Source organism: Anser anser, assembly GCF_964211835.1.
Source record: "Anser anser genome assembly, contig: HAP1_SCAFFOLD_105, whole genome shotgun sequence".
Classification (NCBI taxonomy): Eukaryota; Metazoa; Chordata; class Aves; order Anseriformes; family Anatidae; genus Anser; species Anser anser.
This window is the reverse complement of record NW_028153892.1, coordinates 122,809-192,891: the sequence shown is the minus strand read 5'-3', so window position 1 is coordinate 192,891 and position 70,083 is coordinate 122,809. Positions and strand designations below refer to the sequence as shown.

Here is a 70,083-nt window from a genome sequence, read left to right as displayed (position 1 = left end):
ATCCTTGGATCTCTGCATGGCTGGAAGCCTCTGCAAGCCCCATGGGAAAAGAGAGCCTACTGAGAACATCCTGATGCTCCATATACCATCCCCTCAGGCCATCAAGAAAGGTCCCTCAGCCCTAAGATCCAGCCCAGCTTCTTGTTGCATCAGCAACCAGGAGAAATTGCCCCAGAATACCCAACACTCTTGCGCTAGCAAGCAAATACGCCCATGTGTGTACATAAACACACCGTCTTGTACACACACACAAACGTGCACACACGGATACAGCTGAGCACACACAAACCGGTTCAACTGGGAACAGCATTTGCCCAGGGTAGGCAGTGACTGGAGCCTCACAAAGGGAGAGATCAGTCAAGCTGGAGTCACCCACAGGGACAGTACCGAATTAAGATGTCCACAGGCAAAAGATGACTCTGCAGCTCCTGTGGGATTCAGTGGGAGACAGCATGCACGAGGAAGGGAAGACACACAGGGACTGATGCTGTATAACCTGCCAGGCACCTAAGCACCGCACAGCCATTTTTTCCCCTCTCCCCTCACAGCAGGATGAATGAGAGAATTGAAAAAGGTAAAAGTGTGAGAACTCGGGGGTTCAGATGGGTAACAACTTCATAAGAAAGAAGACAAAGAAATAAACCAACAAATATAAGGGGAAAAACAAATACGAAAAAAAACACCTTCTTCTCGTATTTATAGGCATTGGTGAGATCCCTTCAGACCCTCCTCTGCTCTAGGCTAAAAACGTCCCTTATCACCCTGAGCCCGTGTAGAAACAAGCAAAACAAGGTCCCTATTTAGAGTCTGTTTTCTGGTGAGTGTGTTTGACAGCAACTGCGCAAGAAGACCCAAGCCCTCAGGTGCTATCCCGAGCAGCTTCCCTTCACGTGATGCAAATGCTGTGGCAAAGACTTATCCCTTGCTCGTCCCCGCCTGCAGTCACAGGACTGCCACCCAGCAGCACTGTGCCCAAGCTCCAGGAGCAATCGGGCCCAACCCAACACAAGGCCCAGGAGGAGAGCGCGGAAGTGAGAGCAGAGGAAAGAAGCAGCACCGGTTGCCGGGCGCCGATTGGCTGCCAGAGCCGCCAGGCAAAGGGAGCCCCACCCCCTGCCGGCTGCCTGGGGCTCGCTGCCATGGCAACCGTGCGACCGCCTGACCAGGCAGGGCGGGCGCCGCCATCTTAGGGGTCGTGGGCGGGCTGGGGGCGTCTCGGGGCCTGAGGGGGGGACCCGGCCCGTGTGCCCGGGGCGCCCCTGCCCGCCCCTGCCTTTGCTCGCTCCCTGTGCCTCACCGCCTTGTCTTCCCTTTTCTTTGCGGTGTCGAATGCACGAGAAGCCCGACAGGCTCGGGAAGGCGGCCAGTCACTTGCACGAGAAGCAATAGGGCTGGATGCTCCTGAAATGCTGCTTGTTGCTGGCCGGGGCGGCACCCTGCCACAGTCATGGTGCCAGCCTGGCAGCTTTGTGCCTGGGTATCACTGTGAGATCAGGCTAACAGGATGAAGGCTTTGTTCCTCATCCCTTCTGCTGAGAGAGGGGTTTTGCCTCTCGGCAGCAGCTATCCCCAGGCTCTCAGCATATTTAAGCAAACTAAATGCAGCTACAGCCTCTTCTTTGTCTGAGACCTGATCTCAGCTGATGAGGAAGGAATGGGACCAGCAAATCCTTTCTGGCTGCAGCAGCTCAGGCCCGGCTGCCCTGGCCCTGGGGCAGGAGGAGCTGCCTGAAGACCCCCAGGGATGGCACGGAGGGGCTGCAGGCCTCCCAGGGGCTGGCTTGTGCCTCGGATGTCCCATCTGTGGGGCTGAGCCCTCTGTGCCCCCAGGAGCTGCCGTGCCCTTCAGAGGGACTGGGGCTGTGGTGGCAGTGCCCAGAGCCCTGCAGCAGCCTGCTCCGGACACTGCCCTGGGGCCAGCCCAGCATGAGAAGCTGGGCTGGGCTGGGCAGAGGGCAGGGAGGTGGGCAGAGGGCAGGAAGGTGGGAGTGCCTCCACAGCAGAAAGGGATCCCTCAGCCTCTGTCAGACACCCCTTCTGCCTCTCCCCTCATCCAGACCCTGCAGCCATGCGGTGCCACGTGCACCCACCCTTCCAACCTGTGATGAGTTTTAGGCCTTGGCGGTAACCAAGGTCATGCCCGCTTTAGGAGGAATCAAAGGGTGTCAGAGGCAAGCCCAGGACTCAGGGACCGGGCTCCTGGACATGTCCTGACATCACTCAAGAGCTACTCGAGTGCCCCAGGACGGGAACGGAGCCGGCACACACTTACTCAGGCTGGAGTCTCTCCAGCTTGGCTGCTGCTCCCAACTCCTCTGCTGGGGCAGGGTTCTCAGCCTTCCTCCACCTCTTCCTGACCTCCTTGCTCCTGGGCTGGGCTGGAGGCCGGGGAGTCCAAGCATGTTGGCTGTTGAATCGCTGCAAGGAGAAGACGCTCTCATCAAACAGGACTGGACACACAGGTGCTGTTTCCCAGAGGACCTCTTGAAAGGGCCCTGCAACAGGACCTGGGAACCAGGCGACTCGGCGCTGCCAGCCCACGTCTGGCTGCTGCTTTTATCCCTCCCTTTCTGCTGACAACCTCTCCCTCACAGGGAGGAGCAGGCAAAGCCCTGCCCTGCGGCCTGGTGCCCGTCCTGCTCCCACCACCCTGGGACCTGCCGCCCTCGGAGCCCTGGCGGAGAGGATCGCTGCTGTTCTCAGCGCTGTTGATCACTGCCAGTAGCTGGGGTATCTGTTGGTCCTCCCCCTCAGACCAGGCTTCCCATGCAGCCATTTCTGCCCGGGCTTGCTCTTGTAGCTTTCGGTACGTGGGCCATGAGCTGTCTGTTTGGTCCCACTGTGAAGACAGGTTCCAGACCTCCTGGAGGAAAAAAAAACAAAACAAAAACACAACAGCAGACAGGATTGGTCTCAGCTGTCCCTCAGGCCTAACCCGCACTCCTGCCCCCTCGCCTCAGCCGGTCTGTCAGCAGTGCTTCGACCCTCCAGGATGAGGGGCCCTGAAGCTAGGCCAGGCTCCTCAACTCGTGACAAACACAGCTGAACAGCCCGCGGTGACCAAAGCCCTCTGCCATCAATGACCCAGAAAGGCCTTGTTCCTTTTCCATGGCCCCTGGTCAAAATGAAGTGGCTCATGGCAACACGGGAGGCAGTAAGAGGCAGGGAAGGTGTGCGGGACGCCACCTTCTGTCTCCTGAGGAAGAGATGAAGGAGGTAACAAACGTGGAAATGAACGCATCCCAAGGGACCTGCTCGGGATCGCTCCACACAAAGAGGCTTTTGCACAGGCCCAAACAGCACGGTCATTGCAGCAAGGCAGAGCAGGTACCTGCAGCGCTCTCCTGGAGGCTTCAGGAGCAGGGAGCGCAGTGGTGGTTGTAAGGAATGGTCCAGCAATTCGTGCCACTAAGGGATTTGAAGGGTTAACATTGAGGCCTGGGTTTAGGTGATAAGAGAACAAAGGGATTTCTTCAGAGAAAACCTGCTGACTCTGCACGGACGTGCAGTAACTTCTGACAGCCGGCCAAGAGACCACTAGATAAGGAGGAAGAATATGAGCCTCCCCGTCTGAGCGGCCCCCAAGAGACTAACAGAGACTGATAAGCAGGCGCACCTGGGAGGACTTTGGATTCGGGAAACCAATTATAATAACCCTGCCTCTTCTAGAAGTAGTAATGAATATGTATTAGCCTAGGAGCATAAAAACCAGCCGCCTTACGTAACAGGTGTGCGTCCTGGTGGAGCAGAGACTCCCGGCGCACCCAGCGCTGTTTGCTCGCCTCTATTCGTTTAATAAATTGTAAACTTTGATTGTAATCCTATTTGGGACTCAGTCATTTATAACAGTGGTGGACTTGGCTCGAGGAGCTGTTTCCTGCCTGTCTGCCTTCTTCGTCCCGGGGGAGCTGCCCGGACACGGGGGGAGCACACTGCAAACAGACACCAGGAGGAGGCTGCATGAGCCCAGGGGAATTCAGTCTCCAGTCCAAGCTCGCAAGCTGCGTCAGCTGGCCAACTGCGGTCGGATTCCTCACCCTTCACTAGGATTCCCAAAGAAATTGAAGTAGCCCTCAAAACCTCACCAACTTACACTGTGGAGCAGTGCAACAAGGCCCGCAGTGCTCTCCAGACGTTTGACACAGTCCAGATAAAACTTCATGCACGGGAAACCATCTTCGCACGTCAGAACACCAATGTCCCTGAAGGCAAAGGGGACGTGCTCCTTGCTCCTCAGGAGGAAGCAGTACAAGAGGATGGTCTCTTGCACACAGTTCTTCACCACGTGCAGTGGGAAGGAGGTGGCTCGCGATAGCTGCACGCAGTTCAGCGGCTCGATCTTGACACCATCTGCAAGGAGAAGCAACATCCTCACTGCCACAGCAAGCCCAAGTTGCTTGCAACATTCAGAACAAGTTCCCAGAGAAAGGGTCGCTCAGACGAACTGCTCCTGGGGCACAGTTTCTTTTGGGGGAACTCAAGCTGTACCCTGACCGTCGGAGACAATCCTCTACTTCTCCCAGGCCTTTCCAAAGAGCAGGGAGAACAAACCGTTGCGGACATGGGGCAGGAAGAGGGGGGCTGCTGCCTTCTCACCAGGGAGGATCTCAGTGGGACAGTAGATCTCCTCCAGCCACAACTCATCGATGTCCAGCTGGAAGAAAGGTCTTCGAATCAAGAGCAGCTCTTCTTTGCCATGGAACTGCTCTCGGACAACACCAAAGGTCCCGAGTCCCGCAACCCAAACGCCCTGCACACAGAAAAGACAGAAAGGCCGAGGAGGGAGTTCTTGAGAGACGGGAAAAGGGATGACTGTCAGAGCAGGGGGACACTGCTCTGTGCCCTGCCCGCTCCTCAGGGACAATGGGGCAAGGTGGGGCACTTTGGAAAGCTTTGCAAAAGAGCCGCATCCTCTGTTTCTTTCGTCACCCCCCTCACAGGATTTGCCAACATCCCTTGGCTAGAGAAGCGCCCGGAGGTTTCCAGCACACGGATTAGGCCTGGGACTGACTGCCAGCAACTGTCCTAGGCACGGAGCCAGGATATTCCCCCATCTCTCTGCTCGCCCTCCCCACTCAGGCCGCAGGGAAGAGTGAAGCCCTAGGGTGTGCCAAACACCTGAGAGGCAGAGCACATCTGGCCTTGGTTTCTCTCCCAGCTGGCCAAGAAGCTGCTCCGGGCACCCCGGGCAGTCTCAGAGCACTGCCATGGTGCTCGAGCAGGGATTGCTCTGCAGGGCCCAGGACACCAGCCCACCTTACTCCGCTTCAGCTCTTCCAGAATGTACTCGGATACGGAGTACCGAGGCCCCCTCGGGACCCTGGGGTCCCCTCTAGTCCTTGACTAGAGGTGTGGTGCTGAGACCTTGTTCAGGTCCCTTGAGAAAGGCTGGGCATTGACAGATTGGCAGTGGATTCATCTGGTCTCAGCAGCATCTGGCTTCTTTTCAGGGTAACATAAATGTGATTGCCCTCCATCTACAAAAGCTCAGGCAGCTGGGGACAAGTCCAGCCAGCTCCCTCACTCTGCTCTGAGCCACAGGGAATCCCTTTGCCTCTCAGGTCTCACAACCATTCCCTGTGAGTGCAGCAGAAATGCTCAGGATTTCTGACTTCAGAGAACACTGTGTGGGCATGAAGAGGGGGAAGAGAATGTAAAACATTGCCCCTAAAACTCCTTTCTGCCAACTACATTATGTAGCAGCGGAATGCAGATGTTAACATGCTGACATGAAGATGATCAGCATGCTGGAGCACCTCTCCTTCGAAGAAAGGCTGAGAGAGCTGGGGCTGAGCAGGGTGACCTCACTGCAGCTTTTCCGCATTTAAAGGGGTCTTCTGAAAATATGGAGAGCTATTTTTTTGATCAATCAAATCATGACAGGATCAGGGGAATGTTTTTAAACTAAAAGCGGGGAGATTTAGATTAGAGATTAGGAGGAAATTCTTCACTCAGAGGGAGGCGAGGTACTGAAACATATTGCCCAGATAGGCTGTGAATGTCCTATTCCTAGAGGTGTTCAGGACCAGGTTGGATGAGGTCCTGGGCAACCTGATCTAGTGGGTAGCATCCCTGCCCATGGCAAGGTGTTTGGAAATGGATTATCTGTAAGGTCTCTTCCAACCCGAGCCATTCTGTGATTCTATGCTCTTTTGTGTAAGAAGGGATTTCATCTGACAAAATCTGAAAATAAAACCTTGCCCTCCTGCTATGTTCCTGTGTACTCCCTGCACTGGGTCAGGACTGATTCCCTCGCGAGACCAGCAGCAGAGGCCCCTGCTCCTCATCGCACACTGAACCTTAAAAACGAAGCTCATGTCATGGAGCTAAATGAAAGATTCCAGCAGAGAAACAAAAAGCATTGGAGTATGGCAGGGGGAGGTCTACAAGGAATGGCATAGGGTTCGCTCAGAGAAACCTGTCCTAACTTTTCATTGCCTTTTACTACATGTACAGATCTCCATACCCAACAGGCATCAGATGTCCAACAGCAGCTCCATCAGCGAGTTCCTCCTCCTGCCATTCGCAGACACGCGGGAGCTGCAGCTCCTGCACTTCGCGCTCTTCCTGGCCATCTACCTGGCTGCCCTCCTGGGCAACGGCCTCATCCTCACCGCCGCAGCCTGCGACCACCGCCTCCACACCCCCATGTACTTCTTCCTCCTCGACCTCGCCCTCCTCGACCTGGGCTGCATCTCCACCACTCTCCCCAAAGCCGTGGTCAATTCCCTCTGGGACACCAGGGCCATTTCCTACACAGGATGTGCTGCCCAGGTCTTTTTCTTTTTCTTTTTGTTTTCAGCAGAGTGTTATCTTCTCACTGTCATGTCCTACGACCGCTACGTTGCCATCTGCAAGCCCCTGCACTACGGGAGCCTCCTGGGCAGCAGAGCTTGTGCCCAGATGGCAGCAGCTGCCTGGGGCAGTGGCTTTCTCCATGCTGTGCTGCACACTGCTAATGCATTTTCTCTGACACTTTGCCAAGGCAATGCTGTGGACCAGTTCTTCTGTGAAGTTCCAAAGATCCTCAAGCTCTCCTGCTCAAACTCCTACCTCAGGGAAGTTTGGATAATTATGGTTGGATTCTGTTTAGCGTCTGGCTGTTTCGTTTTCATCGTGCTGTCCTATGTGCAGATTTTCAGGGCTGTACTGAGGATGCCCTCTGAGCAGGGACAGCTCAAAGCCTTTTCCACGTGCCTCCCTCACCTGGCCGTGGCCTCCCTGTTTCTCAGCATGACCATATTTGCCTACCTGAAGTCCCCCTCCATCTCACCATCTCTAGACCTGGTGGTGGCAGTTCTGTACTCAGTTGTGCCACCGGCATTGAACCCCCTCATCTACAGCATGAGAAACAAGGAGCTTAAGGGTGCTGTTAGGAAAGTGATTGCATGGATATTTCTGATTAGTGATAAATTTAAATGATCTACACAAATGACTTCCCTTGCAGGCCTGCTCCTTGTTTATCATTATTGAAGTTTTTATCCTCAGTATCATTTGCATTTACTAATTTCTTAGAAATATGTTTCTTTATTCTTCGGCCACCTACTGCGGAATGAAACTGTTCTGTTTACTCTCGAGGCTTTATAATATGTGTATAACAGCAGGCCAGAGTAAACTCTGTGATAGCGTCTGCCTAATAAAATTGCATCTCCCCAGTGCTCTTCTTGAAGACTTGGTTCTTCTTTCAAAGCTGGTGCCAAGACCAGGGCTGAGCAGCTGCTCCCCGAAAAGCCTGTTGCTCCACGGATAAGGCAAAGAAAAAGCTCATTTTGTGAGCTGTGAGAGACCGAGGGTAGGATTTAGGAGTAAGCTGTTGGTGTCTGATGACAGCAGAAATGGTGAACAGTCACTGAGGTACACAGCCGTGACTGTCCCACAACTGTCAGGGCAGAGGACATCCTCCAGGAAATTAACGGGGAGCTGCCTGAAGCTGCCACAACCATGGAACCCAGTGAGAGGGTTTGGCAGCAGTGATCCCAACCCAGCTGGGTCTACTTCTCACCCTGTGCAGCTGTGTCTGTTTGCTTCTGTCCTGCAGTTCCTAGGGCCAGCACGCATCCTTGAGACAGTTTCCCCCAAGCTATCTGTTGGCCCTTACCTCAAAAGTCACCACCGGACGAGGCTTCTCAGCTCACGTACACCTGAAGGACTGGAGTGAAGCTGTGATCACAGAAAGAGCAAGCCCTTGGATCCTTGCAACATCCTTGGATCTCTGCATGGCTGGAAGCCTCTGCAAGCCCCATGGGAAAAGAGAGCCTACTGAGAACATCCTGATGCTCCATATACCATCCCCTCAGGCCATCAAGAAAGGTCCCTCAGCCCTAAGATCCAGCCCAGCTTCTTGTTGCATCAGCAACCAGGAGAAATTGCCCCAGAATACCCAACACTCTTGCGCTAGCAAGCAAATACGCCCATGTGTGTACATAAACACACCGTCTTGTACACACACACAAACGTGCACACACGGATACAGCTGAGCACACACAAACCGGTTCAACTGGGAACAGCATTTGCCCAGGGTAGGCAGTGACTGGAGCCTCACAAAGGGAGAGATCAGTCAAGCTGGAGTCACCCACAGGGACAGTACCGAATTAAGATGTCCACAGGCAAAAGATGACTCTGCAGCTCCTGTGGGATTCAGTGGGAGACAGCATGCACGAGGAAGGGAAGACACACAGGGACTGATGCTGTATAACCTGCCAGGCACCTAAGCACCGCACAGCCATTTTTTCCCCTCTCCCCTCACAGCAGGATGAATGAGAGAATTGAAAAAGGTAAAAGTGTGAGAACTCGGGGGTTCAGATGGGTAACAACTTCATAAGAAAGAAGACAAAGAAATAAACCAACAAATATAAGGGGAAAAACAAATACGAAAAAAAACACCTTCTTCTCGTATTTATAGGCATTGGTGAGATCCCTTCAGACCCTCCTCTGCTCTAGGCTAAAAACGTCCCTTATCACCCTGAGCCCGTGTAGAAACAAGCAAAACAAGGTCCCTATTTAGAGTCTGTTTTCTGGTGAGTGTGTTTGACAGCAACTGCGCAAGAAGACCCAAGCCCTCAGGTGCTATCCCGAGCAGCTTCCCTTCACGTGATGCAAATGCTGTGGCAAAGACTTATCCCTTGCTCGTCCCCGCCTGCAGTCACAGGACTGCCACCCAGCAGCACTGTGCCCAAGCTCCAGGAGCAATCGGGCCCAACCCAACACAAGGCCCAGGAGGAGAGCGCGGAAGTGAGAGCAGAGGAAAGAAGCAGCACCGGTTGCCGGGCGCCGATTGGCTGCCAGAGCCGCCAGGCAAAGGGAGCCCCACCCCCTGCCGGCTGCCTGGGGCTCGCTGCCATGGCAACCGTGCGACCGCCTGACCAGGCAGGGCGGGCGCCGCCATCTTAGGGGTCGTGGGCGGGCTGGGGGCGTCTCGGGGCCTGAGGGGGGGACCCGGCCCGTGTGCCCGGGGCGCCCCTGCCCGCCCCTGCCTTTGCTCGCTCCCTGTGCCTCACCGCCTTGTCTTCCCTTTTCTTTGCGGTGTCGAATGCACGAGAAGCCCGACAGGCTCGGGAAGGCGGCCAGTCACTTGCACGAGAAGCAATAGGGCTGGATGCTCCTGAAATGCTGCTTGTTGCTGGCCGGGGCGGCACCCTGCCACAGTCATGGTGCCAGCCTGGCAGCTTTGTGCCTGGGTATCACTGTGAGATCAGGCTAACAGGATGAAGGCTTTGTTCCTCATCCCTTCTGCTGAGAGAGGGGTTTTGCCTCTCGGCAGCAGCTATCCCCAGGCTCTCAGCATATTTAAGCAAACTAAATGCAGCTACAGCCTCTTCTTTGTCTGAGACCTGATCTCAGCTGATGAGGAAGGAATGGGACCAGCAAATCCTTTCTGGCTGCAGCAGCTCAGGCCCGGCTGCCCTGGCCCTGGGGCAGGAGGAGCTGCCTGAAGACCCCCAGGGATGGCACGGAGGGGCTGCAGGCCTCCCAGGGGCTGGCTTGTGCCTCGGATGTCCCATCTGTGGGGCTGAGCCCTCTGTGCCCCCAGGAGCTGCCGTGCCCTTCAGAGGGACTGGGGCTGTGGTGGCAGTGCCCAGAGCCCTGCAGCAGCCTGCTCCGGACACTGCCCTGGGGCCAGCCCAGCATGAGAAGCTGGGCTGGGCTGGGCAGAGGGCAGGGAGGTGGGCAGAGGGCAGGAAGGTGGGAGTGCCTCCACAGCAGAAAGGGATCCCTCAGCCTCTGTCAGACACCCCTTCTGCCTCTCCCCTCATCCAGACCCTGCAGCCATGCGGTGCCACGTGCACCCACCCTTCCAACCTGTGATGAGTTTTAGGCCTTGGCGGTAACCAAGGTCATGCCCGCTTTAGGAGGAATCAAAGGGTGTCAGAGGCAAGCCCAGGACTCAGGGACCGGGCTCCTGGACATGTCCTGACATCACTCAAGAGCTACTCGAGTGCCCCAGGACGGGAACGGAGCCGGCACACACTTACTCAGGCTGGAGTCTCTCCAGCTTGGCTGCTGCTCCCAACTCCTCTGCTGGGGCAGGGTTCTCAGCCTTCCTCCACCTCTTCCTGACCTCCTTGCTCCTGGGCTGGGCTGGAGGCCGGGGAGTCCAAGCATGTTGGCTGTTGAATCGCTGCAAGGAGAAGACGCTCTCATCAAACAGGACTGGACACACAGGTGCTGTTTCCCAGAGGACCTCTTGAAAGGGCCCTGCAACAGGACCTGGGAACCAGGCGACTCGGCGCTGCCAGCCCACGTCTGGCTGCTGCTTTTATCCCTCCCTTTCTGCTGACAACCTCTCCCTCACAGGGAGGAGCAGGCAAAGCCCTGCCCTGCGGCCTGGTGCCCGTCCTGCTCCCACCACCCTGGGACCTGCCGCCCTCGGAGCCCTGGCGGAGAGGATCGCTGCTGTTCTCAGTGCTGTTGATCACTGCCAGTAGCTGGGGTATCTGTTGGTCCTCCCCCTCAGACCAGGCTTCCCATGCAGCCATTTCTGCCCGGGCTTGCTCTTGTAGCTTTCGGTACGTGGGCCATGAGCTGTCTGTTTGGTCCCACTGTGAAGACAGGTTCCAGACCTCCTGGAGGAAAAAAAAACAAAACAAAAACACAACAGCAGACAGGATTGGTCTCAGCTGTCCCTCAGGCCTAACCCGCACTCCTGCCCCCTCGCCTCAGCCGGTCTGTCAGCAGTGCTTCGACCCTCCAGGATGAGGGGCCCTGAAGCTAGGCCAGGCTCCTCAACTCGTGACAAACACAGCTGAACAGCCCGCGGTGACCAAAGCCCTCTGCCATCAATGACCCAGAAAGGCCTTGTTCCTTTTCCATGGCCCCTGGTCAAAATGAAGTGGCTCATGGCAACACGGGAGGCAGTAAGAGGCAGGGAAGGTGTGCGGGACGCCACCTTCTGTCTCCTGAGGAAGAGATGAAGGAGGTAACAAACGTGGAAATGAACGCATCCCAAGGGACCTGCTCGGGATCGCTCCACACAAAGAGGCTTTTGCACAGGCCCAAACAGCACGGTCATTGCAGCAAGGCAGAGCAGGTACCTGCAGCGCTCTCCTGGAGGCTTCAGGAGCAGGGAGCGCAGTGGTGGTTGTAAGGAATGGTCCAGCAATTCGTGCCACTAAGGGATTTGAAGGGTTAACATTGAGGCCTGGGTTTAGGTGATAAGAGAACAAAGGGATTTCTTCAGAGAAAACCTGCTGACTCTGCACGGACGTGCAGTAACTTCTGACAGCCGGCCAAGAGACCACTAGATAAGGAGGAAGAATATGAGCCTCCCCGTCTGAGCGGCCCCCAAGAGACTAACAGAGACTGATAAGCAGGCGCACCTGGGAGGACTTTGGATTCGGGAAACCAATTATAATAACCCTGCCTCTTCTAGAAGTAGTAATGAATATGTATTAGCCTAGGAGCATAAAAACCAGCCGCCTTACGTAACAGGTGTGCGTCCTGGTGGAGCAGAGACTCCCGGCGCACCCAGCGCTGTTTGCTCGCCTCTATTCGTTTAATAAATTGTAAACTTTGATTGTAATCCTATTTGGGACTCAGTCATTTATAACAGTGGTGGACTTGGCTCGAGGAGCTGTTTCCTGCCTGTCTGCCTTCTTCGTCCCGGGGGAGCTGCCCGGACACGGGGGGAGCACACTGCAAACAGACACCAGGAGGAGGCTGCATGAGCCCAGGGGAATTCAGTCTCCAGTCCAAGCTCGCAAGCTGCGTCAGCCTCTGCAGCAGACGGCAGTTCCACAACGAGCGGGCGTATTGGACTGGCTGTGTTCACTTCAGCAGAGACAGAGAGAGCCAAACGCGAAGCTGTGGCACCACCTGCCTTCAGGAAGGCTCGGGATGCCCGCATCCAGGCCCTTTTTGGTGGAAGAAGGAGAGGAGCAGTGTCTTGCGCAAGGACAGGAGCCGAGAGACACCATTATGGCCCACCCGGGCTTTACTTCAGCTTCTCCTCTGTGGCCCTGAAACACGGTGCGCTCATGGGTGGAAAACAGGTTATCGCTGCGGAGCCAGTAGCATCAGAGAAAGCCGTCAGGTAAGGAGGGCAGTCATGCCATCTCCCTACCTCAGCACTCTCTTGTGCCTGCCACAACGTTTGGGATAGCGTTTGAAAAAAATGCCTGAAAGAAACTTTCCCAGGAAGCCTCCCGCTGGGTCAGCCAAGGGCTGCGGAGGAAATGCACTCACCTTGGGAACATCTGGATCCCACGAGCGGTGGTCTCGCCACTGAAGGCGGTCAGATGTGCCGGCCACATTCTCTGCAAAGAGACACAGACCTGCTGGAGGGTTTCTGAGGCGGTTTTCTCACGGCTCTCATTGACAGGAAGCAAACCTGTCTCCCAAGCCAAAAGAAAGCCTTCTCTCCAAAGCCCTCCTCCAAAGCCTCTTCCATGAACCTTTGTTCTGCTCTGGAGGAGCTGCATGGCAGAATATGGAGGCTGTACAGTAACACTGCCAGGCTTTTTGCAGGGGCAAGCATCCAGATGCTCAGAAGAAACTCTCTTTGTTAATGGAGAAAGCAGCTAAGGGGGCAAGCGAGGGGAAGGGCATTTGACTGGCCTGCCATGTCCGGGCTGGCCAACAGCGGTCGGATTCCTCACCCTTCACTAGGATTCCCAAAGAAATTGAAGTAGCCCTCAAAACCTCACCAACTTACACTGTGGAGCAGTGCAACAAGGCCCGCAGTGCTCTCCAGACGTTTGACACAGTCCAGATAAAACTTCATGCACGGGAAACCATCTTCGCGCGTCAGAACAACAATGTCCCTGAAGGCAAAGGGGACGTGCTCCTTGCTCCTCAGGAGGAAGCAGTACAAGAGGATGGTCTCTTGCACACAGTTCTTCACCACGTGCAGTGGGAAGGAGGTGGCTCGCGATAGCTGCACGCAGTTCAGCGGCTCGATCTTGACACCATCTGCAAGGAGAAGCAACATCCTCACTGCCACAGCAAGCCCAAGTTGCTTGCAACATTCAGAACAAGTTCCCAGAGAAAGGGTCGCTCAGAGGAACTGCTCCTGGGGCACAGTTTCTTTTGGGGGAACTCAAGCTGTACCCTGACCGTCGGAGACAATCCTCTACTTCTCCCAGGCCTTTCCAAAGAGCAGGGAGAACAAACCGTTGCGGACATGGGGCAGGAAGAGGGGGGCTGCTGCCTTCTCACCAGGGAGGATCTCAGTGGGACAGTAGATCTCCTCCAGCCACAACTCATCGATGTCCAGCTGGAAGAAAGGTCTTTGAATCAAGAGCAGCTCTTCTTTGCCATGGAACTGCTCTCGGACAACACCAAAGGTCCCGAGTCCCGCAACCCAAACGCCCTGCACACAGAAAAGACAGAAAGGCCGAGGAGGGAGTTCTTGAGAGACGGGAAAAGGGATGACTGTCAGAGCAGGGGGACACTGCTCTGTGCCCTGCCCGCTCCTCAGGGACAATGGGGCAAGGTGGGGCACTTTGGAAAGCTTTGCAAAAGAGCCGCATCCTCTGTTTCTTTCGTCACCCCCCTCACAGGATTTGCCAACATCCCTTGGCTAGAGAAGCGCCCGGAGGTTTCCAGCACACGGATTAGGCCTGGGACTGACTGCCAGCAACTGTCCTAGGCACGGAGCCAGGATATTCCCCCATCTCTCTGCTCGCCCTCCCCACTCAGGCCGCAGGGAAGAGTGAAGCCCTAGGGTGTGCCAAACACCTGAGAGGCAGAGCACATCTGGCCTTGGTTTCTCTCCCAGCTGGCCAAGAAGCTGCTCCGGGCACCCCGGGCAGTCTCAGAGCACTGCCATGGTGCTCGAGCAGGGATTGCTCTGCAGGGCCCAGGACACCAGCCCACCTTACTCCGCTTCAGCTCTTCCAGAATGTACTCGGATACGGAGTACCGAGGCCCCCTCGGGACCCTGGGGTCCCCTCTAGTCCTTGACTAGAGGTGTGGTGCTGAGACCTTGTTCAGGTCCCTTGAGAAAGGCTGGGCATTGACAGATTGGCAGTGGATTCATCTGGTCTCAGCAGCATCTGGCTTCTTTTCAGGGTAACATAAATGTGATTGCCCTCCATCTACAAAAGCTCAGGCAGCTGGGGACAAGTCCAGCCAGCTCCCTCACTCTGCTCTGAGCCACAGGGAATCCCTTTGCCTCTCAGGTCTCACAACCATTCCCTGTGAGTGCAGCAGAAATGCTCAGGATTTCTGACTTCAGAGAACACTGTGTGGGCATGAAGAGGGGGAAGAGAATGTGTATAAAACATTGCCCCTAAAACTCCTTTCTGCCAACTACATTATGTAGCAGCGGAATGCAGATGTTAACATGCTGACATGAAGATGATCAGCATGCTGGAGCACCTCTCCTTCGAAGAAAGGCTGAGAGAGCTGGGGCTGAGCAGGGTGACCTCACTGCAGCTTTTCCGCATTTAAAGGGGTCTTCTAAAAATATGGAGAGCTATTTTTTTGATCAATCAAATCATGACAGGATCAGGGGAATGTTTTTAAACTAAAAGCGGGGAGATTTAGATTAGAGATTAGGAGGAAATTCTTCACTCAGAGGGAGGCGAGGTACTGAAACATATTGCCCAGATAGGCTGGGCATTCATTTCATCTGACAAAATCTGAAAATAAAACCTTGCCCTCCTGCTATGTTCCTGTGTACTCCCTGCACTGGGTCAGGACTGATTCCCTCGCGAGACCAGCAGCAGAGGCCCCTGCTCCTCATCGCACACTGAACCTTAAAAATGAAGCTCATGTCATGGAGCTAAATGAAAGATTCCAGCAGAGAAACAAAAAGCATTGGAGTATGGCAGGGGGAGGTCTACAAGGAATGGCATAGGGTTCACTCAGAGAAACCTGTCCTAACTTTTCATTGCCTTTTACTACATGTACAGATCTCCATACCCAACAGGCATCAGATGTCCAACAGCAGCTCCATCAGCGAGTTCCTCCTCCTGCCATTCGCAGACACGCGGGAGCTGCAGCTCCTGCACTTCGCGCTCTTCCTGGCCATCTACCTGGCTGCCCTCCTGGGCAACGGCCTCATCCTCACCGCCGCAGCCTGCGACCACCGCCTCCACACCCCCATGTACTTCTTCCTCCTCGACCTCGCCCTCCTCGACCTGGGCTGCATCTCCACCACTCTCCCCAAAGCCGTGGTCAATTCCCTCTGGGACACCAGGGCCATTTCCTACACAGGATGTGCTGCCCAGGTCTTTTTCTTTTTCTTTTTGTTTTCAGCAGAGTGTTATCTTCTCACTGTCATGTCCTACGACCGCTACGTTGCCATCTGCAAGCCCCTGCACTACGGGAGCCTCCTGGGCAGCAGAGCTTGTGCCCAGATGGCAGCAGCTGCCTGGGGCAGTGGCTTTCTCCATGCTGTGCTGCACACTGCTAATGCATTTTCTCTGACACTTTGCCAAGGCAATGCTGTGGACCAGTTCTTCTGTGAAGTTCCAAAGATCCTCAAGCTCTCCTGCTCAAACTCCTACCTCAGGGAAGTTTGGATAATTATGGTTGGATTCTGTTTAGCGTCTGGCTGTTTTGTTTTCATCGTGCTGTCCTATGTGCAGATTTTCAGGGCTGTACTGAGGATGCCCTCTGAGCAGGGACAGCTCAAAGCCTTTTCCATGTGTCTCCCTCACCTGGCCGTGGCCTCCCTGTTTCTCAGCATGACCATATTTGCCTACCTGAAGTCCCCCTCCATCTCACCATCTCTGGACCTGGTGGTGGCAGTTCTGTACTCAGTTGTGCCACCGGCATTGAACCCCCTCATCTACAGCATGAGAAACAAGGAGCTTAAGGGTGCTGTTAGGAAAGTGATTGCATGGATATTTCTGATTAGTGATAAATTTAAATGATCTACACAAATGACTTCCCTTGCAGGCCTGCTCCTTGTTTATCATTATTGAAGTTTTTATCCTCAGTATCATTTGCATTTACTAATTTCTTAGAAATATGTTTCTTTATTCTTCGGCCACCTACTACGGAATGAAACTGTTCTGTTTACTCTCGAGGCTTTATAATATGTGTATAACAGCAGGCCAGAGTAAACTCTGTGATAGCGTCTGCCTAATAAAATTGCATCTCCCCAGTGCTCTTCTTGAAGACTTGGTTCTTCTTTCAAAGCTGGTGCCAAGACCAGGGCTGAGCAGCTGCTCCCCGAAAAGCCTGTTGCTCCACGGATAAGGCAAAGAAAAAGCTCATTTTGTGAGCTGTGAGAGACCGAGGGTAGGATTTAGGAGTAAGCTGTTGGTGTCTGATGACAGCAGAAATGGTGAACAGTCACTGAGGTACACAGCCGTGACTGTCCCACAACTGTCAGGGCAGAGGACATCCTCCAGGAAATTAACGGGGAGCTGCCTGAAGCTGCCACAACCATGGAACCCAGTGAGAGGGTTTGGCAGCAGTGATCCCAACCCAGCTGGGTCTACTTCTCACCCTGTGCAGCTGTGTCTGTTTGCTTCTGTCCTGCAGTTCCTAGGGCCAGCACGCATCCTTGAGACAGTTTCCCCCAAGCTATCTGTTGGCCCTTACCTCAAAAGTCACCACCGGACGAGGCTTCTCAGCTCACGTACACCTGAAGGACTGGAGTGAAGCTGTGATCACAGAAAGAGCAAGCCCTTGGATCCTTGCAACATCCTTGGATCTCTGCATGGCTGGAAGCCTCTGCAAGCCCCATGGGAAAAGAGAGCCTACTGAGAACATCCTGATGCTCCATATACCATCCCCTCAGGCCATCAAGAAAGGTCCCTCAGCCCTAAGATCCAGCCCAGCTTCTTGTTGCATCAGCAACCAGGAGAAATTGCCCCAGAATACCCAACACTCTTGCGCTAGCAAGCAAATACGCCCATGTGTGTACATAAACACACCGTCTTGTACACACACACAAACGTGCACACACGGATACAGCTGAGCACACACAAACCGGTTCAACTGGGAACAGCATTTGCCCAGGGTAGGCAGTGACTGGAGCCTCACAAAGGGAGAGATCAGTCAAGCTGGAGTCACCCACAGGGACAGTACCGAATTAAGATGTCCACAGGCAAAAGATGACTCTGCAGCTCCTGTGGGATTCAGTGGGAGACAGCATGCACGAGGAAGGGAAGACACACAGGGACTGATGCTGTATAACCTGCCAGGCACCTAAGCACCGCACAGCCATTTTTTCCCCTCTCCCCTCACAGCAGGATGAATGAGAGAATTGAAAAAGGTAAAAGTGTGAGAACTCGGGGGTTCAGATGGGTAACAACTTCATAAGAAAGAAGACAAAGAAATAAACCAACAAATATAAGGGGAAAAACAAATATGAGAAAAACCACCTTCTTCTCGTATTTATAGGCATTGGTGAGATCCCTTCAGACCCTCCTCTGCTCTAGGCTAAAAACGTCCCTTATCACCCTGAGCCCGTGTAGAAACAAGCAAAACAAGGTCCCTATTTAGAGTCTGTTTTCTGGTGAGTGTGTTTGACAGCAACTGCGCAAGAAGACCCAAGCCCTCAGGTGCTATCCCGAGCAGCTTCCCTTCACGTGATGCAAATGCTGTGGCAAAGACTTATCCCTTGCTCGTCCCCGCCTGCAGTCACAGGACTGCCACCCAGCAGCACTGTGCCCAAGCTCCAGGAGCAATCGGGCCCAACCCAACACAAGGCCCAGGAGGAGAGCGCGGAAGTGAGAGCAGAGGAAAGAAGCAGCACCGGTTGCCGGGCGCCGATTGGCTGCCAGAGCCGCCAGGCAAAGGGAGCCCCACCCCCTGCCGGCTGCCTGGGGCTCGCTGCCATGGCAACCGTGCGACCGCCTGACCAGGCAGGGCGGGCGCCGCCATCTTAGGGGTCGTGGGCGGGCTGGGGGCGTCTCGGGGCCTGAGGGGGGGACCCGGCCCGTGTGCCCGGGGCGCCCCTGCCCGCCCCTGCCCGCCCCTGCCTTTGCTCGCTCCCTGTGCCTCACCGCCTTGTCTTCCCTTTTCTTTGCGGTGTCGAATGCACGAGAAGCCCGACAGGCTCGGGAAGGCGGCCAGTCACTTGCACAAGAAGCAATAGGGCTGGATGCTCCTGAAATGCTGCTTGTTGCTGGCCGGGGCGGCACCCTGCCACAGTCATGGTGCCAGCCTGGCAGCTTTGTGCCTGGGTATCACTGTGAGATCAGGCTAACAGGATGAAGGCTTTGTTCCTCATCCCTTCTGCTGAGAGAGGGGTTTTGCCTCTCGGCAGCAGCTATCCCCAGGCTCTCAGCATATTTAAGCAAACTAAATGCAGCTACAGCCTCTTCTTTGTCTGAGACCTGATCTCAGCTGATGAGGAAGGAATGGGACCAGCAAACCCTTTCTGGCTGCAGCAGCTCAGGCCCGGCTGCCCTGGCCCTGGGGCAGGAGGAGCTGCCTGAAGACCCCCAGGGATGGCACGGAGGGGCTGCAGGCCTCCCAGGGGCTGGCTTGTGCCTCGGATGTCCCATCTGTGGGGCTGAGCCCTCTGTGCCCCCAGGAGCTGCCGTGCCCTTCAGAGGGACTGGGGCTGTGGTGGCAGTGCCCAGAGCCCTGCAGCAGCCTGCTCCGGACACTGCCCTGGGGCCAGCCCAGCATGAGAAGCTGGGCTGGGCTGGGCAGAGGGCAGGGAGGTGGGCAGAGGGCAGGAAGGTGGGAGTGCCTCCACAGCAGAAAGGGATCCCTCAGCCTCTGTCAGACACCCCTTCTGCCTCTCCCCTCATCCAGACCCTGCAGCCATGCGGTGCCACGTGCACCCACCCTTCCAACCTGTGATGAGTTTTAGGCCTTGGCGGTAACCAAGGTCATGCCCGCTTTAGGAGGAATCAAAGGGTGTCAGAGGCAAGCCCAGGACTCAGGGACCGGGCTCCTGGACATGTCCTGACATCACTCAAGAGCTACTCGAGTGCCCCAGGACGGGAACGGAGCCGGCACACACTTACTCAGGCTGGAGTCTCTCCAGCTTGGCTGCTGCTCCCAACTCCTCTGCTGGGGCAGGGTTCTCAGCCTTCCTCCACCTCTTCCTGACCTCCTTGCTCCTGGGCTGGGCTGGAGGACGGGGAGTCCAAGCATGTTGGCTGTTGAATCGCTGCAAGGAGAAGACGCTCTCATCAAACAGGACTGGACACACAGGTGCTGTTTCCCAGAGGACCTCTTGAAAGGGCCCTGCAACAGGACCTGGGAACCAGGCGACTCGGCGCTGCCAGCCCACGTCTGGCTGCTGCTTTTATCCCTCCCTTTCTGCTGACAACCTCTCCCTCACAGGGAGGAGCAGGCAAAGCCCTGCCCTGCGGCCTGGTGCCCGTCCTGCTCCCACCACCCTGGGACCTGCCGCCCTCGGAGCCCTGGCGGAGAGGATCGCTGCTGTTCTCAGCGCTGTTGATCACTGCCAGTAGCTGGGGTATCTGTTGGTCCTCCCCCTCAGACCAGGCTTCCCATGCAGCCATTTCTGCCCGGGCTTGCTCTTGTAGCTTTCGGTACGTGGGCCATGAGCTGTCTGTTTGGTCCCACTGTGAAGACAGGTTCCAGACCTCCTGGAGGAAAAAAAAACAAAACAAAAACACAACAGCAGACAGGATTGGTCTCAGCTGTCCCTCAGGCCTAACCCGCACTCCTGCCCCCTCGCCTCAGCCGGTCTGTCAGCAGTGCTTCGACCCTCCAGGATGAGGGGCCCTGAAGCTAGGCCAGGCTCCTCAACTCGTGACAAACACAGCTGAACAGCCCGCGGTGACCAAAGCCCTCTGCCATCAATGACCCAGAAAGGCCTTGTTCCTTTTCCATGGCCCCTGGTCAAAATGAAGTGGCTCATGGCAACACGGGAGGCAGTAAGAGGCAGGGAAGCTGTGCGGGACGCCACCTTCTGTCTCCTGAGGAAGAGATGAAGGAGGTAACAAACGTGGAAATGAACGCATCCCAAGGGACCTGCTCGGGATCGCTCCACACAAAGAGGCTTTTGCACAGGCCCAAACAGCACGGTCATTGCAGCAAGGCAGAGCAGGTACCTGCAGCGCTCTCCTGGAGGCTTCAGGAGCAGGGAGCGCAGTGGTGGTTGTAAGGAATGGTCCAGCAATTCGTGCCACTAAGGGATTTGAAGGGTTAACATTGAGGCCTGGGTTTAGGTGATAAGAGAACAAAGGGATTTCTTCAGAGAAAACCTGCTGACTCTGCACGGACGTGCAGTAACTTCTGACAGCCGGCCAAGAGACCACTAGATAAGGAGGAAGAATATGAGCCTCCCCGTCTGAGCGGCCCCCAAGAGACTAACAGAGACTGATAAGCAGGCGCACCTGGGAGGACTTTGGATTCAGGAAACCAATTATAATAACCCTGCCTCTTCTAGAAGTAGTAATGAATATGTATTAGCCTAGGAGCATAAAAACCAGCCGCCTTACGTAACAGGTGTGCGTCCTGGTGGAGCAGAGACTCCCGGCGCACCCAGCGCTGTTTGCTCGCCTCTATTCGTTTAATAAATTGTAAACTTTGATTGTAATCCTATTTGGGACTCAGTCATTTATAACAGTGGTGGACTTGGCTCGAGGAGCTGTTTCCTGCCTGTCTGCCTTCTTCGTCCCGGGGGAGCTGCCCGGACACGGGGGGAGCACACTGCAAACAGACACCAGGAGGAGGCTGCATGAGCCCAGGGGAATTCAGTCTCCAGTCCAAGCTCGCAAGCTGCGTCAGCTGGCCAACAGCGGTCGGATTCCTCACCCTTCACTAGGATTCCCAAAGAAATTGAAGTAGCCCTCAAAACCTCACCAACTTACACTGTGGAGCAGTGCAACAAGGCCCGCAGTGCTCTCCAGACGTTTGACACAGTCCAGATAAAACTTCATGCACGGGAAACCATCTTCGCACGTCAGAACACCAATGTCCCTGAAGGCAAAGGGGACGTGCTCCTTGCTCCTCAGGAGGAAGCAGTACAAGAGGATGGTCTCTTGCACACAGTTCTTCACCACGTGCAGTGGGAAGGAGGTGGCTCGCGATAGCTGCACGCAGTTCAGCGGCTCGATCTTGACACCATCTGCAAGGAGAAGCAACATCCTCACTGCCACAGCAAGCCCAAGTTGCTTGCAACATTCAGAACAAGTTCCCAGAGAAAGGGTCGCTCAGAGGAACTGCTCCTGGGGCACAGTTTCTTTTGGGGGAACTCAAGCTGTACCCTGACCGTCGGAGACAATCCTCTACTTCTCCCAGGCCTTTCCAAAGAGCAGGGAGAACAAACCGTTGCGGACATGGGGCAGGAAGAGGGGGGCTGCTGCCTTCTCACCAGGGAGGATCTCAGTGGGACAGTAGATCTCCTCCAGCCACAACTCATCGATGTCCAGCTGGAAGAAAGGTCTTCGAATCAAGAGCAGCTCTTCTTTGCCATGGAACTGCTCTCGGACAACACCAAAGGTCCCGAGTCCCGCAACCCAAACGCCCTGCACACAGAAAAGACAGAAAGGCCGAGGAGGGAGTTCTTGAGAGACGGGAAAAGGGATGACTGTCAGAGCAGGGGGACACTGCTCTGTGCCCTGCCCGCTCCTCAGGGACAATGGGGCAAGGTGGGGCACTTTGGAAAGCTTTGCAAAAGAGCCGCATCCTCTGTTTCTTTCGTCACCCCCCTCACAGGATTTGCCAACATCCCTTGGCTAGAGAAGCGCCCGGAGGTTTCCAGCACACGGATTAGGCCTGGGACTGACTGCCAGCAACTGTCCTAGGCACGGAGCCAGGATATTCCCCCATCTCTCTGCTCGCCCTCCCCACTCAGGCCGCAGGGAAGAGTGAAGCCCTAGGGTGTGCCAAACACCTGAGAGGCAGAGCACATCTGGCCTTGGTTTCTCTCCCAGCTGGCCAAGAAGCTGCTCCGGGCACCCCGGGCAGTCTCAGAGCACTGCCATGGTGCTCGAGCAGGGATTGCTCTGCAGGGCCCAGGACACCAGCCCACCTTACTCCGCTTCAGCTCTTCCAGAATGTACTCGGATACGGAGTACCGAGGCCCCCTCGGGACCCTGGGGTCCCCTCTAGTCCTTGACTAGAGGTGTGGTGCTGAGACCTTGTTCAGGTCCCTTGAGAAAGGCTGGGCATTGACAGATTGGCAGTGGATTCATCTGGTCTCAGCAGCATCTGGCTTCTTTTCAGGGTAACATAAATGTGATTGCCCTCCATCTACAAAAGCTCAGGCAGCTGGGGACAAGTCCAGCCAGCTCCCTCACTCTGCTCTGAGCCACAGGGAATCCCTTTGCCTCTCAGGTCTCACAACCATTCCCTGTGAGTGCAGCAGAAATGCTCAGGATTTCTGACTTCAGAGAACACTGTGTGGGCATGAAGAGGGGGAAGAGAATGTGTGTAAAACATTGCCCCTAAAACTCCTTTCTGCCAACTACATTATGTAGCAGCGGAATGCAGATGTTAACATGCTGACATGAAGATGATCAGCATGCTGGAGCACCTCTCCTTCGAAGAAAGGCTGAGAGAGCTGGGGCTGAGCAGGGTGACCTCACTGCAGCTTTTCCGCATTTAAAGGGGTCTTCTAAAAATATGGAGAGCTATTTTTTTGATCAATCAAATCATGACAGGATCAGGGGAATGTTTTTAAACTAAAAGCGGGGAGATTTAGATTAGAGATTAGGAGGAAATTCTTCACTCAGAGGGAGGCGAGGTACTGAAACATATTGCCCAGATAGGCTGGGCATTCATTTCATCTGACAAAATCTGAAAATAAAACCTTGCCCTCCTGCTATGTTCCTGTGTACTCCCTGCACTGGGTCAGGACTGATTCCCTCGCGAGACCAGCAGCAGAGGCCCCTGCTCCTCATCGCACACTGAACCTTAAAAATGAAGCTCATGTCATGGAGCTAAATGAAAGATTCCAGCAGAGAAACAAAAAGCATTGGAGTATGGCAGGGGGAGGTCTACAAGGAATGGCATAGGGTTCACTCAGAGAAACCTGTCCTAACTTTTCATTGCCTTTTACTACATGTACAGATCTCCATACCCAACAGGCATCAGATGTCCAACAGCAGCTCCATCAGCGAGTTCCTCCTCCTGCCATTCGCAGACACGCGGGAGCTGCAGCTCCTGCACTTCGCGCTCTTCCTGGCCATCTACCTGGCTGCCCTCCTGGGCAACGGCCTCATCCTCACCGCCGCAGCCTGCGACCACCGCCTCCACACCCCCATGTACTTCTTCCTCCTCGACCTCGCCCTCCTCGACCTGGGCTGCATCTCCACCACTCTCCCCAAAGCCGTGGTCAATTCCCTCTGGGACACCAGGGCCATTTCCTACACAGGATGTGCTGCCCAGGTCTTTTTCTTTTTCTTTTTGTTTTCAGCAGAGTGTTATCTTCTCACTGTCATGTCCTACGACCGCTACGTTGCCATCTGCAAGCCCCTGCACTACGGGAGCCTTCTGGGCAGCAGAGCTTGTGCCCAGATGGCAGCAGCTGCCTGGGGCAGTGGCTTTCTCCATGCTGTGCTGCACACTGCTAATGCATTTTCTCTGAAACTTTGCCAAGGCAATGCTGTGGACCAGTTCTTCTGTGAAGTTCCAAAGATCCTCAAGCTCTCCTGCTCAAACTCCTACCTCAGGGAAGTTTGGATAATTATGGTTGGATTCTGTTTAGCGTCTGGGTGTTTTGTTTTCATCGTGCTGTCCTATGTGCAGATTTTCAGGGCTGTACTGAGGATGCCCTCTGAGCAGGGACAGCTCAAAGCCTTTTCCATGTGTCTCCCTCACCTGGCCGTGGCCTCCCTGTTTCTCAGCATGACCATATTTGCCTACCTGAAGTCCCCCTCCATCTCACCATCTCTGGACCTGGTGGTGGCAGTTCTGTACTCAGTTGTGCCACCGGCATTGAACCCCCTCATCTACAGCATGAGAAACAAGGAGCTTAAGGGTGCTGTTAGGAAAGTGATTGCATGGATATTTCTGATTAGTGATAAATTTAAATGATCTACACAAATGACTTCCCTTGTAGGCCTGCTCCTTGTTTATCATTATTGAAGTTTTTATCCTCAGTATCATTTGCATTTACTAATTTCTTAGAAATATGTTTCTTTATTCTTCGGCCACCTACTGCGGAATGAAACTGTTCTGTTTACTCTCGAGGCTTTATAATATGTGTATAACAGCAGGCCAGAGTAAACTCTGTGATAGCGTCTGCCTAATAAAATTGCATCTCCCCAGTGCTCTTCTTGAAGACTTGGTTCTTCTTTCAAAGCTGGTGCCAAGACCAGGGCTGAGCAGCTGCTCCCCGAAAAGCCTGTTGCTCCACGGATAAGGCAAAGAAAAAGCTCATTTTGTGAGCTGTGAGAGACCGAGGGTAGGATTTAGGAGTAAGCTGTTGGTGTCTGATGACAGCAGAAATGGTGAACAGTCACTGAGGTACACAGCCGTGACTGTCCCACAACTGTCAGGGCAGAGGACATCCTCCAGGAAATTAACGGGGAGCTGCCTGAAGCTGCCACAACCATGGAACCCAGTGAGAGGGTTTGGCAGCAGTGATCCCAACCCAGCTGGGTCTACTTCTCACCCTGTGCAGCTGTGTCTGTTTGCTTCTGTCCTGCAGTTCCTAGGGCCAGCACGCACCCTTGAGACAGTTTCCCCCAAGCTATCTGTTGGCCCTTACCTCAAAAGTCACCACCGGACGAGGCTTCTCAGCTCACGTACACCTGAAGGACTGGAGTGAAGCTGTGATCACAGAAAGAGCAAGCCCTTGGATCCTTGCAACATCCTTGGATCTCTGCATGGCTGGAAGCCTCTGCAAGCCCCATGGGAAAAGAGAGCCTACTGAGAACATCCTGATGCTCCATATACCATCCCCTCAGGCCATCAAGAAAGGTCCCTCAGCCCTAAGATCCAGCCCAGCTTCTTGTTGCATCAGCAACCAGGAGAAATTGCCCCAGAATACCCAACACTCTTGCGCTAGCAAGCAAATACGCCCATGTGTGTACATAAACACACTGTCTTGTACACACACACAAACGTGCACACACGGATACAGCTGAGCACACACAAACCTGCGAACAGCATTTGCCCAGGGTAGGCAGTGACTGGAGCCTCACAAAGGGAGAGATCAGTCAAGCTGGAGTCACCCACAGGGACAGTACCGAATTAAGATGTCCACAGGCAAAAGATGACTCTGCAGCTCCTGTGGGATTCAGTGGGAGACAGCATGCACGAGGAAGGGAAGACACACAGGGACTGATGCTGTACAACCTGCCAGGCACCTAAGCACCGCACAGCCATTTTTTCCCCTCTCCCCTCACAGCAGGATGAATGAGAGAATTGAAAAAGCTAAAAGTGTGAGAACTCGGGGGTTCAGATGGGTAACAACTTCATAAGAAAGAAGACAAAGAAATAAACCAACAAATATAAGGGGAAAAACAAATATGAAAAAAAACACCTTCTTCTCGTATTTATAGGCATTGGTGAGATCCCTTCAGACCCTCCTCTGCTCTAGGCTAAAAACGTCCCTTATCACCCTGAGCCCGTGTAGAAACAAGCAAAACAAGGTCGCTATTTAGAGTCTGTTTTCTGGTGAGTGTGTTTGACAGCAACTGCGCAAGAAGACCCAAGCCCTCAGGTGCTATCCCGAGCAGCTTCCCTTCACGTGATGCAAATGCTGTGGCAAAGACTTATCCCTTGCTCGTCCCCGCCTGCAGTCACAGGACTGCCACCCAGCAGCACTGTGCCCAAGCTCCAGGAGCAATCGGGCCCAACCCAACACAAGGCCCAGGAGGAGAGCGCGGAAGTGAGAGCAGAGGAAAGAAGCAGCACCGGTTGCCGGGCGCCGATTGGCTGCCAGAGCCGCCAGGCAAAGGGAGCCCCACCCCCTGCCGGCTGCCTGGGGCTCGCTGCCATGGCAACCGTGCGACCGCCTGACCAGGCAGGGCGGGCGCCGCCATCTTAGGGGTCGTGGGCGGGCTGGGGGCGTCTCGGGGCCTGAGGGGGGGACCCGGCCCGTGTGCCCGGGGCGCCCCTGCCCGCCCCTGCCTTTGCTCGCTCCCTGTGCCTCACCGCCTTGTCTTCCCTTTTCTTTGCGGTGTCGAATGCACGAGAAGCCCGACAGGCTCGGGAAGGCGGCCAGTCACTTGCACAAGAAGCAATAGGGCTGGATGCTCCTGAAATGCTGCTTGTTGCTGGCCGGGGCGGCACCCTGCCACAGACATCGTGCCAGCCTGGCAGCTTTGTGCCTGGGTATCACTGTGAGATCAGGCTAACAGGATGAAGGCTTTGTTCCTCATCCCTTCTGCTGAGAGAGGGGTTTTGCCTCTCGGCAGCAGCTATCCCCAGGCTCTCAGCATATTTAAGCAAACTAAATGCAGCTACAGCCTCTTCTTTGTCTGAGACCTGATCTCAGCTGATGAGGAAGGAATGGGACCAGCAAATCCTTTCTGGCTGCAGCAGCTCAGGCCCGGCTGCCCTGGCCCTGGGGCAGGAGGAGCTGCCTGAAGACCCCCAGGGATGGCACGGAGGGGCTGCAGGCCTCCCAGGGGCTGGCTTGTGCCTCGGATGTCCCATCTGTGGGGCTGAGCCCTCTGTGCCCCCAGGAGCTGCCGTGCCCTTCAGGGGGACTGGGGCTGTGGTGGCAGTGCCCAGAGCCCTGCAGCAGCCTGCTCCGGACACTGCCCTGGGGCCAGCCCAGCATGAGAAGCTGGGCTGGGCTGGGCAGAGGGCAGGGAGGTGGGCAGAGGGCAGGAAGGTGGGAGTGCCTCCACAGCAGAAAGGGATCCCTCAGCCTCTGTCAGACACCCCTTCTGCCTCTCCCCTCATCCAGACCCTGCACCCATGCGGTGCCACGTGCACCCACCCTTCCAACCTGTGATGAGTTTTAGGCCTTGGCGGTAACCAAGGTCATGCCCGCTTTAGGAGGAATCAAAGGGTGTCAGAGGCAAGCCCAGGACTCAGGGACCGGGCTCCTGGACATGTCCTGACATCACTCAAGAGCTACTCGAGTGCCCCAGGACGGGAACGGAGCCGGCACACACTTACTCAGGCTGGAGTCTCTCCAGCTTGGCTGCTGCTCCCAACTCCTCTGCTGGGGCAGGGTTCTCAGCCTTCCTCCACCTCTTCCTGACCTCCTTGCTCCTGGGCTGGGCTGGAGGACGGGGAGTCCAAGCATGTTGGCTGTTGAATCGCTGCAAGGAGAAGACGCTCTCATCAAACAGGACTGGACACACAGGTGCTGTTTCCCAGAGGACCTCTTGAAAGGGCCCTGCAACAGGACCTGGGAACCAGGCGACTCGGCGCTGCCAGCCCACGTCTGGCTGCTGCTTTTATCCCTCCCTTTCTGCTGACAACCTCTCCCTCACAGGGAGGAGCAGGCAAAGCCCTGCCCTGCGGCCTGGTGCCCGTCCTGCTCCCACCACCCTGGGACCTGCCGCCCTCGGAGCCCTGGCGGAGAGGATCGCTGCTGTTCTCAGCGCTGTTGATCACTGCCAGTAGCTGGGGTATCTGTTGGTCCTCCCCCTCAGACCAGGCTTCCCATGCAGCCATTTCTGCCCGGGCTTGCTCTTGTAGCTTTCGGTACGTGGGCCATGAGCTGTCTGTTTGGTCCCACTATGAAGACAGGTTCCAGACCTCCTGGAGGAAAAACAAAACAAAACAAAAACACAACAGCAGACAGGATTGGTCTCAGCTGTCCCTCAGGCCTAACCCGCACTCCTGCCCCCTCGCCTCAGCCGGTCTGTCAGCAGTGCTTCGACCCTCCAGGATGAGGGGCCCTGAAGCTAGGCCAGGCTCCTCAACTCGTGACAAACACAGCTGAACAGCCCGCGGTGACCAAAGCCCTCTGCCATCAATGACCCAGAAAGGCCTTGTTCCTTTTCCATGGCCCCTGGTCAAAATGAAGTGGCTCACGGCAACACGGGAGGCAGTAAGAGGCAGGGAAGGTGTGCGGGACGCCACCTTCTGTCTCCTGAGGAAGAGATGAAGGAGGTAACAAACGTGGAAATGAACGCATCCCAAGGGACCTGCTCGGGATCGCTCCACACAAAGAGGCTTTTGCACAGGCCCAAACAGCACGGTCATTGCAGCAAGGCAGAGCAGGTACCTGCAGCGCTCTCCTGGAGGCTTCAGGAGCAGGGAGCGCAGTGGTGGTTGTAAGGAATGGTCCAGCAATTCGTGCCACTAAGGGATTTGAAGGGTTAACATTGAGGCCTGGGTTTAGGTGATAAGAGAACAAAGGGATTTCTTCAGAGAAAACCTGCTGACTCTGCACGGACGTGCAGTAACTTCTGACAGCCGGCCAAGAGACCACTAGATAAGGAGGAAGAATATGAGCCTCCCCGTCTGAGCGGCCCCCAAGAGACTAACAGAGACTGATAAGCAGGCGCACCTGGGAGGACTTTGGATTCGGGAAACCAATTATAATAACCCTGCCTCTTCTAGAAGTAGTAATGAATATGTATTAGCCTAGGAGCATAAAAACCAGCCGCCTTACGTAACAGGTGTGCGTCCTGGTGGAGCAGAGACTCCCGGCGCACCCAGCGCTGTTTGCTCGCCTCTATTCGTTTAATAAATTGTAAACTTTGATTGTAATCCTACTTGGGACTCAGTCATTTATAACAGTGGTGGACTTGGCTTGAGGAGCTGTTTCCTGCCTGTCTGCCTTCTTCGTCCCGGGGGAGCTGCCTGGACACGGGGGGAGCACACTGCAAACAGACACCAGGAGGAGGCTGCATGAGCCCAGGGGAATTCGGTCTCCAGTCCGCGCTCGCAAGCTGCGTCAGCCTCTGCAGCAGACGGCAGTTCCGCAGTGAGCGGGCGTATTGGACTGGCTGTGTTCTCTTCAGCAGAGACAGAGAGAGCCAAACGCGAAGCTGTGGCACCACCTGCCTTCAGGAAGGCTCGGGATGCCCGCATCCAGGCCCTTTTTGGTGGAAGAAGGAGAGGAGCGGTGTCTTGTATAAGGACAGGAGCCGAGAGACACCATTATGGCCCACCCGGGCTTTACTTCAGCTTCTCCTCTGTGGCCCTGAAACACGGTGCGCTTACGGGTGGAAAACAGATTATCGCTGCGGAGGGGAGCCAGTAACATTTGAGAAAGCCGTCAGGTAAGGAGGGCAGTCATGCCATCTCCCTACCTCAGCACTCTCTTGTGCCTGCCACAACGTTTGGGATAGCGTTTGAAAAAAATGCCTGAAAGAAACTTTTCCATCTGGTATCACAGCTCCTTAGGCTGGAAGAAACAGCAGGGGAGATGGGGCCACGGCAATCCTAAGCCACGGTGAGACATGTTAGAATGAAGGCAGGGGACATTTGCTCCCACAGACAAGAAGATGGACTCTGCTGCAATGTGGGGGGGCTCCTGAAGGGAGAAGAGCTTCTGCAACAAGGCCCTGCATTCAGCTCCCCCAGGGATCGGGGCCCTGGTGGAAAATGAAGCTGGTGTGCCAGTCTCAGGCAAACGTGCTGCACGCTTGCCATCCGTTGAGAGAGCGGCCTCCGCTGGGACGTGTGTCAGGAGCCACCCTGCGGCTGGTGGGTCCAAAGGGGACATCTCTCCTGTGTGGCTGCAAGTGGCTCCTTCCTCCTTTCCCCCAGGGGTCTCACCTGGTAGACGGCTTCTTCTCCACATCTTGCTGCCTTGTGCCCGGCTCCCAGCTTGTCAGGATGGGGAGGGAAAGCTTCTTCCTCCTCTGCAGCAGCTTGCCAGGATGGCACTCTGAAACTAGGAAAGGAGGAAGCTCTTCAGAGCAGCCGCGTGGGCACTGCCTTTTAACCTGGTTCAAGTCAGCCAGCATGGGACAGGGACCACCTCCAGACAGCAGGGACCTGTTCCCTTACCTCTTCTGATCCTGCGCTCTCCTGCAGCTTCCTCCTGTGAGGTGGTGGAAGCTTTGGCCTCTGGCCCTCTCCTCACAGTCAGATGAAACCTGGCAAACAAACGATGACACGGGCTTGAAGAAGGCTGGCCTCCTACCCGTTGCAGCTTGCTGGCAGTAATCCTCCTGGTGTTGCACGAGGCATGGCATCCCTTTTCCGTCATGTCCATGCATGGGGTTTGTTGTCAGTCTTCCCGCAGCACCAGAAAAGGTAGCCTAAATTCCCCTCCACATGCAGGCAACTCTCTTTGACGGGAATCGGAACAGCGCGGGCACAAGAAACACAACCACAATGCCCCTCCGCTCCAGGTGAAGACACTCGTAGCTGAAACTCAGCATTAGTTAACCAGGAACCAGTCTCCCCGGGATTTAGCCCTGACTGGGTGCTGAAGGTGGAGACCCAGCCACGCACGTTCCAAAGCAGGAGGTGGGAAGCCTCCCGCTGGGTCAGCCAAGGGCTGCGGAGGAAATGCACTCACCTTGGGATCATCTGGATCCCACGAGCGGTGGTCTCTCCACTGAAGGCGGTCAGATGTGCCGGCCACATTCTCTGCAAAGAGACACAGACCTGCTGGAGGGTTTCTGAGGCGGTTTTCTCACGGCTCTCATTGACAGGAAGCAAACCTGTCTCCCAAGCCAAAAGAAAGCCTTCTCTCCAAAGCCCTCCTCCAAAGCCTCTTCCATGAACCTTTGTTCTGCTCTGGAGGAGCTGCATGGCAGAATATGGAGGCTGTACAGTAACACTGCCAGGCTTTTTGCAGGGGCAAGCGCCCAGATGCTCAGAAGAAACTCTCTTTGTTAATGGAGAAAGCAGCTAAGGGGGCAAGCGAGGGGAAGGGCATTTGACTGGCCTGCCATGTCCGGGCTGGCCAACAGCGGTCGGATTGCTCACCCTTCGCTAGGATTCCCAAAGAAATTGAAGTAGCCCTCAAAACCTCACCAACTTACACTGTGGAGCAGTGCAACAAGGCCCGCAATGCTCCCCAGACGTTTGACACAGTCCAGATAAAACTTCATGCGCGGGAAACCATCTTCGCACGTCAGAACACCAATGTCCCTGAAGGCAAAGGGGACGTGCTCCTTGCTCCTCAGGAGGAAGCAGTACAAGAGGATGGTCTCTTGCACACAGTTCTTCACCACGTGCAGTGGGAAGGAGGTGGCTCGCGACAGCTGCACGCAGTTCAGCGGCTCGATCTTGACACCATCTGCAAGGAGAAGCAACATCCTCAGTGCCACGGCAAGCCCAAGTTGCTTGCAACATTCAGAACAAGTTCCCAGAGAAAGGGTCGCTCAGAGGAACTGCTCCTGGGGCACAGTTTCTTTTGGGGGAACTCAAGCTGCACCCTGACCGTCGGAGACAATCCTCTACTTCTCCCAGGCCTTTCCAAAGAGCAGGGAGAACAAACCGTTCCGGACATGGGGCAGGAAGAGGGGGGCTGCTGCCTTCTCACCAGGGAGGATCTCAGTGGGACAGAAGATCTCCTCCAGCCACAACTCATCGATGTCCAGCTGGAAGAAAGGTCTTTGAATCAAGAGCAGCTCTTCTTTGCCATGGAACTGCTCTCGGACAACACCAAAGGTCCCGAGTCCCGCAACCCGAATGCCCTGCACACAGAAAAGACAGAAAGGCCGAGGAGGGAGTTCTTGAGAGACGGGAAAAGGGATGACTGTCAGAGCAGGGGGACACTGCTCTGTGCCCTGCCCGCTCCTCAGAGACAATGGGGCAAGGTGGGGCACTTTGGAAAGCTTTGCAAAAGAGACGCATCCTCTGTTTCTTTCGTCACCCCCCTCACAGGATTTGCCAACATCCCTTGGCTAGAGAAGCGCCCGGAGGTTTCCAGCACACGGATTAGGCCTGGGACTGACTGCCAGCAACTGTCCTAGGCACGGAGCCAGGATATTCCCCCATCTCTCTGCTCGCCCTCCCCACTCAGGCCGCAGGGAAGAGTGAAGCCCTAGGGTGTGCCAAACACCTGAGAGGCAGAGCACATCTGGCCTTGGTTTCTCTCCCAGCTGGCCAAGAAGCTGCTCCGGACACCCCGGGCAGTCTCAGAGCACTGCCACGGTGCTCGGGCAGGGATTGCTCTGCAGGGCCCAGGACACCAGCCCACCTTACTCCGCTTCAGCTCTTCCAGAATGTACTCGGATATGGAGTACCGAGGCCCCCTCGGGACCCTGGGGTCCCCTCTAGTCCTTGACTAGGGGTGTGGTGCTGAGACCTTGTTCAGGTCCCTTGAGAAAGGCTGGGCATTGACAGATTGGCAGTGGATTCATCTGGTCTCAGCAGCATCTGGCTTCTTTTCAGGGTAACATAAATGTGATTGCCCTCCATCTACAAAAGCTCAGGCAGCTGGGGACAAGTCCAGCCAGCTCCCTCACTCTGCTCTGAGCCACAGGGAATCCCTTTGCCTCTCAGGTCTCACAACCATTCCCTGTGAGTGCAGCAGAAACGCTCAGGATTTCTGACTTCAGAGAACACTGTGTGGGCATGAAGAGGGGGAAGAGAATGTGTATAAAACATTGCCCCTAAAACTCCTTTCTGCCAACTACATTATGTAGCAGCGGAATGCAGATGTTAACATGCTGACATGAAGATGATCAGCATGCTGGAGCACCTCTCCTTCGAAGAAAGGCTGAGAGAGCTGGGGCTGAGCAGGGTGACCTCACTGCAGCTTTTCCGCATTTAAAGGGGTCTTCTAAAAATATGGAGAGCTATTTTTTTGATCAATCAAATCATGACAGGATCAGGGGAATGTTTTTAAACTAAAAGCGGGGAGATTTAGATTAGAGATTAGGAGGAAATTCTTCACTCAGAGGGAGGCGAGGTACTGAAACATATTGCCCAGATAGGCTGGGCATTCATTTCATCTGACAAAATCTGAAAATAAAACCTTGCCCTCCTGCTATGTTCCTGTGTACTCCCTGCACTGGGTCAGGACTGATTCCCTCGTGAGACCAGCAGCAGAGGACCCTGCTCCTCATTGCACACTGAACCTTAAAAATGAAGCTCATGTCATGGAGCTAAATGAAAGATTCCAGCAGAGAAACAAAAAGCATTGGAGTATGGCAGGGGGAGGTCTACAAGGAATGGCATAGGGTTCACTCAGAGAAACCTGTCCTAACTTTTCATTGCCTTTTACTACACGTACAGATCTCCATACCCAACAGGCATCAGATGTCCAACAGCAGCTCCATCAGCGAGTTCCTCCTCCTGCCATTCGCAGACACGCGGGAGCTGCAGCTCCTGCACTTCGCGCTCTTCCTGGCCATCTACCTGGCTGCCCTCCTGGGCAACGGCCTCATCCTCACCGCCGCAGCCTGCGACCACCGCCTCCACACCCCCATGTACTTCTTCCTCCTCGACCTCGCCCTCCTCGACCTGGGCTGCATCTCCACCACTCTCCCCAAAGCCGTGGTCAACTCCCTCTGGGACACCAGGGCCATTTCCTACACAGGATGTGCTGCCCAGGTCTTTTTCTTTTTCTTTTTGTTTTCAGCAGAGTGTTATCTTCTCACTGTCATGTCCTACGACCGCTACGTTGCCATCTGCAAGCCCCTGCACTACGGGAGCCTCCTGGGCAGCAGAGCTTGTGCCCAGATGGCAGCAGCTGCCTGGGGCAGTGGCTTTCTCCATGCTGTGCTGCACACTGCTAATGCATTTTCTCTGACACTTTGCCAAGGCAATGCTGTGGACCAGTTCTTCTGTGAAGTTCCAAAGATCCTCAAGCTCTCCTGCTCAAACTCCTACCTCAGGGAAGTTTGGATAATTATGGTTGGATTCTGTTTAGCGTCTGGGTGTTTTGTTTTCATCGTGCTGTCCTATGTGCAGATTTTCAGGGCTGTACTGAGGATGCCCTCTGAGCAGGGACAGCTCAAAGCCTTTTCCATGTGCCTCCCTCACCTGGCCGTGGCCTCCCTGTTTCTCAGCATGACCATATTTGCCTACCTGAAGTCCCCCTCCATCTCACCATCTCTGGACCTGGTGGTGGCAGTTCTGTACTCAGTTGTGCTACCGGCATTGAACGCCCTCATCTACAGCATGAGAAACAAGGAGCTTAAGAGTGCTGTTAGGAAAGTGATTGCATGGATATTTCTGATTAGTGATAAATTTCCCCTCTATCTACACAAATGACTTCCCTTGCAGGCCTGCTCCTTGTTTATCATTATTGAAGTTTTTATCCTCAGTATCATTTGCATTTACTAATTTCTTAGAAATATGTTTCTTTATTCATCGGCCACCTACTGCGGAATGAAACTGTTCTGTTTACTCTCGAGGCTTTATAATATGTGTATAACAGCAGGCCAGAGTAAACTCTGTGATAGCGTCTGCCTAATAAAATTGCATCTCCCCAGTGCTCTTCTTGAAGACTTGGTTCTTCTTTCAAAGCTGGTGCCAAGACCAGGGCTGAGCAGCTGCTTCCCGAAAAGCCTGTTGCTCCACGGATAAGGCAAAGAAAAAGCTCATTCTGTGAGCTGTGAGAGACCGAGGGTAGGATTTAGGAGTAAGCTGTTGGTGTCTGATGACAGCAGAAATGGTGAACAGTCACTGAGGTACACAGCCGTGACTGTCCCACAACTGTCAGGGCAGAGGACATCCTCCAGGAAATTAACGGGGAGCTGCCTGAAGCTGCCACAACCATGGAACCCAGTGAGAGGGTTTGGCAGCAGTGATCCCAACCCTGCTGGGTCTACTTCTCACCCTGTGCAGCTGTGTCTGTTTGCTTCTGTCCTGCAGTTCCTAGGGCCAGCACGCATCCTTGAGACAGTTTCCCCCAAGCTATCTGTTGGCCCTTACCTCAAAAGTCACCACCGGACGAGGCTTCTCAGCTCACGTACACCTGAAGGACTGGAGTGAAGCTGTGATCACAGAAAGAGCAAGCCCTTGGATCCTTGCAACATCCTTGGATCTCTGCATGGCTGGAAGCCTGTCCTGGTTCCAGTTAGGACAGAGTTAAGTAGCTCATAGTAGCTGGTAGGGTGCTATGTTTTGGATTAGGATGAGAAGAGCGCTGATAACATGCTGATGTTTTAATTGTCGCAGAGCAGTGTTTACACCAGGCCAAGGACTTTTCGGCTTCTCGCTCTGTCCTGCCAGCGAGCAGGCTGGGGGTGCAGCAGGAGCTGGGAGGGGACAGACCCAGGACAGCTGACCCAAACTGGCCAAAGGGGTATTCCATACCATCTGACGTCATGCTAAACAATATATAGGGGTGGCTGGCCGGGGTGGGGGGGCCGGCTGCTCGGGAATAGGCTGGGCATCGGTCAGCGGGTGGTGAGCAATTGCATTGTACATCACTTGTTTTCTTACACATTATTATTGTTAATACTATTATCGTTATCACTATTATTATTATTATTGTTATTATTATATTCCTGTCTTAATAAACTGTCTTTATCTCAACTCACCGGCTTCACTTTCCCGTTTCTCTCCCCCATCCCAGAGAGGGAGGGGGGAGGGTGAGCGAACGGCTGTGTGGTGTTTAGCTGCCAGCCGGGTTAAACCACAACAGTCCTTTTGGCGCCCAACGTGGGGCACGAAGGGTTGAGATATCGACAAATCTGACCAGAGTGTGTTAAACTAAAATTGGTATAAGTATTGGACCTGCTTAATAGTTGCTAGTCACGATGTTGATTGCCTTAATCTCCAGTCTGCTGTACCTGTATTCCAAATTGAGTTTTATGGTGCGTTACTTTCTGTATGTGCTCCCTGTTGCACTGTTTATCCTTTCCGGGCCCTGGTTTAAGATTGTTATGGTACTGTGCGGTGTAACAATGGCTTATGAAATGATGAAATATCTGGTCACGACTTTAACCTGGTATTTGTACTCAGCACTGACGTCGACTCTATACTTTGGAAACCATATCTCGGAAACTATTAGCAATTACACCTATTGCCTGTTTTCGTTAGGGAGCCAATCTGTGAAGGGGGCAGGGGAAGACATGTTTCCCTACCTGTTCACTCTCCCTTTCTCCTTCACCACCACCCTCTTATCCCCCGAGCTAGTTACGGTGGTTCTCCGAGATGTTGAATATCCTTGGGATACTCAGACCAGCCTGCTCTTGTTGTTATGTCTCCTGAATGCGCTTCAGGTTTTGTGGAGGGTTAAACAACTACTTAGGAATCTCATCCGGAGATCTGTCTTGAGGCGGGATAGTTGCGAGTGGCAGGGAGTGTGGGAGGATATGGGCAGGTTTCTAGAGCAGTGGTCACCTCCAGTGTTTTGGACATTCACCCCTGAGCAACGACAAGCCTTTGAACAAATTAAGCAGGAAATAGTTCATGCAGTAGCCCTCGGGCCAGTCCGAACAGGACCAGATGTAAAGAATGTGCTCTACACCGCGGCCGGGGAGAATGGTCCCACCTGGAGCCTCTGGCAGAAAGAACCTGGGGAAACTCGAGGTCGACCCCTGGGGTTTTGGAGTCGGGGATACAGAGGATCTGAAGCCCGCTATACTCCAACTGAAAAGGAGATATTGGCAGCATATGAAGGAGTTCGATCTGCTTCGGAAGTGGTCGGTACTGAAGCGCAGCTCCTCCTGGCACCCCGACTGCCGGTACTAGGCTGGATGTTCAAAGGAAGGGTCCCCTCTACACATCATGCAACTGATGCTACATGGAGCAAGTGGGTTGCACTGATTACTCAGCGGGCTCGAATAGGAAACCCCAGTCGCCCAGGAATCTTGGAGGTGATTATGGACTGGCCAGAAGGCAAATACTTTGGGATATCATCAGAGGAGGAGGTGGTTCGTGCTGAAGAAGCCCCACTGTACAACAAGCTACCGGAAAATGAGAAGAAATATGCCTTGTTCACTGACGGGTCCTGTCGTATTGTGGGAAAGCATCGGAGATGGAAAGCTGCTGTATGGAGTCCTACACGACGAGTTGCAGAAGCTGCTGAGGGAGAAGGTGAATCGAGTCAGTTTGCAGAAGTGAAAGCCATTCAGCTGGCTTTAGATATTGCTGAACGAGAAAAGTGGCCAGTTCTCTATCTCTATACTGATTCATGGATGGTAGCAAATGCCCTGTGGGGGTGGTTACAGCAATGGAAGCAGAACAACTGGCAGCGCAGGGGCAAGCCCATCTGGGCTGCGGCATTGTGGCAAGATATTGCTGCCCGGGTAGAGAACCTGGTTGTAAAGGTACGCCATGTAGATGCTCAGGTGCCCAAGAATCGGGCTACTGAAGAACATCAAAACAACCAGCAGGTGGATCAGGCTGCTAAGATTGAAGTGGCTCAGGTGGACCTGGACTGGCAACATAAAGGTGAATTATTTATAGCCCGATGGGCCCATGACACCTCAGGCCATCAAGGTAGAGATGCAACCTACAGATGGGCTCGTGATCGAGGGGTGGACCTGACCATGGACACTATAGCACAGGTTATTCATGACTGTGAAACATGTGCTGCAATCAAGCAAGCCAAACGGTCAAAACCTCTTTGGTATGGAGGACGATGGCTGAAATATAAATATGGAGAGGCCTGGCAGATTGATTACATCACACTCCCTCAAACCCGCAACGGCAAGCGCCACGTACTTACAATGGTGGAAGCAACCACCGGATGGCTGGAAACATATCCTGTGCCCCATGCCACCGCCCGGAACACTATCCTGGGCCTTGAAAAGCAAGTCCTATGGCGACATGGCACCCCAGAGAGAATTGAGTCAGACAACGGGACTCATTTCCGAAACAACCTTATAGACACTTGGGCCAAAGAACATAGTATTGAGTGGGTGTATCACATCCCCTATCATGCACCAGCCTCTGGAAAAGTTGAACGATACAATGGACTGTTGAAGACTACACTGAAAGCAATGGGTGCTGGGACATTCAAAAATTGGGATACACATTTGGCAAAGGCCACCTGGTTAGTCAATACCAGGGGATCTGCCAACCGAGCTGGACCTGCCCAATCAAACCTGTTACGCACTGTAGAAGGGGATAAAGTTCCTGTAGTGCACGTAAGAAACATGCTGGGTAAAACAGTCTGGGCTACTCCTGCCTCAGGAAAAGGCAAACCCATTCGTGGAATTGCTTTTGCTCAGGGACCTGGATGCACTTGGTGGGTAATGCAAAAGAATGGGGAGGTCCGGTGTGTACCTCAAGGGGATTTGATACTGGGTGAGAATAGCCCATGAGTTGAATTGTAGTATGTTAATTATTATATAATAATGTATGTCATCACTACCATGATTGCTATATATCATAGATGAAAATGGTGATTAATTAGAATGTATTGGACAGAGTGTAACCTGAGCATGACATAAATGGTATGGAATAAGGGGTGGATATCTGTCCTGGTTCCAGTTAGGACAGAGTTAAGTAGCTCATAGTAGCTGGTAGGGTGCTATGTTTTGGATTAGGATGAGAAGAGCGCTGATAACATGCTGATGTTTTAATTGTCGCAGAGCAGTGTTTACACCAGGCCAAGGACTTTTCGGCTTCTCGCTCTGTCCTGCCAGCGAGCAGGCTGGGGGTACAGCAGGAGCTGGGAGGGGACAGACCCAGGACAGCTGACCCAAACTGGCCAAAGGGGTATTCCATACCATCTGACGTCATGCTAAACAATATATAGGGGTGGCTGGCCGGGGTGGGGGGGCCGGCTGCTCGGGAATAGGCTGGGCATCGGTCAGCGGGTGGTGAGCAATTGCATTGTACATCACTTGTTTTCTTACACATTATTATTGTTAATACTATTATCATTATCACTATTATTATTATTATTGTTATTATTATATTCCTGTCTTAATAAACTGTCTTTATCTCAACTCACCGGCTTCACTTTCCCGTTTCTCTCCCCCATCCCAGAGAGGGAGGGGGGAGGGTGAGCGAACGGCTGTGTGGTGTTTAGCTGCCAGCCGGGTTAAACCACAACAGTCCTTTTGGTGCCCAACGTGGGGCACGAAGGGTTGAGATATCGACAAATCTGACCAGAGTGTGTTAAACTAAAATTGGTATAAGTATTGGACCTGCTTAATAGTTGCTAGTCACGATGTTGATTGCCTTAATCTCCAGTCTGCTGTACCTGTATTCCAAATTGAGTTTTATGGTGCGTTACTTTCTGTATGTGCTCCCTGTTGCACTGTTTATCCTTTCCGGGCCCTGGTTTAAGATTGTTATGGTACTGTGCGGTGTAACAATGGCTTATGAAATGATGAAATATCTGGTCACGACTTTAACCTGGTATTTGTACTCAGCACTGACGTCGACTCTATACTTTGGAAACCATATCTCGGAAACTATTAGCAATTACACCTATTGCCTGTTTTCGTTAGGGAGCCAATCTGTGAAGGGGGCAGGGGAAGACATGTTTCCCTACCTGTTCACTCTCCCTTTCTCCTTCACCACCACCCTCTTATCCCCCGAGCTAGTTACGGTGGTTCTCCGAGATGTTGAATATCCTTGGGATACTCAGACCAGCCTGCTCTTGTTGTTATGTCTCCTGAATGCGCTTCAGGTTTTGTGGAGGGTTAAACAACTACTTAGGAATCTCATCCGGAGATCTGTCTTGAGGCGGGATAGTTGCGAGTGGCAGGGAGTGTGGGAGGATATGGGCAGGTTTCTAGAGCAGTGGTCACCTCCAGTGTTTTGGACATTCACCCCTGAGCAACGACAAGCCTTTGAACAAATTAAGCAGGAAATAGTTCATGCAGTAGCCCTCGGGCCAGTCCGAACAGGACCAGATGTAAAGAATGTGCTCTACACCGCGGCCGGGGAGAATGGTCCCACCTGGAGCCTCTGGCAGAAAGAACCTGGGGAAACTCGAGGTCGACCCCTGGGGTTTTGGAGTCGGGGATACAGAGGATCTGAAGCCCGCTATACTCCAACTGAAAAGGAGATATTGGCAGCATATGAAGGAGTTCGATCTGCTTCGGAAGTGGTCGGTACTGAAGCGCAGCTCCTCCTGGCACCCCGACTGCCGGTACTAGGCTGGATGTTCAAAGGAAGGGTCCCCTCTACACATCATGCAACTGATGCTACATGGAGCAAGTGGGTTGCACTGATTACTCAGCGGGCTCGAATAGGAAACCCCAGTCGCCCAGGAATCTTGGAGGTGATTATGGACTGGCCAGAAGGCAAATACTTTGGGATATCATCAGAGGAGGAGGTGGTTCGTGCTGAAGAAGCCCCACTGTACAACAAGCTACCGGAAAATGAGAAGAAATATGCCTTGTTCACTGACGGGTCCTGTCGTATTGTGGGAAAGCATCGGAGATGGAAAGCTGCTGTATGGAGTCCTACACGACGAGTTGCAGAAGCTGCTGAGGGAGAAGGTGAATCGAGTCAGTTTGCAGAAGTGAAAGCCATTCAGCTGGCTTTAGATATTGCTGAACGAGAAAAGTGGCCAGTTCTCTATCTCTATACTGATTCATGGATGGTAGCAAATGCCCTGTGGGGGTGGTTACAGCAATGGAAGCAGAACAACTGGCAGCGCAGGGGCAAGCCCATCTGGGCTGCGGCATTGTGGCAAGATATTGCTGCCCGGGTAGAGAACCTGGTTGTAAAGGTACGCCATGTAGATGCTCAGGTGCCCAAGAATCGGGCTACTGAAGAACATCAAAACAACCAGCAGGTGGATCAGGCTGCTAAGATTGAAGTGGCTCAGGTGGACCTGGACTGGCAACATAAAGGTGAATTATTTATAGCCCGATGGGCCCATGACACCTCAGGCCATCAAGGTAGAGATGCAACCTACAGATGGGCTCGTGATCGAGGGGTGGACCTGACCATGGACACTATAGCACAGGTTATTCATGACTGTGAAACATGTGCTGCAATCAAGCAAGCCAAACGGTCAAAACCTCTTTGGTATGGAGGACGATGGCTGAAATATAAATATGGAGAGGCCTGGCAGATTGATTACATCACACTCCCTCAAACCCGCAACGGCAAGCGCCACGTACTTACAATGGTGGAAGCAACCACCGGATGGCTGGAAACATATCCTGTGCCCCATGCCACCGCCCGGAACACTATCCTGGGCCTTGAAAAGCAAGTCCTATGGCGACATGGCACCCCAGAGAGAATTGAGTCAGACAACGGGACTCATTTCCGAAACAACCTTATAGACACTTGGGCCAAAGAACATAGTATTGAGTGGGTGTATCACATCCCCTATCATGCACCAGCCTCTGGAAAAGTTGAACGATACAATGGACTGTTGAAGACTACACTGAAAGCAATGGGTGCTGGGACATTCAAAAATTGGGATACACATTTGGCAAAGGCCACCTGGTTAGTCAATACCAGGGGATCTGCCAACCGAGCTGGACCTGCCCAATCAAACCTGTTACGCACTGTAGAAGGGGATAAAGTTCCTGTAGTGCACGTAAGAAACATGCTGGGTAAAACAGTCTGGGCTACTCCTGCCTCAGGAAAAGGCAAACCCATTCGTGGAATTGCTTTTGCTCAGGGACCTGGATGCACTTGGTGGGTAATGCAAAAGAATGGGGAGGTCCGGTGTGTACCTCAAGGGGATTTGATACTGGGTGAGAATAGCCCATGAGTTGAATTGTAGTATGTTAATTATTATATAATAATGTATGTCATCACTACCATGATTGCTATATATCATAGATGAAAATGGTGATTAATTAGAATGTATTGGACAGAGTGTAACCTGAGCATGACATAAATGGTATGGAATAAGGGGTGGATATCTGTCCTGGTTCCAGTTAGGACAGAGTTAAGTAGCTCATAGTAGCTGGTAGGGTGCTATGTTTTGGATTAGGATGAGAAGAGCGCTGATAACATGCTGATGTTTTAATTGTCGCAGAGCAGTGTTTACACCAGGCCAAGGACTTTTCGGCTTCTCGCTCTGTCCTGCCAGCGAGCAGGCTGGGGGTACAGCAGGAGCTGGGAGGGGACAGACCCAGGACAGCTGACCCAAACTGGCCAAAGGGGTATCCCATACCATCTGACGTCATGCTAAACAATATATAGGGGTGGCTGGCCGGGGTGGGGGGGCCGGCTGCTCGGGAATAGGCTGGGCATCGGTCAGCGGGTGGTGAGCAATTGCATTGTACATCACTTGTTTTCTTACACATTATTATTGTTAATACTATTATCATTATCACTATTATTATTATTATTGTTATTATTATATTCCTGTCTTAATAAACTGTCTTTATCTCAACTCACCGGCTTCACTTTCCCGTTTCTCTCCCCCATCCCAGAGAGGGAGGGGGGAGGGTGAGCGAACGGCTGTGTGGTGTTTAGCTGCCAGCCGGGTTAAACCACAACAAAGCCTCTGCAAGCCCCATGGGAAAAGAGAGCCTACTGAGAACATCCTGATGCTCCATATACCATCCCCTCAGGCCATCAAGAAAGGTCCCTCAGCCCTAAGATCCAGACCAGCTTCTTGTTGCATCAGCAACCAGGAGAAATTGCCCCAGAATACCCAACACTCTTGCGCTAGCAAGCAAATACGCCCATGTGTGTACATAAACACACCGTCTTGTACACACACACAAACGTGCACACACGGATACAGCTGAGCACACACAAACCGGTTCAACTGGGAACAGCATTTGCCCAGGGTAGGCAGTGACTGGAGCCTCACAAAGGGAGAGATCAGTCAAGCTGGAGTCACCCACAGGGACAGTACCGAATTAAGATGTCCACAGGCAAAAGATGACTCTGCAGCTCCTGTGGGATTCAGTGGGAGACAGCATGCACGAGGAAGGGAAGACACACAGGGACTGATGCTGTATAACCTGCCAGGCACCTAAGCACCGCACAGCCATTTTTTCCCCTCTCCCCTCACAGCAGGATGAATGAGAGAATTGAAAAAGGTAAAAGTGTGAGAACTCGGGGGTTCAGATGGGTAACAACTTCATAAGAAAGAAGACAAAGAAATAAACCAACAAATATAAGGGGAAAAACAAATACGAGAAAAACCACCTTCTTCTCGTATTTATAGGCATTGGTGAGATCCCTTCAGACCCTCCTCTGCTCTAGGCTAAAAACGTCCCTTATCACCCTGAGCCCGTGTAGAAACAAGCAAAACAAGGTCCCTATTTAGAGTCTGTTTTCTGGTGAGTGTGTTTGACAGCAACTGCGCAAGAAGACCCAAGCCCTCAGGTGCTATCCCGAGCAGCTTCCCTTCACGTGATGCAAATGCTGTGGCAAAGACTTATCCCTTGCTCGTCCCCGCCTGCAGTCACAGGACTGCCACCCAGCAGCACTGTGCCCAAGCTCCAGGAGCAATCGGGCCCAACCCAACACAAGGCCCAGGAGGAGAGCGCGGAAGTGAGAGCAGAGGAAAGAAGCAGCACCGGTTGCCGGGCGCCGATTGGCTGCCAGAGCCGCCAGGCAAAGGGAGCCCCACCCCCTGCCGGCTGCCTGGGGCTCGCTGCCATGGCAACCGTGCGACCGCCTGACCAGGCAGGGCGGGCGCCGCCATCTTAGGGGTCGTGGGCGGGCTGGGGGCATCTCGGGGCCTGAGGGGGGGACCCGGCCCGTGTGCCCGGGGCGCCCCTGCCCGCCCCTGCCTTTGCTCGCTCCCTGTGCCTCACCGCCATGTCTTCCCTTTTCTTTGTGGTGTCGAATGCACGAGAAGCCCGACAGGCTCGGGAAGGCGGCCAGTCACTTGCACAAGAAGCAATAGGGCTGGATGCTCCTGAAATGCTGCTTGTTGCTGGCCGGGGCGGCACCCTGCCACAGACATCGTGCCAGCCTGGCAGCTTTGTGCCTGGGTATCACTGTGAGATCAGGCTAACAGGATGAAGGCTTTGTTCCTCATCCCTTCTGCTGAGAGAGGGGTTTTGCCTCTCGGCAGCAGCTATCCCCAGGCTCTCAGCATATTTAAGCAAACTAAATGCAGCTACAGCCTCTTCTTTGTCTGAGACCTGATCTCAGCTGATGAGGAAGGAATGGGACCAGCAAATCCTTTCTGGCTGCAGCAGCTCAGGCCCGGCTGCCCTGGCCCTGGGGCAGGAGGAGCTGCCTGAAGACCCCCAGGGATGGCACGGAGGGGCTGCAGGCCTCCCAGGGGCTGGCTTGTGCCTCGGATGTCCCATCTGTGGGGCTGAGCCCTCTGTGCCCCCAGGAGCTGCCGTGCCCTTCAGGGGGACTGGGGCTGTGGTGGCAGTGCCCAGAGCCCTGCAGCAGCCTGCTCCGGACACTGCCCTGGGGCCAGCCCAGCATGAGAAGCTGGGCTGGGCTGGGCAGAGGGCAGGGAGGTGGGCAGAGGGCAGGAAGGTGGGAGTGCCTCCACAGCAGAAAGGGATCCCTCAGCCTCTGTCAGACACCCCTTCTGCCTCTCCCCTCATCCAGACCCTGCACCCATGCGGTGCCACGTGCACCCACCCTTCCAACCTGTGATGAGTTTTAGGCCTTGGCGGTAACCAAGGTCATGCCTGCTTCAGGAGGAATCAAAGGGTGTCAGACGCAAGCCCAGGACTCAGGGACCAGGCTCCTGGACATGTCCTGACATCACTCAAGAGCTACTCGAGTGCCCCAGGACGGGAACGGAGCCGGCACACACTTACTCAGGCTGGAGTCTCTCCAGCTTGGCTGCTGCTCCCAACTCCTCTGCTGGGGCAGGGTTCTCAGCCTTCCTCCACCTCTTCCTGACCTCCTTGCTCCTGGGCTGGGCTGGAGGACGGGGAGTCCAAGCATGTTGGCTGTTGAATCGCTGCAAGGAGAAGACGCTCTCATCAAACAGGACTGGACACACAGGTGCTGTTTCCCAGAGGACCTCTTGAAAGGGCCCTGCAACAGGACCTGGGAACCAGGCGACTCGGCGCTGCCAGCCCACGTCTGGCTGCTGCTTTTATCCCTCCCTTTCTGCTGACAACCTCTCCCTCACAGGGAGGAGCAGGCAAAGCCCTGCCCTGCGGCCTGGTGCCCGTCCTGCTCCCACCACCCTGGGACCTGCCGCCCTCGGAGCCCTGGCGGAGAGGATCGCTGCTGTTCTCAGCGCTGTTGATCACTGCCAGTAGCTGGGGTATCTGTTGGTCCTCCCCCTCAGACCAGGCTTCCCATGCAGCCATTTCTGCCCGGGCTTGCTCTTGTAGCTTTCGGTACGTGGGCCATGAGCTGTCTGTTTGGTCCCACTGTGAAGACAGGTTCCAGACCTCCTGGAGGAAAAAAAAACAAAACAAAAACACAACAGCAGACAGGATTGGTCTCAGCTGTCCCTCAGGCCTAACCCGCACTCCTGCCCCCTCGCCTCAGCCGGTCTGTCAGCAGTGCTTCGACCCTCAAGGATGAGGGGCCCTGAAGCTAGGCCAGGCTCCTCAACTCGTGACAAACACAGCTGAACAGCCCGCGGTGACCAAAGCCCTCTGCCATCAATGACCCAGAAAGGCCTTGTTCCTTTTCCATGGCCCCTGGTCAAAATGAAGTGGCTCATGGCAACACGGGAGGCAGTAAGAGGCAGGGAAGGTGTGCGGGACGCCACCTTCTGTCCCCAGAGCAAGAGATGAAGGAGGTAACAAACGTGGAAATGAACGCATCCCAAGGGACCTGCTCGGGATCGCTCCACACAAAGAGGCTTTTGCACAGGCCCAAACAGCACGGTCATTGCAGCAAGGCAGAGCAGGTACCTGCAGCGCTCTCCTGGAGGCTTCAGGAGCAGGGAGCGCAGTGGTGGTTGTAAGGAATGGTCCAGCAATTCGTGCCACTAAGGGGTTTGAAGGGTTAACATTGAGGCCTGGGTTTAGGTGATAAGAGAACAAAGGGATTTCTTCAGAGAAAACCTGCTGACTCTGCACGGACGTGCAGTAACTTCTGACATCCGGCCAAGAGACCACTAGATAAGGAGGAAGAATATGAGCCTCCCCGTCTGAGCGGCCCCCAAGAGACTAACAGAGACTGATAAGCAGGCGCACCTGGGAGGACTTTGGATTTGGGAAACCAATTATAATAACCCTGCCTCTTCTAGAAGTAGTAATGAATATGTATTAGCCTAGGAGCATAAAAACCAGCCGCCTTACGTAACAGGTGTGCGTCCTGGTGGAGCAGAGACTCCCGGCGCACCCAGCGCTGTTTGCTCGCCTCTATTCGTTTAATAAATTGTAAACTTTGATTGTAATCCTACTTGGGACTCAGTCATTTATAACAGTGGTGGACTTGGCTCGAGGAGCTGTTTCCTGCCTGTCTGCCTTCTTCGTCCCGGGGGAGCTGCCTGGACACGGGGGGAGCACACTGCAAACAGACACCAGGAGGAGGCTGCATGAGCCCAGGGGAATTCGGTCTCCAGTCCAAGCTCGCAAGCTGCGTCAGCCTCTGCAGCAGACGGCAGTTCCGCAGCGAGCGGGCGTATTGGACTGGCCGTGTTCTCTTCAGCAGAGACAGAGAGAGCCAAACGCGAAGCTGTGGCACCACCTGCCTTCAGGAAGGCTCGGGATGCCCGCATCCAGGCCCTTTTTGGTGGAAGAAGGAGAGGAGCGGTGTCTCGCGCAAGGACAGGAGCCGAGAGACACCATTATGGCCCACCCGGGCTTTACTTCAGCTTCTCCTCTGTGGCCCTGAAACACGGTGCGCTTATGGGTGGAAAACAGATTATCGCTGCGGAGGGGAGCCAGTAACATTTGAGAAAGCCGTCAGGTAAGGAGGGCAGTCATGCCATCTCCCTACCTCAGCACTCTCTTGTGCCTGCCACAACGTTTGGGATAGCGTTTGAAAAAAATGCCTGAAAGAAACTTTTCCATCTGGTATCACAGCTCCTTAGGCTGGAAGAAACAGCAGGGGAGATGGGGCCACGGCAATCCTAAGCCACGGTGAGACATGTTAGAATGAAGGCAGGGGACATTTGCTCCCACAGACAAGAAGATGGACTCTGCTGCAATGTGGGGGGACTCCTGAAGGGAGAAGAGCTTCTGCAACAAGGCCCTGCATTCAGCTCCCCCAGGGATCGGGGCCCTGGTGGAAAATGAAGCTGGTGTGCCAGTCTCAGGCAAACGTGCTGCACGCTTGCCATCCGTTGAGAGAGCGGCGTCCGCTGGGACGTGTGTCAGGAGCCACCCTGCGGCTGGTGGGTCCAAAGGGGACATCTCTCCTGTGTGGCTGCAAGTGGCTCCTTCCTCCTTTCCCCCAGGGGTCTCACCTGGTAGACGGCTTCTTCTCCACATCTTGCTGCCTTGTGCCCGGCTCCCAGCTTGTCAGGATGGGGAGGGAAAGCTTCTTCCTCCTCTGCAGCAGCTTGCCAGGATGGCACTCTGAAACTAGGAAAGGAGGAAGCTCTTCAGAGCAGCCGCGTGGGCACTGCCTTTTAACCTGGTTCAAGTCAGCCAGCATGGGACAGGGACCACCTCCAGACAGCAGGGACCTGTTCCCTTACCTCTTCTGATCCTGCGCTCTCCTGCAGCTTCCTCCTGTGAGGTGGTGGAAGCTTTGGCCTCTGGCCCTCTCCTCACAGTCAGATGAAACCTGGCAAACAAACGATGACACGGGCTTGAAGAAGGCTGGCCTCCTACCCGTTGCAGCTTGCTGGCAGTAATCCTCCTGGTGTTGCACGAGGCATGGCATCCCTTTTCCGTCATGTCCATGCATGGGGTTTGTTGTCAGTCTTCCCGCAGCACCAGAAAAGGTAGCCTAAATTCCCCTCCACATGCAGGCAACTCTCTTTGACGGGAATCGGAACAGCGCGGGCACAAGAAACACAACCACAATGCCCCTCCGCTCCAGGTGAAGACACTCGTAGCCGAAACTCAGCATTAGTTAAGCAGGAACCAGTCTCCCCGGGATTTAGCCCTGACTGGGTGCTGAAGGTGGAGACCCAGCCACGCACGTTCCAAAGCAGGAGGTGGGAAGCCTCCCGCTGGGTCAGCCAAGGGCTGCGGAGGAAATGCACTCACCTTGGGATCATCTGGATCCCACGAGCGGTGGTCTCTCCACTGAAGGCGGTCAGATGTGCCGGCCACATTCTCTGCAAAGAGACACAGAGCTGCTGGAGGGTTTCTGAGGCGGTTTTCTCACGGCTCTCATTGACAGGAAGCAAACCTGTCTCCCAAGCCAAAAGAAAGCCTTCTCTCCAAAGCCCTCCTCCAAAGCCTCTTCCATGAACCTTTGTTCTGCTCTGGAGGAGCTGCATGGCAGAATATGGAGGCTGTACAGTAACACTGCCAGGCTTTTTGCAGGGGCAAGCGCCCAGATGCTCAGAAGAAACTCTCTTTGTTAATGGAGAAAGCAGCTAAGGGGGCAAGCGAGGGGAAGGGCATTTGACTGGCCTGCCATGTCCGGGCTGGCCAACAGCGGTCGGATTGCTCACCCTTCGCTAGGATTCCCAAAGAAATTGAAGTAGCCCTCAAAACCTCACCAACTTACACTGTGGAGCAGTGCAACAAGGCCCGCAATGCTCCCCAGACGTTTGACACAGTCCAGATAAAACTTCATGCGCGGGAAACCATCTTCGCACGTCAGAACACCAATGTCCCTGAAGGCAAAGGGGACGTGCTCCTTGCTCCTCAGGAGGAAGCAGTACAAGAGGATGGTCTCTTGCACACAGTTCTTCACCACGTGCAGTGGGAAGGAGGTGGCTCGCGACAGCTGCACGCAGTTCAGCGGCTCGATCTTGACACCATCTGCAAGGAGAAGCAACATCCTCAGTGCCACGGCAAGCCCAAGTTGCTTGCAACATTCAGAACAAGTTCCCAGAGAAAGGGTCGCTCAGAGGAACTGCTCCTGGGGCACAGTTTCTTTTGGGGGAACTCAAGCTGCACCCTGACCGTCGGAGACAATCCTCTACTTCTCCCAGGCCTTTCCAAAGAGCAGGGAGAACAAACCGTTCCGGACATGGGGCAGGAAGAGGGGGGCTGCTGCCTTCTCACCAGGGAGGAGCTCAGTGGGACAGAAGATCTCCTCCAGCCACAACTCATCGATGTCCAGCTGGAAGAAAGGTCTTTGAATCAAGAGCAGCTCTTCTTTGCCATGGAACTGCTCTCGGACAACACCAAAGGTCCCGAGTCCCGCAACCCGAACGCCCTGCACACAGAAAAGACAGAAAGGCCGAGGAGGGAGTTCTTGAGAGACGGGAAAAGGGATGACTGTCAGAGCAGGGGGACACTGCTCTGTGCCCTGCCCGCTCCTCAGGGACAATGGGGCAAGGTGGGGCACTTTGGAAAGCTTTGCAAAAGAGCCGCATCCTCTGTTTCTTTCGTCACCCCCCTCACAGGATTTGCCAACATCCCTTGGCTAGAGAAGCGCCCGGAGGTTTCCAGCACACGGATTAGGCCTGGGACTGACTGCCAGCAACTGTCCTAGGCACGGAGCCAGGATATTCCCCCATCTCTCTGCTCGCCCTCCCCACTCAGGCCGCAGGGAAGAGTGAAGCCCTAGGGTGTGCCAAACACCTGAGAGGCAGAGCACATCTGGCCTTGGTTTCTCTCCCAGCTGGCCAAGAAGCTGCTCCGGGCACCCTGGGCAGTCTCAGAGCACTGCCACGGTGCTCGGGCAGGGATTGCTCTGCAGGGCCCAGGACACCAGCCCACCTTACTCCGCTTCAGCTCTTCCAGAATGTACTCGGATACGGAGTACCGAGGCCCCCTCGGGACCCTGGGGTCCCCTCTAGTCCTTGACTAGGGGTGTGGTGCTGAGACCTTGTTCAGGTCCCTTGAGAAAGGCTGGGCATTGACAGATTGGCAGTGGATTCATCTGGTCTCAGCAGCATCTGGCTTCTTTTCAGGGTAACATAAATGTGATTGCCCTCCATCTACAAAAGCTCAGGCAGCTGGGGACAAGTCCAGCCAGCTCCCTCACTCTGCTCTGAGCCACAGGGAATCCCTTTGCCTCTCAGGTCTCACAACCATTCCCTGTGAGTGCAGCAGAAACGCTCAGGATTTCTGACTTCAGAGAACACTGTGTGGGCATGAAGAGGGGGAAGAGAATGTGTATAAAACATTGCCCCTAAAACTCCTTTCTGCCAACTACATTATGTAGCAGCGGAATGCAGATGTTAACATGCTGACATGAAGATGATCAGCATGCTGGAGCACCTCTCCTTCGAAGAAAGGCTGAGAGAGCTGGGGCTGAGCAGGGTGACCTCACTGCAGCTTTTCCGCATTTAAAGGGGTCTTCTAAAAATACGGAGAGCTATTTTTTTGATCAATCAAATCATGACAGGATCAGGGGAATGTTTTTAAACTAAAAGCGGGGAGATTTAGATTAGAGATTAGGAGGAAATTCTTCACTCAGAGGGAGGCGAGGTACTGAAACATATTGCCCAGATAGGCTGGGCATTCATTTCATCTGACAAAATCTGAAAATAAAACCTTGCCCTCCTGCTATGTTCCTGTGTACTCCCTGCACTGGGTCAGGACTGATTCCCTCGCGAGACCAGCAGCAGAGGCCCCTGCTCCTCATTGCACACTGAACCTTAAAAATGAAGCTCATGTCATGGAGCTAAATGAAAGATTCCAGCAGAGAAACAAAAAGCATTGGAGTATGGCAGGGGGAGGTCTACAAGGAATGGCATAGGGTTCACTCAGAGAAACCTGTCCTAACTTTTCATTGCCTTTTACTACATGTACAGATCTCCATACCCAACAGGCATCAGATGTCCAACAGCAGCTCCATCAGCGAGTTCCTCCTCCTGCCATTCGCAGACACGCGGGAGCTGCAGCTCCTGCACTTCGCGCTCTTCCTGGCCATCTACCTGGCTGCCCTCCTGGGCAACGGCCTCATCCTCACCGCCGCAGCCTGCGACCACCGCCTCCACACCCCCATGTACTTCTTCCTCCTCGACCTCGCCCTCCTCGACCTGGGCTGCATCTCCACCACTCTCCCCAAAGCCGTGGTCAATTCCCTCTGGGACACCAGGGCCATTTCCTTATACAGGATGTGCTGCCCAGGTCTTTTTCTTTTTCTTTTTGTTTTCAGCAGAGTGTTATCTTCTCACTGTCATGTCCTACGACCGCTACGTTGCCATCTGCAAGCCCCTGCACTACGGGAGCCTCCTGGGCAGCAGAGCTTGTGCCCAGATGGCAGCAGCTGCCTGGGGCAGTGGCTTTCTCCATGCTGTGCTGCACACTGCTAATGCATTTTCTCTGACACTTTGCCAAGGCAATGCTGTGGACCAGTTCTTCTGTGAAGTTCCAAAGATCCTCAAGCTCTCCTGCTCAAACTCCTACCTCAGGGAAGTTTGGATAATTATGGTTGGATTCTGTTTAGCGTCTGGGTGTTTTGTTTTCATCTGGGTGTTTTGTTTTCATTGTTTCATCGTGCTGTCCTATGTGCAGATTTTCAGGGCTGTACTGAGGATGCCCTCTGAGCAGGGACAGCTCAAAGCCTTTTCCATGTGCCTCCCTCACCTGGCCGTGGCCTCCCTGTTTCTCAGCATGACCATATTTGCCTACCTGAAGTCCCCCTCCATCTCACCATCTCTGGACCTGGTGGTGGTAGTTCTGTACTCAGTTGTGCCACCGGCATTGAACCCCCTCATCTACAGCATGAGAAACAAGGAGCTTAAGAGTGCTGTTAGGAAAGTGATTGCATGGATATTTCTGATTAGTGATAAATTTCCCCTCTATCTACACAAATGATTTCCCTTGCAGGCCTGCTCCTTGTTTATCATTATTGAAGTTTTTATCCTCAGTATCATTTGCATTTACTAATTTCTTAGAAATATGTTTCTTTATTCATCGGCCACCTACTGCGGAATGAAACTGTTCTGTTTACTCTCGAGGCTTTATAATATGTGTATAACAGCAGGCCAGAGTAAACTCTGTGATAGCGTCTGCCTAATAAAATTGCATCTCCCCAGTGCTCTTCTTGAAGACTTGGTTCTTCTTTCAAAGCTGGTGCCAAGACCAGGGCTGAGCAGCTGCTCCCCGAAAAGCCTGTTGCTCCACGGATAAGGCAAAGAAAAAGCTCATTTTGTGAGCTGTGAGAGACCGAGGGTAGGATTTAGGAGTAAGCTGTTGGTGTCTGATGACAGCAGAAATGGTGAACAGTCACTGAGGTACACAGCCGTGACTGTCCCACAACCGTCAGGGCAGAGGACATCCTCCAGGAAATTAATGGGGAGCTGCCTGAAGCTGCCACAACCATGGAACCCAGTGAGAGGGTTTGGCAGCAGTGATCCCAACCCAGCTGGGTCTACTTCTCACCCTGTGCAGCTGTGTCTGTTTGCTTCTGTCCTGCAGTTCCTAGGGCCAGCACGCATCCTTGAGACAGTTTCCCCCAAGCTATCTGTTGGCCCTTACCTCAAAAGTCATCACCGGACGAGGCTTCTCAGCTCACGTACACCTGAAGGACTGGAGTGAAGCTGTGATCACAGAAAGAGCAAGCCCTTGGATCCTTGCAACATCCTTGGATCTCTGCATGGCTGGAAGCCTGTCCTGGTTCCAGTTAGGACAGAGTTAAGTAGCTCATAGTAGCTGGTAGGGTGCTATGTTTTGGATTAGGATGAGAAGAGCGCTGATAACATGCTGATGTTTTAATTGTCGCAGAGCAGTGTTTACACCAGGCCAAGGACTTTTCGGCTTCTCGCTCTGTCCTGCCAGCGAGCAGGCTGGGGGTACAGCAGGAGCTGGGAGGGGACAGACCCAGGACAGCTGACCCAAACTGGCCAAAGGGGTATTCCATACCATCTGACGTCATGCTAAACAATATATAGGGGTGGCTGGCCGGGGTGGGGGGGCCGGCTGCTCGGGAATAGGCTGGGCATCGGTCAGCGGGTGGTGAGCAATTGCATTGTACATCACTTGTTTTCTTACACATTATTATTGTTAATACTATTATCGTTATCACTATTATTATTATTATTGTTATTATTATATTCCTGTCTTAATAAACTGTCTTTATCTCAACTCACCGGCTTCACTTTCCCGTTTCTCTCCCCCATCCCAGAGAGGGAGGGGGGAGGGTGAGCGAACGGCTGTGTGGTGTTTAGCTGCCAGCCGGGTTAAACCACAACAGTCCTTTTGGCGCCCAACGTGGGGCACGAAGGGTTGAGATATCGACAAATCTGACCAGAGTGTGTTAAACTAAAATTGGTATAAGTATTGGACCTGCTTAATAGTTGCTAGTCACGATGTTGATTGCCTTAATCTCCAGTCTGCTGTACCTGTATTCCAAATTGAGTTTTATGGTGCGTTACTTTCTGTATGTGCTCCCTGTTGCACTGTTTATCCTTTCCGGGCCCTGGTTTAAGATTGTTATGGTACTGTGCGGTGTAACAATGGCTTATGAAATGATGAAATATCTGGTCACGACTTTAACCTGGTATTTGTACTCAGCACTGACGTCGACTCTATACTTTGGAAACCATATCTCGGAAACTATTAGCAATTACACCTATTGCCTGTTTTCGTTAGGGAGCCAATCTGTGAAGGGGGCAGGGGAAGACATGTTTCCCTACCTGTTCACTCTCCCTTTCTCCTTCACCACCACCCTCTTATCCCCCGAGCTAGTTACGGTGGTTCTCCGAGATGTTGAATATCCTTGGGATACTCAGACCAGCCTGCTCTTGTTGTTATGTCTCCTGAATGCGCTTCAGGTTTTGTGGAGGGTTAAACAACTACTTAGGAATCTCATCCGGAGATCTGTCTTGAGGCGGGATAGTTGCGAGTGGCAGGGAGTGTGGGAGGATATGGGCAGGTTTCTAGAGCAGTGGTCACCTCCAGTGTTTTGGACATTCACCCCTGAGCAACGACAAGCCTTTGAACAAATTAAGCAGGAAATAGTTCATGCAGTAGCCCTCGGGCCAGTCCGAACAGGACCAGATGTAAAGAATGTGCTCTACACCGCGGCCGGGGAGAATGGTCCCACCTGGAGCCTCTGGCAGAAAGAACCTGGGGAAACTCGAGGTCGACCCCTGGGGTTTTGGAGTCGGGGATACAGAGGATCTGAAGCCCGCTATACTCCAACTGAAAAGGAGATATTGGCAGCATATGAAGGAGTTCGATCTGCTTCGGAAGTGGTCGGTACTGAAGCGCAGCTCCTCCTGGCACCCCGACTGCCGGTACTAGGCTGGATGTTCAAAGGAAGGGTCCCCTCTACACATCATGCAACTGATGCTACATGGAGCAAGTGGGTTGCACTGATTACTCAGCGGGCTCGAATAGGAAACCCCAGTCGCCCAGGAATCTTGGAGGTGATTATGGACTGGCCAGAAGGCAAATACTTTGGGATATCATCAGAGGAGGAGGTGGTTCGTGCTGAAGAAGCCCCACTGTACAACAAGCTACCGGAAAATGAGAAGAAATATGCCTTGTTCACTGACGGGTCCTGTCGTATTGTGGGAAAGCATCGGAGATGGAAAGCTGCTGTATGGAGTCCTACACGACGAGTTGCAGAAGCTGCTGAGGGAGAAGGTGAATCGAGTCAGTTTGCAGAAGTGAAAGCCATTCAGCTGGCTTTAGATATTGCTGAACGAGAAAAGTGGCCAGTTCTCTATCTCTATACTGATTCATGGATGGTAGCAAATGCCCTGTGGGGGTGGTTACAGCAATGGAAGCAGAACAACTGGCAGCGCAGGGGCAAGCCCATCTGGGCTGCGGCATTGTGGCAAGATATTGCTGCCCGGGTAGAGAACCTGGTTGTAAAGGTACGCCATGTAGATGCTCAGGTGCCCAAGAATCGGGCTACTGAAGAACATCAAAACAACCAGCAGGTGGATCAGGCTGCTAAGATTGAAGTGGCTCAGGTGGACCTGGACTGGCAACATAAAGGTGAATTATTTATAGCCCGATGGGCCCATGACACCTCAGGCCATCAAGGTAGAGATGCAACCTACAGATGGGCTCGTGATCGAGGGGTGGACCTGACCATGGACACTATAGCACAGGTTATTCATGACTGTGAAACATGTGCTGCAATCAAGCAAGCCAAACGGTCAAAACCTCTTTGGTATGGAGGACGATGGCTGAAATATAAATATGGAGAGGCCTGGCAGATTGATTACATCACACTCCCTCAAACCCGCAACGGCAAGCGCCACGTACTTACAATGGTGGAAGCAACCACCGGATGGCTGGAAACATATCCTGTGCCCCATGCCACCGCCCGGAACACTATCCTGGGCCTTGAAAAGCAAGTCCTATGGCGACATGGCACCCCAGAGAGAATTGAGTCAGACAACGGGACTCATTTCCGAAACAACCTTATAGACACTTGGGCCAAAGAACATAGTATTGAGTGGGTGTATCACATCCCCTATCATGCACCAGCCTCTGGAAAAGTTGAACGATACAATGGACTGTTGAAGACTACACTGAAAGCAATGGGTGCTGGGACATTCAAAAATTGGGATACACATTTGGCAAAGGCCACCTGGTTAGTCAATACCAGGGGATCTGCCAACCGAGCTGGACCTGCCCAATCAAACCTGTTACGCACTGTAGAAGGGGATAAAGTTCCTGTAGTGCACGTAAGAAACATGCTGGGTAAAACAGTCTGGGCTACTCCTGCCTCAGGAAAAGGCAAACCCATTCGTGGAATTGCTTTTGCTCAGGGACCTGGATGCACTTGGTGGGTAATGCAAAAGAATGGGGAGGTCCGGTGTGTACCTCAAGGGGATTTGATACTGGGTGAGAATAGCCCATGAGTTGAATTGTAGTATGTTAATTATTATATAATAATGTATGTCATCACTACCATGATTGCTATATATCATAGATGAAAATGGTGATTAATTAGAATGTATTGGACAGAGTGTAACCTGAGCATGACATAAATGGTATGGAATAAGGGGTGGATATCTGTCCTGGTTCCAGTTAGGACAGAGTTAAGTAGCTCATAGTAGCTGGTAGGGTGCTATGTTTTGGATTAGGATGAGAAGAGCGCTGATAACATGCTGATGTTTTAATTGTCGCAGAGCAGTGTTTACACCAGGCCAAGGACTTTTCGGCTTCTCGCTCTGTCCTGCCAGCGAGCAGGCTGGGGGTGCAGCAGGAGCTGGGAGGGGACAGACCCAGGACAGCTGACCCAAACTGGCCAAAGGGGTATTCCATACCATCTGACGTCATGCTAAACAATATATAGGGGTGGCTGGCCGGGGTGGGGGGGCCGGCTGCTCGGGAATAGGCTGGGCATCGGTCAGCGGGTGGTGAGCAATTGCATTGTACATCACTTGTTTTCTTACACATTATTATTGTTAATACTATTATCATTATCACTATTATTATTATTATTGTTATTATTATATTCCTGTCTTAATAAACTGTCTTTATCTCAACTCACCGGCTTCACTTTCCCGTTTCTCTCCCCCATCCCAGAGAGGGAGGGGGGAGGGTGAGCGAACGGCTGTTTGGTGTTTAGCTGCCAGCCGGGTTAAACCACAACAAAGCCTCTGCAAGCCCCATGGGAAAAGAGAGCCTACTGAGAACATCCTGATGCTCCATATACCATCCCCTCAGGCCATCAAGAAAGGTCCCTCAGCCCTAAGATCCAGCCCAGCTTCTTGTTGCATCAGCAACCAGGAGAAATTGCCCCAGAATACCCAACACTCTTGCGCTAGCAAGCAAATACGCCCATGTGTGTACATAAACACACCGTCTTGTACACACACACAAACGTGCACACACGGATACAGCTGAGCACACACAAACCGGTTCAACTGGGAACAGCATTTGCCCAGGGTAGGCAGTGACTGGAGCCTCACAAAGGGAGAGATCAGTCAAGCTGGAGTCACCCACAGGGACAGTACCGAATTAAGATGTCCACAGGCAAAAGATGACTCTGCAGCTCCTGTGGGATTCAGTGGGAGACAGCATGCACGAGGAAGGGAAGACACACAGGGACTGATGCTGTATAACCTGCCAGGCACCTAAGCACCGCACAGCCATTTTTTCCCCTCTCCCCTCACAGCAGGATGAATGAGAGAATTGAAAAAGGTAAAAGTGTGAGAACTCGGGGGTTCAGATGGGTAACAACTTCATAAGAAAGAAGACAAAGAAATAAACCAACAAATATAAGGGGAAAAACAAATATGAGAAAAACCACCTTCTTCTCGTATTTATAGGCATTGGTGAGATCCCTTCAGACCCTCCTCTGCTCTAGGCTAAAAACGTCCCTTATCACCCTGAGCCCGTGTAGAAACAAGCAAAACAAGGTCCCTATTTAGAGTCTGTTTTCTGGTGAGTGTGTTTGACAGCAACTGCGCAAGAAGACCCAAGCCCTCAGGTGCTATCCCGAGCAGCTTCCCTTCACGTGATGCAAATGCTGTGGCAAAGACTTATCCCTTGCTCGTCCCCGCCTGCAGTCACAGGACTGCCACCCAGCAGCACTGTGCCCAAGCTCCAGGAGCAATCGGGCCCAACCCAACACAAGGCCCAGGAGGAGAGCGCGGAAGTGAGAGCAGAGGAAAGAAGCAGCACCGGTTGCCGGGCGCCGATTGGCTGCCAGAGCCGCCAGGCAAAGGGAGCCCCACCCCCTGCCGGCTGCCTGGGGCTCGCTGCCATGGCAACCGTGCGACCGCCTGACCAGGCAGGGCGGGCGCCGCCATCTTAGGGGTCGTGGGCGGGCTGGGGGCGTCTCGGGGCCTGAGGGGGGGACCCGGCCCGTGTGCCCGGGGCGCCCCTGCCCGCCCCTGCCCGCCCCTGCCTTTGCTCGCTCCCTGTGCCTCACCGCCATGTCTTCCCTTTTCTTTGTGGTGTCGAATGCACGAGAAGCCCGACAGGCTCGGGAAGGCGGCCAGTCACTTGCACAAGAAGCAATAGGGCTGGATGCTCCTGAAATGCTGCTTGTTGCTGGCCGGGGCGGCACCCTGCCACAGTCATGGTGCCAGCCTGGCAGCTTTGTGCCTGGGTATCACTGTGAGATCAGGCTAACAGGATGAAGGCTTTGTTCCTCATCCCTTCTGCTGAGAGAGGGGTTTTGCCTCTCGGCAGCAGCTATCCCCAGGCTCTCAGCATATTTAAGCAAACTAAATGCAGCTACAGCCTCTTCTTTGTCTGAGACCTGATCTCAGCTGATGAGGAAGGAATGGGACCAGCAAATCCTTTCTGGCTGCAGCAGCTCAGGCCCGGCTGCCCTGGCCCTGGGGCAGGAGGAGCTGCCTGAAGACCCCCAGGGATGGCACGGAGGGGCTGCAGGCCTCCCAGGGGCTGGCTTGTGCCTCGGATGTCCCATCTGTGGGGCTGAGCCCTCTGTGCCCCCAGGAGCTGCCGTGCCCTTCAGAGGGACTGGGGCTGTGGTGGCAGTGCCCAGAGCCCTGCAGCAGCCTGCTCCGGACACTGCCCTGGGGCCAGCCCAGCATGAGAAGCTGGGCTGGGCTGGGCAGAGGGCAGGGAGGTGGGCAGAGGGCAGGAAGGTGGGAGTGCCTCCACAGCAGAAAGGGATCCCTCAGCCTCTTTCAGACACCCCTTCTGCCTCTCCCCTCATCCAGACCCTGCACCCATGCGGTGCCACGTGCACCCACCCTTCCAACCTGTGATGAGTTTTAGGCCTTGGCGGTAACCAAGGTCATGCCCGCTTTAGGAGGAATCAAAGGCTGTCAGAGGCAAGCCCAGGACTCAGGGACCAGGCTCCTGGACATGTCCTGACATCACTCAAGAGCTACTCGAGTGCCCCAGGACGGGAACGGAGCCGGCACACACTTACTCAGGCTGGAGTCTCTCCAGCTTGGCTGCTGCTCCCAACTCCTCTGCTGGGGCAGGGTTCTCAGCCTTCCTCCACCTCTTCCTGACCTCCTTGCTCCTGGGCTGGGCTGGAGGACGGGGAGTCCAAGCATGTTGGCTGTTGAATCGCTGCAAGGAGAAGACGCTCTCATCAAACAGGACTGGACACACAGGTGCTGTTTCCCAGAGGACCTCTTGAAAGGGCCCTGCAACAGGACCTGGGAACCAGGCGACTCGGCGCTGCCAGCCCACGTCTGGCTGCTGCTTTTATCCCTCACTTTCTGCTGACAACCTCTCCCTCACAGGGAGGAGCAGGCAAAGCCCTGCCCTGCGGCCTGGTGCCCGTCCTGCTCCCACCACCCTGGGACCTGCCGCCCTCGGAGCCCTGGCGGAGAGGATCGCTGCTGTTCTCAGCGCTGTTGATCACTGCCAGTACCTGGGGTATCTGTTGGTCCTCCCCCTCAGACCAGGCTTCCCATGCAGCCATTTCTGCCCGGGCTTGCTCTTGTAGCTTTCGGTACGTGGGCCATGAGCTGTCTGTTTGGTCCCACTGTGAAGACAGGTTCCAGACCTCCTGGAGGAAAAAAAACAAAACAAAACAAAACAAAAACACAACAGCAGACAGGATTGGTCTCAGCTGTCCCTCAGGCCTAACCCGCACTCCTGCCCCCTCGCCTCAGCCAGTCTGTCAGCAGTGCTTCAACACTCAAGGATGAGGGGCCCTGAAGCTAGGCCAGGCTCCTCAACTCGTGACAAACACAGCTGAACAGCCCGCGGTGACCAAAGCCCTCTGCCATCAATGACCCAGAAAGGCCTTGTTCCTTTTCCATGGCCCCTGGTCAAAATGAAGTGGCTCATGGCAACACGGGAGGCAGTAAGAGGCAGGGAATGTGTGCGGGACGTCACCTTCTGTCTCCTGAGGAAGAGATGAAGGAGGTAACAAACGTGGAAATGAACGCATCCCAAGGGACCTGCTCGGGATCGCTCCACACAAAGAGGCTTTTGCACAGGCCCAAACAGCACGGTCATTGCAGCAAGGCAGAGCAGGTACCTGCAGCGCTCTCCTGGAGGCTTCAGGAGCAGGGAGCGCAGTGGTGGTTGTAAGGAATGGTCCAGCAATTCGTGCCACTAAGGGATTTGAAGGGTTAACATTGAGGCCTGGGTTTAGGTGATAAGAGAACAAAGGGATTTCTTCAGAGAAAACCTGCTGACTCTGCACGGACGTGCAGTAACTTCTGACATCCGGCCAAGAGAGCACTAGATAAGGAGGAAGAATATGAGCCTCCCCGTCTGAGCGGCCCCCAAGAGACTAACAGAGACTGATAAGCAGGCGCACCTGGGAGGACTTTGGATTCGGGAAACCAATTATAATAACCCTGCCTCTTCTAGAAGTATTAATGAATATGTATTAGCCTAGGAGCATAAAAACCAGCCGCCTTACGTAACAGGTGTGCGTCCTGGTGGAGCAGAGACTCCCGGCGCACCCAGCGCTGTTTGCTCGCCTCTATTCGTTTAATAAATTGTAAACTTTGATTGTAATCCTACTTGGGACTCAGTCATTTATAACAGTGGTGGACTTGGCTCGAGGAGCTGTTTCCTGCCTGTCTGCCTTCTTCGTCCCGGGGGAGCTGCCCGGACACGGGGGGAGCACACTGCAAACAGACACCAGGAGGAGGCTGCATGAGCCCAGGGGAATTCGGTCTCCAGTCCGCGCTCGCAAGCTGCGTCAGCCTCTGCAGCGGACGGCAGTTCCGCAGCGAGCGGGCGTATTGGACTGGCCGTGTTCTCTTCAGCAGAGACAGAGAGAGCCAAACGCGAAGCTGTGGCACCACCTGCCTTCAGGAAGGCTCGGGATGCCCGCATCCAGGCCCTTTTTGGTGGAAGAAGGAGAGGAGCGGTGTCTTGTGCAAGGACAGGAGCCGAGAGACACCATTATGGCCCACCCGGGCTTTACTTCAGCTTCTCCTCTGTGGCCCTGAAACACGGTGCGCTTACGGGTGGAAAACAGATTATCGCTGCGGAGGGGAGCCAGTAACATTTGAGAAAGCCGTCAGGTAAGGAGGGCAGTCATGCCATCTCCCTACCTCAGCACTCTCTTGTGCCTGCCACAACGTTTGGGATAGCGTTTGAAAAAAATGCCTGAAAGAAACTTTTCCATCTGGTATCACAGCTCCTTAGGCTGGAAGAAACAGCAGGGGCCACGGCAATCCTAAGCCACGGTGAGACATGTTAGAATGAAGGCAGGGGACATTTGCTCCCACAGACAAGAAGATGGACTCTGCTGCAATGTGGGGGTCTCCTGAAGGGAGAAGAGCTTCTGCAACAAGGCCCTGCATTCAGCTCCCCCAGGGATCGGGGCCCTGGTGGAAAATGAAGCTGGTGTGCCAGTCTCAGGCAAACGTGCTGCACGCTTGCCATCCGTTGAGAGAGCGGCCTCCGCTGGGACGTGTGTCAGGAGCCACCCTGCGGCTGGTGGGTCCAAAGGGGACATCTCTCCTGTGTGGCTGCAAGTGGCTCCTTCCTCCTTTCCCCCAGGGGTCTCACCTGGTAGACGGCTTCTTCTCCACATCTTGCTGCCTTGTGCCCGGCTCCCAGCTTGTCAGGATGGGGAGGGAAAGCTTCTTCCTCCTCTGCAGCAGCTTGCCAGGATGGCTCTCTGAAACTAGGAAAGGAGGAAGCTCTTCAGAGCAGCCGCGTGGGCACTGCCTTTTAACCTGGTTCAAGTCAGCCAGCATGGGACAGGGACCACCTCCAGACAGCAGGGACCTGTTCCCTTACCTCTTCTGATCCTGCGCTCTCCTGAAGCTTCCTCCTGTGAGGTGGTGGAAGCTTTGGCCTCTGGCCTTCTCCTCACAGTCAGATGAAACCTGGCAACCAAACGATGACACGGGCTTGAAGAAGGCTGGCCTCCTACCCGTTGCAGCTTGCTGGCAGTAATCCTCCTGGTGTTGCACGAGGCATGGCATCCCTTTTCCGTCATGCCCATGCATGGGGTTTGTTGTCAGTCTTCCCGCAGCACCAGAAAAGGTAGCCTAAATTCCCCTCCACATGCAGGCAACTCTCTTTGACGGGAATCGGAACAGCGCGGGCACAAGGAACACAACCACAATGCCCCTCCGCTCCAGGTGAAGACACTCGTAGCCGAAACTCAGCATTAGTTAAGCAGGAACCAGTCTCCCCGGGATTTAGCCCTGACTGGGTGCTGAAGGTGGAGACCCAGCCGCGCACGTTCCAAAGCAGGAGGTGGGAAGCCTCCCGCTGGGTCAGCCAAGGGCTGCAGAGGAAATGCACTCACCTTGGGAACATCTGGATCCCACGAGTGGTGGTCTCGCCACTGAAGGCGGTCAGATGTGCCGGCCACATTCTCTGCAAAGAGACACAGACCTGCTGGAGGGTTTCTGAGGCGGTTTTCTCACGGCTCTCATTGACAGGAAGCAAACCTGTCTTCCAAGCCAAAAGAAAGCCTTCTCTCCAAAGCCCTCCTCCAAAGCCTCTTCCATGAACCTTTGTTCTGCTCTGGAGGAGCTGCATGGCAGAATATGGAGGCTGTACAGTAACACTGCCAGGCTTTTTGCAGGGGCAAGCATCCAGATGCTCAGAAGAAACTCTCTTTGTTAACGGAGAAAGCAGCTAAGGGGGCAAGCGAGGGGAAGGGCATTTGACTGGCCTGCCATGTCCGGGCTGGCCAACAGCGGTCGGATTCCTCACCCTTCACTAGGATTCCCAAAGAAGTTGAAGTAGCCCTCAAAACCTCACCAACTTACACTGTGGAGCAGTGCAACAAGGCCCGCAGTGCTCTCCAGACGTTTGACACAGTCCAGATAAAACTTCACGCACGGGAAACCATCTTCGCACGTCAGAACACCAATGTCCCTGAAGGCAAAGGGGACGTGCTCCTTGCTCCTCAGGAGGAAGCAGTACAAGAGGATGGTCTCTTGCACACAGTTCTTCACCACGTGCAGTGGGAAGGAGGTGGCTCGCGATAGCTGCACGCAGTTCAGCGGCTCGATCTTGACACCATCTGCAAGGAGAAGCAACATCCTCACTGCCACAGCAAGCCCAAGTTGCTTGCAACATTCAGAACAAGTTCCCAGAGAAAGGGTCACTCAGAGGAACTGCTCCTGGGGCACAGTTTCTTTTGGGGGAACTCAAGCTGCACCCTGACCGTCGGAGACAATCCTCTACTTCTCCCAGGCCTTTCCAAAGAGCAGGGAGAACAAACCGTTCCGGACATGGGGCAGGAAGGGGGGGGCTGCTGCCTTCTCACCAGGGAGGAGCTCAGTGGGACAGTAGATCTCCTCCAGCCACAACTCATCGATGTCCAGCTGGAAGAAAGGTCTTCGAATCAAGAGCAGCTCTTCTTTGCCATGGAACTGCTCTCGGACAACACCAAAGGTCCCGAGTCCCGCAACCCAAACTCCCTGCACACAGAAAAGTCAGAAAGGCCGAGGAGGGAGTTCTTGAGAGACGGGAAAAGGGATGACTGTCAGAGCAGGGGGACACTGCTCTGTGCCCTGCCCGCTCCTCAGGGACAATGGGGCAAGGTGGGGCACTTTGGAAAGCTTTGCAAAAGAGCCGCATCCTCTGTTTCTTTCGTCACCCCCCCTCACAGGATTTGCCAACATCCCTTGGCTAGAGAAGCGCCCGGAGGTTTCCAGCACACGGATTAGGCCTGGGACTGACTGCCAGCAACTGTCCTAGGCACGGAGCCAGGATATTCCCCCATCTCTCTGCTCGCCCTCCCCACTCAGGCCGCAGGGAAGAGTGAAGCCCTAGGGTGTGCCAAACACCTGAGAGGCAGAGCACATCTGGCCTTGGTTTCTCTCCCAGCTGGCCAAGAAGCTGCTCCGGGCACCCCGGGCAGTCTCAGAGCACTGCCACGGTGCTCGGGCAGGGATTGCTCTGCAGGGCCCAGGACACCAGCCCACCTTACTCCGCTTCAGCTCTTCCAGAATGTACTCGGATACGGAGTACCGAGGCCCCCTCGGGACCCTGGGGTCCCCTCTAGTCCTTGACTAGAGGTGTGGTGCTGAGACCTTGTCCAGGTCCCTTGAGAAAGGCTGGGCATTGACAGATTGGCAGTGGATTCATCTGGTCTCAGCAGCATCTGGCTTCTTTTCAGGGTAACATAAATGTGATTGCCCTCCATCTACAAAAGCTCAGGCAGCTGGGGACAAGTCCAGCCAGCTCCCTCACTCTGCTCTGAGCCACAGGGAATCCCTTTGCCTCTCAGGTCTCACAACCATTCCCTGTGAGTGCAGCAGAAATGCTCAGGATTTCTGACTTCAGAGAACACTGTGTGGGCATGAAGAGGGGGAAGAGAATGTGTGTAAAACATTGCCCCTAAAACTCCTTTCTGCCAACTACATTATGTAGCAGCGGAATGCAGATGTTAACATGCTGACATGAAGATGATCAGCATGCTGGAGCACCTCTCCTTCGAAGAAAGGCTGAGAGAGCTGGGGCTGAGCAGGGTGACCTCACTGCAGCTTTTCCGCATTTAAAGGGGTCTTCTAAAAATATGGAGAGCTATTTTTTTGATCAATCAAATCATGACAGGATCAGGGGAATGTTTTTAAACTAAAAGCGGGGAGATTTAGATTAGAGATTAGGAGGAAATTCTTCACTCAGAGGGAGGCGAGGTACTGAAACATATTGCCCAGATAGGCTGGGCATTCATTTCATCTGACAAAATCTGAAAATAAAACCTTGCCCTCCTGCTATGTTCCTGTGTACTCCCTGCACTGGGTCAGGACTGATTCCCTCGCGAGACCAGCAGCAGAGGCCCCTGCTCCTCATCGCACACTGAACCTTAAAAATGAAGCTCATGTCATGGAGCTAAATGAAAGATTCCAGCAGAGAAACAAAAAGCATTGGAGTATGGCAGGGGGAGGTCTACAAGGAATGGCATAGGGTTCACTCAGAGAAACCTGTCCTAACTTTTCATTGCCTTTTACTACATGTACAGATCTCCATACCCAACAGGCATCAGATGTCCAACAGCAGCTCCATCAGCGAGTTCCTCCTCCTGCCATTCGCAGACACGCGGGAGCTGCAGCTCCTGCACTTCGCGCTCTTCCTGGCCATCTACCTGGCTGCCCTCCTGGGCAACGGCCTCATCCTCACCGCCGCAGCCTGCGACCACCGCCTCCACACCCCCATGTACTTCTTCCTCCTCGACCTCGCCCTCCTCGACCTGGGCTGCATCTCCACCACTCTCCCCAAAGCCGTGGTCAACTCCCTCTGGGACACCAGGGCCATTTCCTTATACAGGATGTGCTGCCCAGGTCTTTTTCTTTTTCTTTTTGTTTTCAGCAGAGTGTTATCTTCTCACTGTCATGTCCTACGACCGCTACGTTGCCATCTGCAAGCCCCTGCACTATGGGAGCCTCCTGGGCAGCAGAGCTTGTGCCCAGATGGCAGCAGCTGCCTGGGGCAGTGGCTTTCTCCATGCTGTGCTGCACACTGCTAATGCATTTTCTCTGACACTTTGCCAAGGCAATGCTGTGGACCAGTTCTTCTGTGAAGTTCCAAAGATCCTCAAGCTCTCCTGCTCAAACTCCTACCTCAGGGAAGTTTGGATAATTATGGTTGGATTCTGTTTAGCGTCTGGGTGTTTTGTTTTCATCGTGCTGTCCTATGTGCAGATTTTCAGGGCTGTACTGAGGATGCCCTCTGAGCAGGGACAGCTCAAAGCCTTTTCCACGTGCCTCCCTCACCTGGCCGTGGCCTCCCTGTTTCTCAGCATGACCATATTTGCCTACCTGAAGTCCCCCTCCATCTCACCATCTCTGGACCTGGTGGTGGCAGTTCTGTACTCAGTTGTGCCACCGGCATTGAACCCCCTCATCTACAGCATGAGAAACAAGGAGCTTAAGAGTGCTGTTAGGAAAGTGATTGCATGGATATTTCTGATTAGTGATAAATTTCCCCTCTATCTACACAAATGACTTCCCTTGCAGGCCTGCTCCTTGTTTATCATTATTGAAGTTTTTATCCTCAGTATCATTTGCATTTACTAATTTCTTAGAAATATGTTTCTTTATTCATCGGCCACCTACTGCGGAATGAAACTGTTCTGTTTACTCTCGAGGCTTTATAATATGTGTATAACAGCAGGCCAGAGTAAACTCTGTGATAGCGTCTGCCTAATAAAATTGCATCTCCCCAGTGCTCTTCTTGAAGACTTGGTTCTTCTTTCAAAGCTGGTGCCAAGACCAGGGCTGAGCAGCTGCTCCCCGAAAAGCCTGTTGCTCCACGGATAAGGCAAAGAAAAAGCTCATTTTGTGAGCTGTGAGAGACCGAGGGTAGGATTTAGGAGTAAGCTGTTGGTGTCTGATGACAGCAGAAATGGTGAACAGTCACTGAGGTACACAGCCGTGACTGTCCCACAACTGTCAGGGCAGAGGACATCCTCCAGGAAATTAACGGGGAGCTGCCTGAAGCTGCCACAACCATGGAACCCAGTGAGAGGGTTTGGCAGCAGTGATCCCAACCCAGCTGGGTCTACTTCTCACCCTGTGCAGCTGTGTCTGTTTGCTTCTGTCCTGCAGTTCCTAGGGCCAGCACGCATCCTTGAGACAGTTTCCCCCAAGCTATCTGTTGGCCCTTACCTCAAAAGTCACCACCGGACGAGGCTTCTCAGCTCACGTACACCTGAAGGACTGGAGTGAAGCTGTGATCACAGAAAGAGCAAGCCCTTGGATCCTTGCAACATCCTTGGATCTCTGCATGGCTGGAAGCCTCTGCAAGCCCCATGGGAAAAGAGAGCCTACTGAGAACATCCTGATGCTCCATATACCATCCCCTCAGGCCATCAAGAAAGGTCCCTCAGCCCTAAGATCCAGCCCAGCTTCTTGTTGCATCAGCAGCCAGGAGAAATTGCCCCAGAATACCCAACACTCTTGCGCTAGCAAGCAAATACGCCCATGTGTGTACATAAACACACCGTCTTGTACACACACACAAACGTGCACACACGGATACAGCTGAGCACACACAAACCGGTTCAACTGGGAACAGCATTTGCCCAGGGTAGGCAGTGACTGGAGCCTCACAAAGGGAGGGATCAGTCAAGCTGGAGTCACCCACAGGGACAGTACCGAATTAAGATGTCCACAGGCAAAAGATGACTCTGCAGCTCCTGTGGGATTCAGTGGGAGACAGCATGCACAAGGAAGGGAAGACACACAGGGACTGATGCTGTATAACCTGCCAGGCACCTAAGCACCGCACAGCCGTTTTTTCCCCTCTCCCCTCACAGCAGGATGAATGAGATGTTATAAATGACTGAGTCCCAAATAAGATTACAATCAAAGTTTACAATTTATTAAACGAATAGAGGCGAGCAAACAGCGCTGGGTGCGCCGGGAGTCTCTGCTCCACCAGGACGCACACCTGTTACTTAAGGCGGCTGGTTTTTATGCTCCTAGGCTAATACATATTCATTACTACTTCTAGAAGAGGCAGGGTTATTATAATTGGTTTCCCGAATCCAAAGTCCTCCCAGGTGCGCCTGCTTATCAGTCTCTGTTGGTTTCTCGGGGGCCGCTCAGACGGGGAGGCTCATATTCTTCCTCCTTATCTAGTGGTCTCTTGGCTGGCTGTCAGAAGTTACTGCACGTCTGTGCAAAGTCAGCAGTTTTTCTCTGAAGAAATCCCTTTGTTCTCTTCTCGCCTAAACCCAGGCCTCAATGTTAACCCTTCACACCCCTTAGTGGCACGAATTGCTGGACTATTCCTTACAATTCCTCCCTTTTTTTTTTTTTAATATCATCAATTCGTGTCTCTTCTTCAACTTTTGTTAGTAGCAGTTGGATTTCATCAGTCAGTTCTCGGGGTGTCCATTTCTTAAGCATCATTATCGACACATCACCTTTTCTCTCCCAAAGTCATCACAAATTGGGTGCTATTTATTATCCGCCGTATCAACAACGTAAAGCAAGGTATCATACAAGGTATAAACAATAATGTCATTACACCACATAAAAATAAAAATAGCATTCTTTTAACCCATGGTCCACCGGGCAACCATGGAAAGAAATCCCAATCCATACCCTTCCAAGTTTGTACTGGGACGTGGGCTAGCTTTTTAATTTCTTTTGTTATCTGCTGAACCACTTTTCCATTATCATCAATTTGTAAACAACAATTAGAATCGTTCAGTTTTCCACACACTCCCCCTTCTTCTGCTAGTAAATAGTCTAAGACCATTCTACGTTGAAAGATAGCATTCCTCATCTGAGTGGATTGATCAGCCAGAAGATCCAAGGTCGTCGCTGTTTGATTGGTTACAACTTCGAGGATAGCTTGCGACCTAATTGTTCGGTTCAAATTATAAATAGGTTCTCGGGCTCCTGATACCAACTCATTCGGGTTCCACGTAGCTGGCCCATAATGCTGTATGATTCTTTCAGGAGGCCATTCATCCTTTCCCCATTTTTGGGCACTATCCCCGGATAAGGAAGTATCAATAGATCGTTTTACTCTGTTCAGGTCATCATATAATCTTATTCCTAAATGATTTCCTTGTGTTTGTGACAATAAAAAGAACAAGGGTCTTATGTACCCCACATAGCATATTCCCGACCAGTTTCCGGGTAGCCTCTTGTAAGCATGTTTGCCACACACCCAATAATGTCTCTTTAGGGCCCACGTCCCGTTTGGAAAATGGCCATCCCATCCATCTTTACCCTTTGGGGCGTGATAATACAGAGTGTCCTTGTTACCGAGTGGTCCTGTTACAATGTCTGCCCCGTTTGTACTCGTATATGCACGCTTCCAAGCTCCCACGTTGGGTTTCCACTTACAGTCACAATTCAGTTCTCTTTGGCGACCTGTCATATTATAAGCCTTTTTCGCCGTCCAATCTTGAAAGTGTGGGAAGCGCCTTCAATCATGGGGTTGGGCCCGCTTTCAGAGCTTGTGTTACCATTCAACCCTTCAGGGTGATCCAGCTCCTGGAAAAACTAATCACAATTTTATTATGGGTTTAAAAGGTTCTCATGTTATTTTTCTCAGGACAAACTGATCTTGGTGTGGGAGAAGTCCGGTCGAGGCACTCTCACTTGGCGGTCAATACCCATAGGGGTTGCCTCCCTCGGTAGACCATACACGCCGCAGTGGAGGGTCCTACCCCAGTCTTGCCTTCTCCCTTTCCTCCCTTCAGCCTTGTCCTCTTTATCCAGTGCCCTTAATTCATGCAGAACCTCATTGCTGGGATATCAGTTCCTCTTTAGTCTCAGTTTCAGTTCCCCAGGAGTGGACTCAACCCTCCAGGCTTCGGTAGTTATTGGTCCTTTTATTCTGGATGCGTGGGTCCAACCCCTTTCTGCTGTTCTCACAGCTGTTTCAGTAGTAAGTAAAACAAGGTACAGTCCCTCCCATCGGGGGTTCAATGATTCTTCTCTCCAGGTTTTTATTAAGACCTTGTCTCCTGGTTGTATTTTATGAATAGCAAATCCTAAAGGTGGTGTCTGAGTCATCATCCCAATTTCTCTTATCTCCTGTAATCTCCTTCCAATGGTAATTATGTATTTCTGGATACTATGATCCTCAACTACATTGTTCCCTAGGGGCATCCCTTGAGAATAAGGCATACCATATAACATTTCATATGATGATAACCAGTCTCACTGTGTGGTTTAGTTCTTATGTTTAAAAGTGCCAATGGTAAGCATTTCGTCCAGGGCAGCTGTGTCTTGATCATTAACTTAGCCAATTGTTGTTTTATTGTTTGATTCATCCTTTCTACTTTCCCTGAGCTTTGTGGGTGCCACGGAGTGTGGTATTCCCACTGAATACCTTTCAAGGGGTACATCCTTCAAATCTTTGTGGCTGGCGTATGTTCGATTATTTCCACACAACTGTGTTCCAACGGTCCTTCTTCTGGAACGGTTCCTAGAAATACTGCTGGATATAACAGGTTAGTCGTTTTCAAGGTTATGTCATCTTGTTCAGTTAGGATTGCCTGATATTTCATCATCCAGCTGGGTGATAACCAGTGCCCCCCCCCCCTTTGTTCCAAAACGGTTGTTACCATATGTGGTCCAAAAACTTCAATACGTTTTCCCATTTGAAGGCAAATAATTTTCTACTATCTTTATCAAGAGGTATGCAAAAGAAGGCATCCTTTAAATCTATCACGGTAAACCATTTATATTTCCCTTTCACAGATGTTAACAATGTGTAAGGATTAGCTACTACCGGGTGAATGTCCTTTGTTATTTCATTTATTGCTCTAAGATCTTGTACAAATCTATACTCGCCATTCGGCTTCTTTACTGGAAAAATTGGAGTATTGTATTCCGATTTACATTCTTCCAGAATCTGA

The 70,083-nt window shown here is 53.4% G+C and overlaps 1 protein-coding gene across 3 annotated transcripts; it reads right to left on the bottom strand.

Moving 5' to 3' along the window:
- Window positions 1–30,825: 30,825 nt before the first annotated feature.
- Window positions 30,826–65,981, bottom strand: LOC310891208 (coiled-coil domain-containing protein 81-like). Of its 3 annotated transcripts, XM_083853491.1 has the most exons (8): window positions 58,735–61,020; window positions 52,395–54,491; window positions 49,023–49,176; window positions 48,520–48,776; window positions 48,051–48,121; window positions 47,534–47,622; window positions 47,300–47,417; window positions 46,730–46,963 (listed from the first exon to the last, which is right to left on the bottom strand). In XM_083853491.1, the coding sequence occupies exons 2-8, from the start codon at window positions 52,404–52,406 to the stop codon at window positions 46,921–46,923; spliced, it is 744 nt and encodes a 247-aa protein (XP_083709617.1). In that variant the 5' UTR covers window positions 52,407–54,491; window positions 58,735–61,020; the 3' UTR covers window positions 46,730–46,920. The 3 variants fall into 3 exon arrangements, with proteins under 3 accessions (XP_083709615.1, XP_083709616.1, XP_083709617.1); XM_083853489.1 differs by lacking the exons at window positions 46,730–46,963; window positions 49,023–49,176; window positions 52,395–54,491; window positions 58,735–61,020 and adding exons at window positions 30,826–31,450; window positions 61,296–62,026; XM_083853490.1 differs by lacking the exons at window positions 46,730–46,963; window positions 48,520–48,776; window positions 49,023–49,176; window positions 52,395–54,491; window positions 58,735–61,020 and adding exons at window positions 30,826–31,450; window positions 62,516–65,981.
- Between the last annotated feature and the right edge of the window lie 4,102 nt (window positions 65,982–70,083).

Excerpts from the sequence above, each read along its gene's own strand:
- LOC310891208 (XM_083853489.1), bottom strand. The coding sequence starts at position 61,320 with ATGTGGAGAAGAAGCCGTCTACCAG. Across the intron at positions 48,122-48,519 it reads TTGTTGCACTGCTCCACAGT|AGAATGTGGCCGGCACATCT; the intron begins GTAAGTTGGTGA and ends GTCTCTTTGCAG. Across the intron at positions 47,418-47,533 it reads AGAGCGCAGGATCAGAAGAG|TTTCAGAGTGCCATCCTGGC; the intron begins GTAAGGGAACAG and ends CTCCTTTCCTAG.